Below are 72089 nucleotides of genomic sequence, written 5' to 3' on the forward strand. Positions count from 1 at the left end.
ATCATCTCTAGTGAATACATTTATATTACAATATCATGTAATGAAAAATATATTTTTTTAAAATTCTGACAACAATTAAATTGAAATAAATAGATATTAAATCAGATATAATTGAATCAAATATACATAACAATTTTTATGAGTCTTTGGTATGACTCGGCTGGCGTTCTAACTCGCGTCCTCCCGCATCCGAGGTGGACACTCTAAAAATCATTAGGCCACCAGCGCAGTCCGCCTTAGTCGTAATCATCATCATATCAAAGTGTGAAGTCTTGGCACCTCTGTTTGCTTTGTGAACTAAACTTTAATTATTTATGATGAAATATCCACTACTGATTTCAGGCATGATGTCACTGAGTTGCCAATGTTTTTAATTGTAAAGATAAAATGTTACCTTTTCATGCTTTTGCAGAACATTACGTTTAGATTAAAAACATGTTCTACGATCAAATTTGCTCGAATTGAATTTCCGAAATTCACCAGTAAGGTTGTTCAAACAATAAAGATCACATTACATCCCTTGACTTAGGCTCGGATTACTGCTATATGGACTCGGATCAGATTTACTACTTCCGGTTTAGTCCCCACATTTTTGTTGTCCCAGCATATTTTAGAGCAATTATTCCTCTCTCATCTTGGTGGTGATACAAGAGTTATTTTTATGCATTCTTGTGTTGATATAAAAATAATTGTTTATTGTTTAGAATATAAGCATTATTGTGTGATTGTCTTTGTGTATTTTGGCGACAGTGTACAGTGAGTAACGGGTCAATTATACTGAACCGGATGTAACATCTGTCATCCATTGCATGGTGTTTTGTTTACTGTCTAACCTCTCAAAAGAAAATGCCGCCTAACCTTTGAAAATAATTTTACCAAGAGTTCCTTTTTGAGGGTATTTTAAATTAAGATATGATTTGTTTGGATTTAAAGACAGTGAAAAGTTCAGTTCTAAGAAACAAATATAAAGACCATATAGGAAAGATACTTGTGATTTTATTCCTTTATGTGCCATATCCACAGAATTTTTAAATTGCATTGAAAAATTATTATTAAAGAGAGACACAAGAAATGTTTATATGTGGTGTATATGGACTTTAAAAACAGAACCATTTAATTAAAAATTAAAATTGTTTGTTTGTTTTTTTTAAATCAAAATTGACATTACGGCATGAGTTACGAATTGTTTATATAGTAAATGATGAAAGCGATATAAAACGTCGTAATGTTGTCTGATACACAATTGCTGTTGAATCAATTCACGCGTGAACTTATTATCATACAGTCCTATACAATCGTTCTTAACGTAGGGCAGTTGAAAGAAGTGAACAATGTCTTTATGTCCTGATTCCTACAAGGCGTTGATCATGATAATTGTTGTTGCTACAATTTCTTCAGTTAATAATATTTAATTGAAAGCTCATGTGAGTTTTGGTTAATATGAAATGTATTGTTTTCGAAACTCACATTCGTATAGACAGTATAACTAAAGTAAGAGTCTCCAACGCGCCCACACTCAAACATTTTGCAGCAAATGACGTGACAGAAAGAAGAGACATGAATGATTAAACCTTTATCGAGACGGCCGAAACAATAGCTGATTTAAGCATGATGAGTTTAATGACACAGAAACAAAACGAAGTAAGGAAACGTAATGAAAGACTTAATTGTATTCGATATTTCCTGGAAGTTAAAAAGATAAAGAGCTGGTGATAAAATCAGAATAAGATTCTGTGAGACACGGTGGACAGCCTTGACTGAAATTGTGGATCAGATGGAAATTTAATTCCAGGAGATACCTGGCAAAGGCAGGGGAGTATATGCCTGGCGAAGGCGTTTAAGTGGATATTAGGTGAAGGGAAGGGAGTAGATACCTGACAAGGGCAGGGTAGTCTACGCTTAGTAAAAGCAAAGGGAGTAGATGCTTGCCAAAGGCAGGAGAGTATATGACTGGCGAAGGAAAGGTAGTGGATTTCTGGTGAAGGCAAGGTAGTAGATTCCTGGCAAAGGCAGGGGAGTATCTGCTTGGTAAAGGCAAAAGAGTACATGCCTGGCAAAGCAGGGGAGTACGTCTGGTGAAGGCAAGTGAGTAGCTTGTTGGCAAATGCAGGGGAGTATATGATTGGCCTTTGGTGCAGACAAGGGAGTAGATACCTGGTAAGGTACGGGAGTATGTGCTCTACTAAAGGCAAGAGAGTAGATACGTGGCAAAGGAAGGGGAATATACGCCTGGCGAAAGCAAGAGACTTGATGTCTGGTAAAGGCAAGAGAGTTAATACCTTGCAAAGGCAGGGGAGTATATGCCTGGTAAAGGCAAGGGAGTAGATGCCTGGCAAAGGCAGGTGAGTGACTGCCTGGTAAGGGCAGGTTGAGTAGATGCCCTATTTCTGAACCGTCTGAAAGATTTCTTAGCAGATGGACACATATGAGTTTCCATTGAAACGTTATAATTACTTTTACTGATGTGTGCAGACAATTTAATTATTTTCTATGGCAATAGAGTTTATCTCATACGTTTTGGAAAGTGGCATTAGCATCTACAGACGTAAAATTTAAATCATATAAGAATTTAGTGCGCATATTTGACTGTAAAAGGAAAATAATTTTAAATAAAATAAAAAAAGTAAATAACAAAACAAACAAATCTTATGATACATGCGTCAAAAACCTTTTCTCTGGAAGCATTGAAGTCTATGCATATTTCAAAATTTGGTGAAATACCTGTAACCGAACTACATCTATTTGTTTGATTCGACGATAGCTCCAATTCTCAACCATGGGTCAGAGAACTAGAGATTTTGTGATGCCAACGATATAAAAATAGTTCGTTTGTCATTTTGGTAATATATTTTTGGCATAACTAAGTTTGCTACAAATACATTTATATATAATTCTTATGTTACGTGTTTAGGCTCGAATAAACAAAAACACAAGAAAGAGTGAAAACAACAAGCTTTGAAAAATTTAACAAACGCTGTAAAAATGAAAAAATAAGAACTTACGGTTTTAAGAATCAGGTCCAAAAAGAAGCCAAGGATAATCCACGAATTTAATTTTTGAAGTTCTAATAATGAAATGATCTAATGAATTCAAATTCGAGTCCCGACGAAGAATCCAAGATTTTAAGGCGATGACGTATGATGTAACCTGTACAGTGTTGTTATCTACAGTTAGTTGTAGAAACACAAGAAATAACACTCAGGTGTTAGAAATCCGAATGAAATGTTTAAGAAATGTCTTTGTTCAATAATTCTGTATGAGCACACACATATTTCCAGAGAAACGAATTAATCTTAGAATCCCAAAAATTTGAAGAAAAATTAACATATAACTCGAAAACTGCTACAACAGAAGGAAACGACTTAACATCAAGTGTTTTAAGCCCATACTGAGATTATTTCTCTAAAGCAATGGTTGTACAGTAATTTTGAGACGCAGAATGGGTAACCATATGAGTGTCACGTGATCATGTTTACATAACATACTATCAACATTGCCCTGACAAAAACCAATCATTTTACTTGAAGAATAAAATAATAAAAAAGTTGTTTACTTCACAAAAATCTATTTACAAGTCCAGGGTCACGTATCTAATACAGCCTCGATCTCACCCTTATTATTCCAACAATAAAAATAAATTTACAAAAAGAACTACACGTGGCTGTTACTAATTTTGAATTACAGTATGAAATTAGGTCAGCTTTAAGTGTTTACAAATGAACAGTCAAGGTCCTACTTTTTGTTCTGGAAAAAATAATTCCAAATCACGTAAACAAGATTATATTATTATATCATATAACTATCATATAACAGAGTAAAAAATTAAAGCTGACAAAAAAATAACAACAAAATTAAAATAAATATAAATTAAATCAGATACACGTAACAATAATAGATTAGGAAGAATTGGTAAGCAGAATAAAAGGTATAAACTAGTGTTTAAAATTTGTCTTATTCTTAAGCAATGTTACGAACTACAATTATGAGCGGAAAAAAATTGTGATTGCTGGGTTAGCAGTGTTAGAAAGCACGTATTTACGTATGGATTTGGCACTGTTTAGTTTAGACATGGGGTGACAGATGAGTTCTTAAATTGTCGATCAGTGATGCGAAGATATTTTTAGGCAAAAACGTTATCAAGAGATTAAATTAATGGAAAGACCGTGTTTCTCTAGGTCGTTGAGAATTTACGTCACTTGTCAGAAATATCTTGAATAATTAATGGTAAAATGTTTTTATCACATAATTACCAATATATGAGCGATTAACTAGGAGGTAATACAGGAAGATATGAAAATATTTGTTATCAACATCGTATTCATTTTGTAGTGATATAATTAAAAATTAATTCACTTTATAACGGGATCAAATAACTAGTTAATTTCCCATAGAAGTTAATATCAATCTATCAAAAGCTGTCATTATACCAAAAAATAAAATTAAAATAGCATACAAGCCAAATATGCTTCAATTCATTATAATTAGAATATTTTTTCAGCTTTGTACAACTGGTTTCTGTATAATGTGGAAAATAAACACATTTACAAAACAATTGGTGCATCTCAAAATATTTAGTTCTCTATTTTTATTCCACTAACAGCAGACTGATTCTAAAACTAATACTAATTAATGTTCCGATACCTTCAAAGAACATCAGCTTTGTACATTTCTTCTGTAAATTGAGAACATTACACACCAAGTATGCACTATTATAATTTGGACATACAATGGAAATAATCGACACCTATGTAATGCCGATAAGAGTGTATGTTGCATTGCAAGAAATGTTTACATGTTTATACATTTTCAGATTTAGATAACTTAATAAATGCAATGATTGTAATTGTTGGTCTCGTGATTTTCCTAATTCCCATTGTGTCTGCCATAATTGTGTGCATGCATGAAATATGCAGCAATGTGCATTATGTAACAAGAGATATCCAATTACACAACATCACTATCATCCATTTATGATGCAAAATGTTATTTTGGATGACTAGAATGTTTGTCTATTTTAGTTTTTGCTTCCTGAATCAGATATTAAGAATTATTTATGGCGGCTACGCGTTCTTGTTTGCTTTGCGCCACACGAGACATTTACGAATGGAGCGGTCTGCTACCAAAAGCCAAAATTAGATGAGACCAAACTATTTGCTGATATTACCACAAATTGATGAAAAGAAATAGTATAAAGAGAGCATATAATTCTAACAGTACAAAACAGATACTGAAATCGCACTTTGAAACTCAAAAAATAAACTACAGTCTTATCAAAGTTTCAAACATTACAAATATATACTGGAAAACCAAAGGCTATTTTAAATAAACAAGGATAACTAGTGTGTAATAAGCAAGAAAAAAGTTAAGAAGGGTATCACAACAACAAAATCTGAAAGACTTTTGGAGGGAACGTAAATCTTATTTACAAAACCAATAGGTTCAGACCTTGCTACTCACAAACGCTGACTAGGAACAAAGATTTATAAGTTGATGTGCATGCCAGAGACACCGACCAAAGGATGTAAATGGAAATTCATCATTATTCATTCTTACAATAAACACTAGCGTTCAATTTGCATGTATTGATTCAGGAAGAAAAGCAATAGTAATATAAGCAACATTGTAACAACAACAACAACCAAGCAAATAATGAATAATCAGAAAAAATAATCATCCAAAATACAGCTGACAATATTTTGTAAAAAAGGTCATTTATCTCGAGAGATAGGGCTATTTATATAGTTTTTAATTTAAAAATTGCAAATACTTTTACCTCAGAAGATGGTCAAGGGGAGGTAACATACAGACTCCAACATACCATGACAGGGAGGATTGTACATTAGATTAGAAATTAAACCATTTAAACAGCACTGTGCAGCATAACATATGATAAATGTCCGATTCTATATGACACACAGAGTTGAGAACCATGAACAATTCTGTACCACTGCATACCGCGATACGTACCACTGTATACCGCGATAATATTAGGGATAAGCAACTTAATATTCTGGATGAAGGGCCAAACACGTGGGTATTTTTTTTTTTTTGGTTCTTGTTGTTTATTTCTTTCTGTCAATAGCTGAAAAATATCTTGCTCTGGTTTATAGCAAAACAGCGCCATATATCTATTTTATTGCCTGAAGAAAAGAAAAAAATTATCTTGAGACAGAAGAAAATGATATCTCAGCCCAAATAAAATCGCACATCCGCCGAAAATGAAATATTCAGCACGTTATACTAGATGAACTTGCTATGCTAATGTTAATTGTTGTGTGAGTTTTAATCTAAAACTGTAACGAAATGAGATTATTAGGCTTACAATATAGTTGACACCCTGTGAGTGCCAATATGCTGACATTAGAGAGTTTGTTGATAAAAACGGAAGTGTTAACACTGAAGACTACAATTCACTAGCTACACTGTTACAAACGGGAAGTGTTAACACTGAAGCCTACTATTCACTAGCCACACTATTGATATAATTTGCATGGAAAATGTTATGAGTGGGATGCCAACAATCGGGCAAGATATTTAATAGAGTGGGCCAGTAAAAATCTACCGCAATTACTTAACAAACGAAAAAATAATTAGTGGACCTGAGAAATTATGTAAATTTCAACAGAAAATAACCGCTTTTCTCAACAGCTTGGGAAGATTCTCAGTCTTTCTATGGAATAGATGTATGTGACACTAGACATATGCTGGTAAACAACTAAAAAAATAACATTTTTAAAAATCCGACATTTTTCTAAAAGTCGGATTGCCCCGAATATCTTATACAACATCCCATTTGGCCACCACTCTGGCATACGAGACATGTGTCCAACATGTGATTAAAAGGTCATAAACCTAATTATATTTGTAATATTCAAAATTAATTTGTCACGATAAATGAAAACATGCTGTTAATATAATTAATTTGTAACAAGATTGCTCGGTAATTTCCGTGCATTCTATGCGACCGAAAACTACCTAAATACCGTTACAGTGAAAAAGTACCATTCTATGTAGTACCAAGGAAAAAAAGCGGTAAACCAGTAATGCCGAGCACCTCCAGTGACACAAAAAGGAATATTTTCATAAATTTCACGTCAGGTCCAGTGATAAGAGCACATGTAGGCAAGATGTCCAAAGATCTGTGATCAAATTAAAAAAGTGAATTTGTCGTGATAGGAAACATAAAATATTCCTGGCAGTTTTATGCAATATGTGCAACAACGCATGGAACATACAAGTTGGGGAAACACCATTTCTGCCCTGTACCGCAGTCTTGTTGCATCCAGGTAGAAAATGTACACTAAAAATAACAAGATGATTAATGTGGTTAATTTCATACGTGTCAGGAAGTTATTAGTTGTGCCTGCCTTGCATATATAACTGTTGAAAGGGATATTAGTGATGCAACATTATGGTCAACAGAGAGTATATTAGATCTTAAACTTCTTTCTCGGATGTAACAAATATAACAATTGATCCCGATAGTAATTGCTACTGGGCAGTTGTAAAGCTTCGTGAGGCTTATTTTATGTAATTATTTTCATTTTTACTTTTCCATGCTCTAAATGTCTCTACAAATGATTCATTGTATTGTAATTTCTTATAAATCAACTAATGACAGTGAAAGAAATGCACCGTGTTGTGTATATTTAATTTAATTGTTTGTCTGTTAGTTTAAATTTTCTATTTCATTACATGTTATTGTAATGTAACATTGTTGCTGGACTTGAACTTGTCCAAAACTGAGTTCATTTATGCTTGACCTAATTGCATTTTTTATTTTTTTAAAAATTTATTTCATTTACGTGAACAACTAATAATAGCTTCATTATTCTTTATATGTATGAGGATTATTATTCATGTAAACAAGAAGTGGTCAATATGTTGATCAGGGTTTTGGAGATTCCTAAGTGAATTTTGTAGGTTGATGTGTTCTAAATAAACAAGGCTCATCAGATCATTCTAGCAGGGTTTTTTTTCCATTAGGTAACGGTTGTTTTTAGAAAATGCAAATTGTGACCTGAGGTCAAGCAGAGAACTATATTATCTTGTGACTGTGAGGATTTTACCAGTTGTTCTTTAACATCTAGCACTTTAAGTTGTATTATGTTGTGACCAGTTTAGCTGAATACTATTTTCTTCAAATTACCGAATTCAAGTGACTATTTTCTCTGGAAATACAACGTGCTCTGGCAAAATTCTTTGACACATCAGCTCTTCGCAGGCATAACAGACACGTCATTGCCTTCAATTTTAAATCTCTTTGGGACTTGAACTGAGTTTTATTCAGGACTTGTTATTACTCGGACTTGTGTCTTTAAATCTTTGATTATTTTTTGGATTTAATTCGCAATACCATAAATACCGTAAGTATTTTTTAAAATCATTTTTCATTTTGTATTCTAGAGATATAAATTATTTGTTAAATTTTTGAAAGCTTGCTGTTTTCACTCTTTTCTGTTACTTAATTTAAGAGCAGTGACTCGTATCAATCGATACACATAGTTGTCACGGATACACACACTAATATGGACCACTAAGTAACTTCCCATAGAACATTATATTAATATACAAAAAATTACATAATTTCTTATTAGATTAACATGCAAACCACACATGCTTTCATTCATTAGAATTGGAAAGTTTTTCAGCTTTGAAAAACCAATTTTTTCGCATTTTTTTTTATTCTTGCAGCTACACTTAATAAATTAGCCTTGCACCAAGAGTCCATATGTTAATTCATCAGCACAAAATTAAATACAGGATATCAAAATGAAAGTAAATATTTTGTTGTCAACTAAGTACATATATTGAAGCTTATGAAATGTATAATGGGGAAAATATAAATCCATTTACAAACCAATGGGTGCATCTCTAAAGTATTATAAATTGTATTCAACCAACAGTAGACTGGTTCTGTGACTCTAAAATGATTTGTGGTCTAATAGCTATTAACTCGTCCATTATTTGAAGAATTAAGAAGGAAGTATTTACCTTCTGTTTTATAAATAAAAAAATTTACTTGATACAAACAGATAACAGAAAATTTCTGATGATAAATTTAGCATAATTTTTCTGAAAATCGTTAAATATTAGAGAAATCGTTTTATCATTAGCTACTGTTACCTTAATTCTATGAATCTTGTTATCACACCACTTCTATTCTACAGCTTGTAGGTTGTAGGGTTTGCAGTTTCATACTGTTTGATCATTGTGTCACATATTTTGATGTTTCAGCTAATTATAAAAGATATAATAATCATTAATTGCACTATATTGTTTTAATGGATACACGATACTCTCCCCTAACACTCTATCACACCCTTTGTACCGCGTGATGGATTTGTATATTCTAGGCCAGTGGAATAAACGCATAATGTTTCTAATTAAAATATCAACATACAATTTCTGCAATTTAGTTTTTATTGTATTATATTAAATATAGGCAAAACTTACACAGTATATTATTTTTTTGTACGGTATATTATACCAAAATAATATACAAGAGAGCATCAATACGAGTTATAAATGACCTTCGGACATTAAAAATGCAGGTATAAATTTGCTATGAACTGCTATTGCATTGTCAAGTGAATAATAATCTTATGCTTTGTTTTATTATAGCTATCCAAAAATATTAACCTTTCTGACTTCACATATGTATTTTATTTTTCTGACATTTTTATATTAGGCAGGTAAATGTGGCATTACATATGTGTATTAAAAAGGTGTTTTCCCTAAGACACTGATTTTGGCACTGATTCCATGTGTGCCTGACCGACAATACTTAATCAAAAAGGAGACTTGAAATACTTTCATATTCCGTTAATTATGTGAATCAAATCTATTCTGCAACAATCTTCAACTCTTTACTCTCTAGCACGTGTGTAAAAATTACATCAGAACATACAAATCCAACAAAAAACAACAAAAAGATTAAATAAAATAATACACTTGAGTTCGGACAATTATGCCATAAAAATCAATGTCCATGTTATTTAAAAATCATCGTATATGACAATTAGCAAGACCATTAATTTAAAGAAGCGACAAAATAACTGACAAAATAACTTTTAAGTCTGGGATATTATCTTTTAAGGAAGAAAAGTAAAAGGTGGAATGTATACACAAGGAATCATTCCAACCGCTCGAACCCATCCTACTTTACCCCCCCCCCAGCCCCCCCAAAAATCCCACAAATAGCTCTGGGCATTGTGATTACTTTCCTACTTTTTTACAGCTAAAAAGATGTACTTATTGGAACTACAATAGATATTTTTTTAAATATTGGCTTAGTTTTACTAGTTGGTCATAACAAATAGTTTTAGAGCTTTTAACGTAACACGATCCGTATGATTACTAATTCATTACATGAATTCGAAATGAGTTATTGATAGGAGTGTATAGGTCGTTAAGGTCACAAATATTTTACTCATATGCAGTTCTTTTTCCCTGCTTTTAACTTCTGTGCAATAATGGAATAAATATCGGCCTTAGTAGCAAACAATAATGATAATTATATCGACAATATCGCAACAAACTGAAATTTAGCCATGGTGAAAGTGAGTATTCTTTTATTTATATTTTCCTTTATAGAGGAGCAAATCTTGACATATAGTAGAGATATTGTCAATAAACTGACAGTCTGGTATCAAAATAATTTAAAGCCTTTCATCTTCAGTATACTTAAACATTTCACATTTATATTTGTACTGGCTGGAATTTTACTTTCTTGCTCCACTATTATTGTAATTATTTTTACAATCATTATTTGTTTTATTAATTATTATGTTATATCTACTTAAGTGATATTTTTACAAACCCTTGTAAAAATAAGTGAACGTATTAGCATTAAGATCTGTTCTAATTGGCTTGGTTATAAATGAAACACAAAATTATTTTGTTGGGAACTTGATATAATTTGGAATTATGATGTAACTAACTGAGATAAATTAAAATGAACACATAATTAACTCTTTCGTGATTAAACAATGTACTAATAACAATAAGTTAGACGCGAAAGCTCATCAATTATAACCACAATGAAGCGGTAGGGTGCAGATTAAAGCTCTTGTTTCATAGTAATGCAATGTTAACTTTAATCATTGAGCAATTAAATGTCATTTTCAGCTGATGTGTACGATTATAGATTTCATAGTATCACGCTCTGGGCGATATAACACATACATACATACATACATACATGCATATATAAAACTTATACCGTTCGTGTTACTGTTCCGGAAAATCTGCTTCCCATTTGTATTAGCCAGAGAATGGTACGATAGTCAAATGATCTCGTGTCCCTAAATTGCATGTGAATAATCTTTTATTTACTTTTTGAATGACTACTCCAAACATAATGACTGGAATGTGAACGGCATTATGACAGGAACGTCCTATCTTTGTTCTTTACTTCATAAGGTAGATATTGTGTGCATACAAGAGCATTGACTTCATCCAGAGCAATTGCGATTTTTTCAAAGCATTGACAGGGCATTTACTGCTTTTTCGAGACCGTATAACGTAATTGACATATGTCCATGGGAAAGAATACGTCCCTCCGGATTTGGAGGAATTGCAGTTTTCTATCGGAAATTACTACCGGTTCGTCCTATGAATAACATCGGAAACGACAGATTTATTACAGTTGAAATTAGCCTGCGCGCTATCAAATTGGTTTTGTTTTGTGTGTGGGTTCCTTGCCAACAAATGCCTCATTAGTTGATTATAAAGAAATAATGGAAACTGTGGGATACCTTCATGATGAGTATAGTCAAAAAGGTTTTATGATTATCTGTGATGACTTTAATGCGGAGCTACCAACAAAGTGATTCCAAAACGTACAAATGGTAAAGGTTACGTACTACATTCCTTTATTAAACATATGCATCTGATGTCAACATGTCATATTTTCCCTTCTGGATTACCAGGATTTACATATTGCTCATCTGATGGCAAACACTCGTCCTTGATTGACTACATTTTGATGCTCTCCTCCAAACTATATTTAGTCCGTATTGCCAATATTGAAGATGATCATCATCTCAATCTATCTGATCATTTACCTGAAAGAGCAGAGCTGTCAGTTCCAGACCAACTCCTGGAATCAAGATTTTCCAGATATCCAGTTACATTCAACTGGCGAAAATCTTCTTCAGAACAGCAGGAGCAGTACAGAAGTACAACCAACGAGCACTTAAGATCAATGAAGCTAATTTTACACAACATTTCAGATGTACAAAACGCTCTTGTGACTGTTGCGACTGTTTTAAGCAATACAGCTGACAAAATTCTTCCAAAGAAAACCTTCCTGGCTCACCTAAAACCTTAGTGGAAATTTACTAATGTGACTGAACTACATAAAGAGATGAGAAGGAAACGAGGGATTTCGAAGCGAATGCAGTGGCATCACTGGTGCCTTTATTATAAAAGAGGGAATAGCCCATTTTTTAGAAGGTCGCCCAAAAGTGTATGCTGCCTTCCTGGACAATGCAAAGGCCTTTAATACGGTATGGCATAATGGCCTCTTTTATAAGCTATTCTATCTCGGAGTTAACGGAAAACTGTGTAGATTGATTAGAAATTCTTTTTCGAGAAGCTAGGTCCCTTGTCCATCTCAACGGTCACGTTTCGAAACCATACTCTGTCAATCAAGGGGTAGGACAAGGAAGAACGCTATCAGCATGGCTATTCTTAATCATGATAAATGACATAATATCCTTGCTGGAGTCAACAAAATCTAGAATACAAGTTGGTACCTTAAGTAGCGGATGACACGACTTTGCTATCTTCATCATTTAATGCTATGCGTGTTTTACTTCGCAACCTCCATGACTATGCATCGAAATGGAGACTCTTGTACAATGCTGATAAAAGCAATATCGTCATAATTTCGAAAAACAAAATCATAGATAAATCTATGTTCATGCTCGGAGATAAAAGGATTCCTATAGTTTATTCTAGAATCTATGCTGGGGTTACTCTCTCCACAGCTCTTTCTAATAGTGCTGCAGTGAAAACTGCTTGTGATAAAGGAAGATCAGTATCATATTCCTTTGTTGGAACTGGCATTGGAAAGGATGGAATGAATCAAAATTATAGTGCTAAAATATGGTCAAAAATAGTACTACCTGCTATGACATATGGATGCGAATTATCGTCTTACTTGAGCCAGTCACAGGTATATGATCTAGAAGTATGTCAAAGAAAAGCTGCAAGAAGAATTATAGGTCTTGATTAGCGCTCTTCTACAGAGACAACAATTAGTAGTCTTGGACTGTGGTAAGTTGAGGGATATATAGATAAAATCAAATTAGGTGTCTTCAATACAATCTGCAGAGCTAATGGTTCACTAGCATGGACAATTATATTCAACAGAAGAATTCTTGACTTCCTGATACACGAGAGCGAGAGCGTTTGTTATGTTAAAGATATATTTCGTGCTCTTTTGAAATAACAGTTTCTTCCAACTATACGTGAACACCCTATATTCTTTCCCGAAACCAGTCTAGAGGAGAAATATTGAAACGGCAGTTCACTGCTGCGAAGAATCATTGTGGAGATCTAAACTTGAAATGAGACCTGAACTTTTACATTATGCAAAGTGTCCATGCTAATCTTAAACCACTTGCTGTCTGGGAGCCTGGTAAATGTTTTCCTAATAAAACTTGGACTTTCGCTAACATTGCCTACTTAACTATGTGTTCAATTTCAACAGAGAATGAAAATAACTGTAAACTCTGCAACAGATTGACTACAGACAGAGCCAAGCATATGTTACTATACTGCCAAGCCCTAAACGATGAACGTAATACTTTGTTTGGAAAAATAATCGATGCAATAGACCTTCTAGACTCGCAATGACTTTTATGTCAGGACAATGATTCATTACTTCATATCCTTTTGGGCAAGAGAGTGGACATCTTTGATTCTATGGATGATCAATCATGGCAGGCATTCATCTGTGTGGTGGCTTAAGGAATAGACACAAGATACACACATAACATCATACATACATGCAAGGGAAAGGATTCATACATACAGATGTACGTATGTACGAACATGTACGAACATGCATATATACGAATGCTTATTGACTAATTATCCTCATCCGTGCTGAACAAACTACACCTATTTGGAGATGTATACTAACCTGTGACAAACGATTCTTAGAGTTTATATCCACAGGACAACGATCTATTAATATGTCTATCCAGTTCTACCTTATAGCAATTAATAATACCTTCCATTAATATGTATGTAATTGTTATTTATATTGGTCTTTGTATTGCAATTCAGTTATTGAGGGCTTATTCTCCGTATATTCTCTAAAGTACTACACAGCAAACAAAGAAATAAAAAGTAGAAAACAAACTCACAAACACACACAATATTTTTTTCCTCAAGGGTTGGCTTTAATCTCAAGACTGCTGTCATATACTTTGAATTCTTGACTTATAACTATTTGCGGAAATATACTTAGGTGTTGTTGCACGCTAACCTGAAAAAGGTTACTGTGTACGGCTCTAGAAAACGAGAGGTGCATTCATAAACATTGACCCTTTATAATTAGGCTGCATTCATTAATATAATTAATTAAGACAAGACAGCGGTCGCTCAGTTAGTATAATTACTTTCACATAATATTTACAATAAAAAAAAACTCAGCCAGGTTTCGCTTGACATAAACCTAATTGAATTGATTTCAAAGGTACGATCTCTTGCTGTCAGTTCTGATGAATCAATATAGTTGACAATTAAAGCCGCATATTTGATTTTTGCAATGATTGGAATGGAAACCCTTGACGATAGATGTTAAGTGATGTCTTACATTATTTGCACTAATGGAATTCGAAACCAAATTATAGAAAGAAGACAAAAAGTGTCGATGTAACGATTTCTTAGAGTGAATTAATTTACCTCGCGAATGTGCTTTGAGATAGTATAGATAAGTGTGGGTGGTGGGTGGAGGTAACGATTTTTTAAAACCTTTTCAGCGTAAAGTATACCTACAAAATTTATATTTTAAAAGTGAGATAAATCAAAAATGTAGCAAATGGGATATATAAACAATAAGACAAAGACGAGGCAGAGGAGTGACATCCCTCCCAGAAAATTTCATGCAGATGAAAGTTAAAAGAAATTCATCCCACGTCTTGCTTGATACTAATAATCTAAAAGTTAACCATATATTTGATGGCCTTAGATTCTGATCAGTCATTGGATAGATTACGTCACAGCTGATGCAATATATTACGTCACAGCTGATGCAAATCTTATATTTCCATCTCCCCATCCTTTTTCCTAACACCATCCGTGTGCAGTTAGCGATAACAAATTTCTCATTATTTTTCTCATTATTTTATACTTTTGTATGACAATCGAATCAAGTGCTAAAGGTTGACATAGATGAAGTCAGAGTTGGATCCTGAATATTTATGTGGCTAACTCCTACATGTCGAGATGGTATTTGTTCTCTATTCTTTGTAGTCAGGTAGTAATGTCCCATGTAGAATCATATTAATTAAATTATGTACTCAGTCTAATGGCAATATAATAGTATATACACATTTTGTTAGATCACACACACATATGTATGTATGTATGTATGTATGTATGTATGTATGTATGTATGTATAGAAGTGAGCTGAGCTCAGCTCACTTCTCTACAGCAGCGAAACATGGACCACCTATGCAAGACATGAGAGGAAACTCAACAGCTTCCACCTGAGATGTCTGCGGCGCATTCTGCACATCCAGTGGCAGGACAAAGTACCCAACACAGAGGTTCTATAACGCGCCAACATGAACAGCATGTTCTCCATACTCAGCGAGAGGCGCCTTCGCTGGCTCGGCCATGTCAAGAGAATGGACCCAGGTCGCATTCCCAAGGACCTGTTATATGGGGAGTTAGCAGAAGGTGCACGACCAACTGGACGACCACATCTGCGCTACAAAGATGTTTGCAAGAAGGATATGAAGACAGCAAACATCAATGTCAACGACTGGGAGAGCTGTGCAAACAACCGTTCCAGCTGGCGTCTAGCTGTCAGGCAGGGAGTTCAAAACGCAGAGGAAAAGAGAAGAATAAAGCAAGCTGAAAAGAGAGCTAAAAAGAAGGATAAGCAAAAGCGTACTTTGGAGCTATGCCATCGTCTCCCGTAGACGGACGGATGCCAAGAGGATGTATGTATGTATGTATGTATGTGTGTCTGTCTGTCTGTCCGTCTGTCTGTCTGTATGTATGTATCCATTCCCTTGCATGCTCATATGTATGTATGATATATATATATATATATATATATATATATATATATATATATATATATATATATATATATATATATATATATATATATATATATACATACATACATACATACATATATATATATACATATATATATATATATATATATATATATATATATATATATATATATATATATATATATATATATATATATATATATATATATGTGTGTGTGTATGTATATCTATCAATCGATCCATATATATATATATATATATATATATATATATATATATATATATATAACCATGCAATTTTCTTTACAAGTTGTGATGATTCCTCCTGATAAATATAATTGTGGATATTTAGATGATGATATCATATTTACGACGATCACAAAGATGATAATAATGGCAATCGTTGTAAATGATAATTATGGTAATTATTGTAAATGATAATGATGGCAATTATTGTAAATACTTCTGCAAAGGCAACCCACTTTTGTGTGGCTTTTTTCACAGTATGGTAAATACAGTGAACCGTTTTCAACAATCCATGATTTTGTTTCAATCAACATTATTTTACGTGCATCACAGAAACGTCTATATTTTTCCAGATTTAAAAATCATGTTGGCAAAACATTTTGTAGATTTGCAGCATAAATTAAATTTTTTTGGTCGGATTTGCACGGACTGCTGGCGTAATATATATATATATATATATATATATATATATATATATATATATATATATATATATATATATATATATATACGTATGTATGTATGTATGTATGTATGTTGAGAAATTACAATGACATAAAATGAAATCTGCGCTACTGGACACCTTTATACTCAGTACAACATTCATGGTCTCATTTTTCTTAAATCCTCTTACAATATTTCACCTCTGGATAAGGGTTACCTGTCCAGATTGATAAGTATTCGTTATTTAATTTTTTACCCGTATATTATGTTCTTTCATAGTAATTCGAGAGAAATATGTTCGTTGTGGGGGGGATGGTGATCGTGGGGTTCTTGCTGCAGACATTCATGTTTGATAAACTGTACAATATTCATATCTCAGAAATCTGTCTTACTCCTGGTGGAACAGCTGCTTTTATCCTTAAAGTTCAATTGAATTTGATCTCAATCACATCTTCGTGCTGAGTACTCCACCCCAACCCCCCAACCCCAACCCACCCCATAACAAACAAATAAGCACGATGGTCCGGTGTATCTACTTTGCACTGTCATTCATTAACTTACTTGAATTGATGTTACTAAGAAAGCCATTGCGCGACGTGTAAAGAAACCCTTTGATGGCCTTCATATTCTTCTTTCAGCGGTATAAAAATGGATTTGTACAACCGTTATATAGTTCGCTAGTTCATTGTAATTATTCCCAGGGTGAATGCAAGAAACATGTCGCTGTAGAGGGCTTGCAATATATGGCGGTAATTTGATATATCAACGACAACAGAAGAGCGTCTAACAGGGAGATTACATGTTGTGAAAAGTTGATTACGAAACGATAGCGATGAACATGGAGACGATATATTGTGAAAAGTTGATTACGAAACGATAGCGATGAACATGGAGACGATATATTGTGAAAAGTGGGTTAAGTAGACCATAAAAAAAACTCAAGGCACGTACCTACCATTGGTCGCAAAGGCAGAAATACATCAAGGGACAATCTAGAATTGCTTAAGCACAACGGATAATAGCTGGTAACTTTGCGGCCGACAGGTAGCCTCTCTCTCTCTCTCTAATATATTTATTAAAATCTTGACACCACCTTTATTATTCAGTGCGGTAGAGGATACACACGTTCGTGCGTTTACGCAAGCACAAACAAACAAACATACATACATACATACATACATACATACATACATGCATGCATGCATGCATGCATACATGCATACATACATACATATATGTGTATTTTGAATAGAGAATTCACTGTCTCAAAGAATATTCGTATGTAAATCAATACAAGTGAAAATTAGGTAGATATTACAAATCATAATAACTTGTTTTAATTCATAAGTCACTATGACGTTCTGGGATGTGTTTAATTTCCAGGTAATATAACGTGCATTTGCTTTGTAATCCCTTCGTTTAGTAGATGTTACTAAAGATTCAAGCTGTGTGAATCAGGGTTAATGAAAATGTTAATGAAGCACAAAAAAAATATTCTGCCTTGGAGTGTTTTAAGTTAAAAGTTTTTAAGGCAATACAAATATGTTGGACTCAACAGATGAAAATTATTCCTTTAAAAACTCTTCTGTCTTGTTCAGTAACAGATCTATTCATATTCCGCCCAGTATCAGGGCCCATTATTTTCACAAAGTCGAAAGTAGTTCTTGGAGTACGGGGACTAACACGTTTACATGTGGGTTCGTTATGGGTATGTACGGGAAATCCTATATTAAACTTAGTGTTCAGTACCGCGGAACCTTTTGTTGCGGTATTTTTGAACGTACGCGTTGCGTGCCCGGCATCAGATTATTGATTATTTAACAGCCCGAGAACCAGTCTGTTGGTGGTAGTATAAAATAGAATACTAAATCGTTTGATATGCGTCCATTGGCTTTTAAATGAGTTCAGTGTTTCCATTATTAATTTCACAAACTTCAGTCTATGTAAGGTAGTTGACAACAAAATATTAACTCTTTTTTAATCTATATTCTGTATTTAGTTTTCTACTGACATTTGAACTACTGGTGCAATGCTATTTATTAGGTACAGACGAGGGAACCCCCACCTCCAAGCAGAAAGGGGCTCAAAATTTACTCCGACACACCAGTTTTTCAGGGCTGAAGATATCTCGCTAAGCCTAATGAATGTTACCATATGTAGACTGTATGCCAATCAAATGAGGATCTTATTTTAATATTTAATATTTTAACATTAGGTTATATGGGAAAAGAATCAGTGGTTCAATCGCTATACCATGGTATACCGTCATTATATAAAAGACCATCAATTTAATGTTATGGCGCAGGACCTGACACTTAAAATAGCCAATAGCTGGAAAATATCTTGATGTGATTTATAGCAAAATAATATCACATTGTATCCAATATCTTTTTTTTATTTTTTTTTTCTTGAGATAAAAGAAAATAAAATCTCAGCTCAAATGAACATTGTAGCCGCCGTCCACCGTCCTCCCTCCCGAAAATTAAATGGTTTGTTCCTTATAGTATAAAAATTTGCTATGCTAATGTTGTTGTATATGTTGCAATATGAAAACTGTAACAAACGTGGGGTGATTAAGCTTGCATTTACTCATACACTTTGAAAGACAGTGTGCTGACATTCGAGAGCATGTTGATACAAAAATAGGTGTTAACACTGAAGCCTGTTAACACTGAAGCCTACGCTATAGCCAAGTAAACTTAGAGTGGGATGCCAACACCCGGGCAAGATATTTATAATGAGAGGGCGAGTAAACTAAAACACACTTATTCAAAACATTAGGAATTTTGCATTTTTATGGAATGACGTAAAATTCAAACAGATAGCAAGTGAAACATAGGGTCATTCACAGTCTTGCAGAGAAATACAAATACTTAGTACGCTAGTAAATACATTTATAAATAACTAAATATGGCATTTTTTAAGCCGATATTTTTGCAAAAATTTTGAGTTGACCCGAATATTTTTCAGATCATCCAATTTGGCCACGACACTGGCAAACGTGACACACATCAATCATTAGAGAATCAAAAATAAGATTATATTTGCAATATTCAAAATTAACTTGTGACAAAATAATAATAATAATAATAATAATAATATGAATTATTTTGTGAGGAAAAATGAAAATATGTTGTTAATATCATTAAATTCGTACAAGAATATCGGGAGTTTCTGTACCTTCCTTAATGATGGTAACTCCGAAGTACCTTGACGGTGGAAAAAAGTACCGTGATACATACAACTAGAAAGAGACCGGTATACCGATGATACCACGGATTTCTATAAAAAAATTGTCCATACGTTTAACATGTAAGGTACTTACGGGTACATACGGGAAATCCTATGTAAAATTGTCCATGGGTTTAACGTTGGGATGGTACTATGTGGTCACAGATGTATGGGTACGTACGGAAAATCTTATGTTAAAATTGTCCATTTCACATGTGGGGGTACATATAGGTACTACGGGAAATGCAAAGTTAAGGTGGGGATCTTATAGACCGTTTCCATCTTGAAAAGTTAATGGTTCATACCAGCAGCAGGGAAGTCGTACAGACCAGGTGGCTCAGATAAATTTAAGCCTCCCACACAAACTTTCTCCGTACAACCCTCAGATTGCAAAAATAAACCTTCCTTCGCAAATTAATCATTAAAAATTCGCCCGGGGATGCATTTTCAGGCATAAAAAAAACAACAAAATTTAGGGGGGGGGGGTATGGTAAAGTTTGTTTGTGATTGCAAGAAAAGGTTGCAGATACTAATTTTATTTCACAATAAAACAATATCATTGAAAATAAGATGAGTCGGAAAACTAGTACAGTTGGAGAACCTCAATCTGCCAGATTAGCGCGAGAGCAATTAGCGGCATTAAAGAAGTTCATTCCAACAAAACAATTATTTAAGAAAAATGTTCGTGGTTACGAAGATATGCAACATGGAATTTCAGAAACTTCGGCAAAATGGTTGAAGCCAGTGACCGGAACAATTGAGCAGGTTGTATATGGCGACGAAAAAGATCCAGATGCCAGAAAACGTGGAATCTTTCCTATGTTGAAAGGTATTGAGGATCAATCACGAACATTACCCGAGCGATTAGCAATAGCAGCAGCGGCGCAACAACTTGCAATTGATGATGGAGGACAACCTGGAGGAAAAAAACCTGGAGGAGGAAAACCTTTAATGATAAAAGGAAAGTTTAATATTGAGAATTTAAGAGAAAATTTTACCGAGGAGGGATGGGATATGATATCGCGGCCTCTCTCGGCGTTGTATACTATAGAACAAATTGGTGATTTTGCGGAAAATTATTTTAGCGATCGAAATGAATATTTGACTCCAATAGGAAAAAAAAGATATGGAACTCGTGATAATTGGTACAGCATGGTATATAAAGTTTATACGGGAAAAACACATGTGAGTGTAGTAACGGATCCACGTTACAGAAGATTTTTAGAAGCGGCAAGAGATACACAAAGATTTAATAAGCAAATGGCGGAAGAAAGAAAACAACAGGAGAAAGAAATAAAACAACTGGAGAAGAAGGAAAAAACTAAAAAACGAGGGAGAAAAGAAACACCACAGGAAGATATTCAACCACAGGAGTCAATATTTCAACCAGAGGAATTAGAAGTTAGACCAACACCTAAAAAACGAGGAAAAAAAGCAGCAACACAGGAAGATATTCAACCACAGGAGTCAATATTTCAACCAGAGGAATTAGAAGTTAGACCAGCACCTAAAAAACGAGGAAGAAAAGCAGCAACACAGGAAGATATTCAACCACAGGAGTCAATATTTCAACCAGAGGAATTAGGAGCTAGACCAAAGGAAGATATTCCACCACAGAAAAAAGAAAGAAAATCGAAAAAGAAAAAAGATCAGAGTGATGAGATAGTTGTTCCCGAATTTGTACCATCACCGGCTAGTAGTTCGTTTATTATTAGTCCTAGAATATCTGCTGGAAAATATTTGGATGAAAACATGTTGCATTTAACTCGCAACTATGATTCAACAGTTCAGATGGCTGCGGATAATTCTCCGGAAAATAAAAGATTACTTTTGCGAAAAGATATTGATGCTGATAAAATTGAGGAAATTGATTGGCTAGCAATGATGTATTTTGGTAGTATAGGAAAACCAATAATATACAGCGATGAAAATTTTAGAAAATTTTCATCAGATGTTATTAAATATAGAACTGCGATGTCGAGAAAGACAATTTCGCCACCCAGAAGTAAAAGTTCGTCACCCAAAGATAAAGGTTCACCGCCTAAAAGTGATAGTCCTGAATTCCTTTTTGAACCTCAACATCCTCTTCTCTCTCCTACATTATATCCAAGAGAACTTACTACAGAGGACACCTCTTGGCGACCCAGACCTCCGGAACCAACAGCTTCAAACTACAGGGGTCCCACTGAAAAACCATTAAGATGGGGAATTCACCCCGGGGAGGGTTCAGCGCTTACTGGCGGTACCCCCCCACCCTCACCAGTAATATATTCACCACTGACGTCGTCGTCTAGTTCGTCAGGAGAAGTATTTGAGGATCCAGAAAAAAAAACAGGAAGTGGATATTCAGTTTGCCCTAATAGTGTTGTCAACGATGTATCTCGCCTTGAAGTATTAATCGGAGGAAAACGAGCCGGAAATAACTCCCGTGAGATAGTCAACGAAGCATCAGATATTTGTCAGCGATTATTCCGTGGTGGTATCATCGATTCTCACATTTATAAAGAGTTTGTCGATGAACTCATCGATTAAATCAACACAATTGAAATAATATGATTATTCATAAACATCAGCGCAGACCTAATCAGGTCCGCATAGTAAACTCTAGATTACCAGTATACAAATATATTCACGGTAATGGATTCGGCGATATCATTGGAAGTCTCGTTACTCGAGTAATACCTAAAATTGGACCAATGGTAAAACAACTAGGATTGAAAGCGATAGGAAAGATAGGTGAGACTGCTGTTTCTGGTATCGGTAATTTGGCCAGCAAAGGCTTCAACGCTATCAAAAATAAAATATTAAGTTTAGTACGTAAAAAGCAACCCGTTAAATTACCCATTACCAGAGAAATGCCACCTGAAGTTAGTAAGGTCATAAATGATGCGGCAAATAAAAAAATAAATGATCTAGCACAGGAAGCTGCTATAACAAATCTAGTGCAGGAAGTTGCTAATACAAATCTAGCGCAGAATGTTGCTAATACAAATCCGGCAAATACAAGTTTTGTTTCAGGTAGTGGTCTTCGTTTTAGACGATATTATTAGTAATAAATGTTCGCACAAGTGTCAAATGAAGTATTTGATATGGACGAGCCAGTAGGTAGGGACACATCAGTGCGAGATTTTCAGTATTTCTCGTACGATGTAGTTGAGCCAGATTCAAGAAATCGGAAGGAAATTCAAGTCCACGATACAACAAGATATTTTCTTCCATCTGAGGCGTATATCGAATTTGTTGGAAAAATTGTAAAGGCAGCTGATGGTACCAACTACGATGCGGATTTTGGTGTTGGGTTTGTCAATAATGGTATCATGGCATTATTCAAGAATGCCACTTACATGATTGATGGAAGAGAGATTGAATCAATTACGAACAACGTTGATATAGCAACGACTATCATAGGTCTAGCGAGATACTCGGATGATTTTACCAGATCAGCCGGTCCTAGTATGATGTTTGCCAAGGATAATTCCAACTACCCTGAACATTTACCATTTGATATCGGTAGACCGGTAGACCCCGCTGGCCAACCCGCTGATGTTCGTTCAGCGATGATTGCCCCCAATGGCAATTACAATCTTGGATTTGCCATAAGAAAAAATATGTTGAAGGGAGCTGAACGAAAATTCTCCTGTGCAATTCCATTATCTCATATTTTTGGATTTTGCAGACATTTCAGAAAAGTTATTTACGGAGCGAAGCATACGATATCTTTCGTTCGAGATGCCAATGATGACAGAGCCATTTGGCGAGATCCTGGTGATGCTGGTAAAGTTGTCCTTGAAAAAATTACCTTGTGGATGCCAGCAATAGTTCCATCAATGATCATAGAAGAAAAATTATTATCATTTATGAATCAAGGAGGAAAATCCATCATGTCTTGGTTGACAACAATGACTGACTCTAACGAAAATGTTAATTTGGACGGAATATTTACTTGGCGAATTGCGTCACAGCAGGGCTCTTCCGCACCTAGACATATCTTTGTTGCTCTGCAAAGCATGATTAGAGATGATCAATTACATAGTAACATGATATTCGATCGATTAGAGGCGACAAACGTATCGTTGAGAATAAATGGCCAACAGGAGCCATCCGAGGAAATAGCCATCGATTTTGAGAACAATTCGACGGCACGCGCGTATCATCGATTACTAAGTTTCATGGGACGTGATCAAAATATTGATACGGGATTGCAAATATCACAGCTGGATTTTAATACTCTCTATCCCATCTATTACTTTTCCCTGGAACATCTCGATTTGGTAAAGCAGTCGGTTGTCGATATTCATTTCAAAGCCAGAATTAACACAGGAGGACCAGCAAGAGCAATCGCAGTTATTCTCAGCGATAGAACAATGTATCTAGAAGGTATTAGTGGTAGAATGAGAGTTATTGACGCACCCGTAGAGAACATGTAACAAAATTCTAAATTTAGATTAAGTGATTATTAATATGCCATACGATCACGTTAGCGTAACTCTGACTCCCGGTCAGGTGAAAAAACTTCATGCAGCAACAACAGCGCGACGAGGTTTAAGTTTAACCTTAAAAAGTAATCAACTTCACGGTGGACCTAACAAACTATCGTTAACTAAAAATCAACATGGACATTTCACCAGAGCCAGATCAGCAAATATTGGTATTCGTCTGAATCTCTCGATAGGCGCAATCAGAGATATGATCAAAGTGGGTGGTATTTTCCCGCTATTCGCCGCTATTCCAGGATTAATAGCTGCAGCGGCCCCCATGATTGCAAAGGCAGTAGGATTAGGTGCACTTGGTGGGATGGGTACCGTATTAGGAAAAAAGATCGTCGGAGGAAGATATCGCAAAAAAAAGGGAGGGATATTCCCTCTTCTCCCTCTTCTCACAAAATTGATGCAGCCGCAACAAGGATCCGGTCTTTACCTAAGACGTCCCCCGTACGGATCCGGTCTAAGTCGAGCCTACCAGCCTCAAATTTAGATTTAATCAGTGAAGCAAAAAAAAAGAAAATAAAATTTTTCAGAGGTGTATTTATGCGAGATCAACTACCAGACAAACCAAATCGTACCGAGACAGGAATAATAAATCTTGATGAAAATTCCGGTCCTGGCACTCACTGGGTTGCGTATGCGATTAATCCTCGCGAAATCATTTACTTCGACTCATACGGATTAGCACCACCAAATGAATTTATCAAATACGTATCAAAACTAAAACTTCCGATTTGGTATTCAACACTTCCAACACAAACATTAACGGATCCACCAATATGCGGTCCAGAGACAATTAACGTCCTTGATGCAATTTCAAAATCATCCAATCCCTATCGCAAAATTTTATTTGAATATACCTTAGATAAATATCATGGTTGACATTTACGGTAGATCCCTTTTCAGAAAAGAAAAAAAGGAAGTAGTAGGCGACATCGATACATCAAAGTTTGCAACCAAGAGCGATATTAACAATCTTCTATCACTATCAGAAGTTGATCCTGATGAAGTTGCTGTTTTTCAAAATACCGAAGGGCGATTACAAACTAGCAACATCAAAATAACTGATATAATTAAGCGAGAGGAATATACTCGTCAATCAGATACGGTATTAAAATCTATTGCTGATATTACCGATATCATTGCAAAGTTTCCACCAAAGGACGATCTCGTGAATATAAAACAAAAAAATAATGAATTATCAGCGGCGTTAGCATCACACGATGACGCGCAAGACAAAATAAATAAGCGACTCAACAAATTATTTAGCGATATTAGAAAATTCGACGATGCATCAAGTAAACTTGGAAAAAAACTCGACGAGGATATAAAAAAATTCATCGATACCTCCTCAAATACACACAGCGATCTCATCGATAGAGTAAAATCCATCAACGAGGAAATTACCAAGATAAATATCTCGATGGGTGAGAAACCATCAATCGACGATCTCAGCAAAAAAATCAACGAGGAAATTATTAAACTCGGCGATGTTGTTGTTCCTGAATTTACCAAGGGGATTAACGTGATGCAAGGACAAATAGATGAGAAAATAAAATCCATCAACGATAAAATTAACACGGTACATGAATTGACGCGTCAAAAGTTAGATATATCAACGTACGACGGAGAAATTCGAGATTTAAACACGAAACTTCTTGCTGCAACAGTAAAGATTGACCAATCCGTCGATAAAACTGGTCACGCCACTGACGTAAAGCAATTAGGTAGGGAAATTATCGAAACAACCACAAAAATTAACAATATCAACACAAAAATATCGTCAATGAACCTTGGAAGATTATCGCGAATTTCGATACCAACGGAGGTAGAAACAAAAAATATTGTCTGCAATGTGCCATTTGTGTTTAAGACATACAATTATGATTGGGACCCTGAAAACGGTAGTATCGGATTTTATTTCACCGTGCCAATTACCGGCATATATCGAGTATATGTTATTTCCAAGATAAAATTCAGCGTGATAATGGAACGTGGCAGTAGAATTCATGAATTCCATCCTGGATTTTTTATTATTTCGCTAGAAAAAGATGTCGGTACATCATGCCATCTAGAACCGCCAGATAGAACCACCACAGGACCGGTGGATTATTTTGTAATTTTCGAATATTTATCGGGATTGGGAACAGTTGGTATTCCAGGATAAACATGGTAATCCCGTAATTGTTATCGTAGATTAATAAATGACCGCATCGGATTACCGATATAATCAAGCGCGATCATGGCAGGATTCACTAAAAAAACTTCTCGATGATTATCAGACAAAAATAAAGAAATATCAGCGTAGATTAGTTACTATTGATGTTGCTGTGTACGCTGTATCAGCCGTAGTCGCCGGTGCAGGAATAATTCTATCCGCGGTAACAATGATAGCGCCAATCGTAGCAACGATAATAATATCGTCAACAACGACAATTGCCGGTGTTTTAAATATCATCGCGAAAAAGATATCCTCGTGCACAAGTGAGAAATTATCTTCGTACAAAAGTAAACTTACTAAGATCAATGACGCATACTCGAAGTTATCATCGCTACTTTCTGAGAGTCTCAACGACGGTATTATATCCGATCTAGAATTTTCTTCGATTATCAGTATCTACTCGGAGATTGAACAAATGAATATTAATAATGTCCGAGCTAGCCCAGATCGTGACAAACACGACACCGCCGACAACAACGTTAATATCGTTAAGTTCAACGAAACCAGAGTTTAGCATTAATTTCTCAACACCAATTAACGTTAGCGAAATTGCATTAACACAGTTGCGTGTCTACAATAGCTGGCCTAATGTTAGATCAAAATCATTCGGTAATTTGATGCCAAATAATTCACTTGTTTTTGCAAATAAGAATAAACCCGATGGAACACCCGATTGGATCGTTGTTGGTATACCAACGGGCAGTTATGAAATTGATCAGCTGAATAATGAGTTTACTACCAGAATATCAAATTTAACCGGCGATGCTACTCCGGGAATAAAAATATCTGCGCATGAACCGACGTTGTCATCGATGATAGAAGTGAAATCACCGTATATTGTTGATATTTACCAATCATCGATTAGAAATATATTAGGTTGGCCCGAGGTTGCACCTCTAGCAGAACCAAAGAAATCGGATGTTATTATTCCAGGTTGGTATGAGGAGGCAATTCCAGAAATACCGGAACCAAAGAAATCGGATTTTACAACCGACGAAGGATGGTATGGAGATATCAAACACAAACCCTTGATCCACAGCGCCATCAATCTCATGAATAACCACAAAATTAACCTAGTAATGTTCGCTTTCACTTTTATTAACGAAAGAATTCTCTCATGGCTGCCTCTTCCTAAAATCCCCCCAGATGTGAAAATCTTCGACGCTACCAACATTAACAGGATAATAGCCCCCATAGACGGTATCTTGGTAAGAAGAACACTAGACGAGTTTATTCAAGAACACGAATTACAATTAAATTTATTGCGAGGATCATTTCATGAATGCATCCTAAATAAATCTGGTTCATGTAGCGAAATTATAAAGCACGTGAAAATTTTAAATCAACTTGCGAATGATATTGAATATTATCATGATATGTTTATTCAGGCGATAGTCGATGATATATCAATTGCCGACTATGTTCTCCCTATTAGCAAATTCGAGTTGATCAAGAACTCGGGTGAGAAACAAAAATTCATGAGAGTATTTGAATTAACCGAGGAAACACTGCCAAATTTCAAATTTCCCAATTCTGATTTTGATGCGATGAGAAAATCCGTCACTGATACCATTGATGATTTATTTCCGAAATTACATGCCGCATGGACCAAAAAAATACATTCAGAATTGATTCTTAAACACAATAACGATCCTGACAAAGGTGGACGGCACATATCGCCGGGTATCGTTAATATAACGGAAGTTATCGCGATTTATCTTCACGCGGATGTTGTCGAGGGTAGCTATAATGTTGATTCGTCAGTGTCGAATCAAGCGAATCAGGGATTTGTATTGTATTCATTTTCACCTAGCGCATCTCCTGGTTACTTGATAATCAAGGAACCAATGAATCCGTTTTACCTGCGATGTCATAATCGGTTATTGACAAGAATAAATTTCAAATTAACGGATCAAAAAGGAAATTTACTTGATATACGAGGAGAAACTGTAAGTATCAATCTTTTGGTGAAATCGTGAGCGAGATTTTCCAAATCTGTCTCCGTGGGAAAAATGGGCGAAAAAAATAAATAAAAACCAGGGGAAATTTTCAAAATTAATCTTTTTTTTTGTTTTGTGGAGATATTCAATTATTCTTCATCATTTTCCGAATCAAATATTATTGGTACATAGGAGAATTTAATCCACGAATCAGCATCATAAGAAAACGTTGCGTTGTATTTTCCTTCTGCTACTCGTTTTACTGAATGCGAGTCAATAACGAAATATTTTGCAGCTGCGGACATCGATGTAAACGCGATTTCCTCACCTGTTGTTTGATTCACTGATTTAACAGTCCTCGAATAATTAGGAAATCCACGGTTATTACCAACCCTACAATTTTCACTCTGGGTTACCGCGCGCAGATTGGAAAGTTTATTGTTAAGTTTATTACCGTCAATGTGGTCAATAACAAGTCCGATATCTATTGGTCCGTAATAACACTCGAATATAAATCTATGATTCGAATAACATTCTGTTCTTTCATTTCTTTTATGGACTGTAAATTTGAGATATCCCGAATTACAAATACTACCAACACGTTTCTTTGTTTTGATGTTTCTGACATTACCATCCTCAGATGCTTCGTAACCTTCGATGGTTGGATGCAATCTATACTTGTGTGAGATTTTCATTGTGGGAATCGCTGATTTCATTTCCATATATGATATTCTCTTTGTTTAAATCGAAATTTGCTTTGAAACGATTAATATAATCTTCTTCGCATTTTATTACCGAGGAGGATCTTTTCTCATAATATCTCCGTAACTCACGATATTTTTTCCCTCCACAGGAGAAACACAATCGAGTCCTTCCTCGAATGCCAACTTGACAAATTAAACATCGCTGTGGTCCTTTGTTACCTCGTCGAATTTCGTATATGTGAGCGCCACAATATTCACCTCTACAGGATTTATCACATGATTTTGTTGATCCGACTGTTATCCATTTGCATTGCATATTATAATTTAGATATTTGTCTAAAATATAATAATGGATTTATTTGATCTCGATGAGGCAGAATATATCATTCCTGAAGTTGATAGTGCGAAGAAGGAATTTTTTGATGATGGAGCGATTCATGTTTGGTCGACATGGAAAACTAACTTTGTTGATGCTACGATGAATTTGGAGCGAGCGAAAAAGATAATCGAACATATAAAAAACTCACACAAAAAAGAGAGATTTATTTTCGGAATAAAATTTATTGCACAAATACCCGATGACATTTGGATTATTCGTGATAAACGAGATCCGGTACGCGGCGGTAAGAAAAATGTTGTTCTTGATAAAAATTCGAAACCAGGATTGTTATTAGGGATTGATGGTCCTTATTATGCTAGGGCGTATCCTTCTAGTGCTGTTGTCTATGGAATTTATCGGCTGAATAATAATCCTGATGTGAAAAATCTACCTACGATGAGGGAATCGCCGATAATAAACTGCGTGGCTGAGCGAGTTATCGAGCATATGAAAAACGCTCGTCGTGGATCTGGTCTGACTCAATTGAGATTGAATAAAATTAATTCATGGGCAAAGACAGTTGCTGATGGCGCATCAATCGATGATGTTGCTGCGTTAAGTAAGAAACTTAAATTTCCTATTACGGTTAAAACACTATCGGGAGAAATATTATATTCATCGCCGTATAATTCTCGAGGAACACCAATCGAAATTGTTGATCATAATTCACATGCGTGGAGTCAGTCGGTAATGATATTTCCGCGAGATCGTGTTGTTAAGTTTTATCCCGTGGAATCTGGGAAAGACAATTCCGATGCAATGTTTAGATATATCAAACTATTAGCCAAGTCCGATCCAATATCGATTTGGTTATTTTCTAGCGAAGAAAGATACGATCAATTTATCTTACCACGCGGAGATATTTACCGAGATGAAATATTACATGAATCGATGAAAAATATCGCGGAGAAGTATTCGTCAAATCCAGATCGATTACTGACAAATTGCTTTACTGTTCCGTCTGTTGCTGCTCACGCTGCTAGAGAAAGAAATTCGTGGAAACCTACAAGAAATGAATTTCTCAATGATATTCAACTTAGTTGTATCGAATACGGCCATGGAGGATTATGGAATACCAAATATTATTTCGAGGATATGATTTCCGTTGATATGAGCGCATGCTATCCTGGAAGTTTTCTCGGATATGGTGATTGTGCAAATTACTTTGCTAAATTTGGCCATCCTACCAACGAGATGACGAGAGTTGCAATTAACGGACCGTTACCTGATTTTGTAATGACAGGATTCGCTCATGTTACTTCATTCGAACTTGCTGAAAATTTGCATAAAATTTGTTATATTTGGTTTGGTCGGCATTTATCTCAACGCAGATGGGTCCCTACGGTATTGTTGAGATTTATGTTGGATTCGTCGATGTTAATATCATTGACGGTAAGTGAAGCAATTATATCGTATAGAAAGCAGACCGAGGTGTGGTTGCCGACAGATTGTGAAAACGCGAAAGATATTGGAAGAAAAATAATTGGTAAATTTACTCAAGGAGGATCAGTTGATCATAAACATCGCCACGCTAGGTTATTTATCAATGATGCTGAGATGGATTTTATTATTGCCGATACAGTGTCTCGTGGAATATTTTGCAGTAGAGAAAATATTATTATTGATGGAGAAAAATTGGGTACCGTGATCACTTATCTCGATGGAGAATCCGCGCAGTATACTCATTTAAGATCATCGATGCTTGCTTATGTGAGTATCAATTTGCTGTCGATGATAAATAAATTTTCTGATATCGCGGTAAGGGTTGCAACGGATTCATTTTATATCAATAAGAAATTTCAATGTAGATTGGAAAATTTAATCACCGATGGTTCCTGGGGAACTTGGAGAATAAAAAACGAGGATATTCTAGATTATTGTGAGGACGCGGATGTGGAAGATTGCGATAAATTTCATAAAGATAAATGCGATGAAGTATCAACGGCCGCATCCGCGTTCGATCCAATTTCACGAAATAAATTTGTTTACCTAAATGGTCCTGGTGGTAGTGGTAAAACAACACGAGCGATAAATTTATTTTCAAAATCTGATATGATCGTGTTGACTCCAACTCACAGATTAGCGCGAGAAATAAAACAGCGTGGCGTTAATTCTTGTACTTATCATAGTTATTTCAAGTACAGCGGTGGATTGTGGGATTCAGCTCGAATGGGAAATAAATATATCAACAAGATTATAATATTTGATGAAATTTGCACGGTAAATTTAGTTGTGTTAAAATTATTCCTGGGTTGGCTAGAAGAAAAAAATACCGCTGTAATAATGTGCGGAGATCACGGCCAACCTGATCCTATTGATGGTGAATCTCCTCACAGGTGGCTTAGAAACTTTGTAGATTATTATGAAGAGATTGACGCTGATTATAGATCTAATGATATTTTACTGACCGAGTTTAAAAAAATGATTCGATTGCAACCTAATAAATTTCAATGTGATGTGATGAGAAAAATAATCGACGAAACTTCGATGGATAATTTTCTAACTTTGTGGCGTCCTGATCATTTGATCGTTGCTAGCAGAAAAATTATTCGCGATGCTATTCAGGAAATGCTATTCAAACTTCATTGTGATAAATTTCCAACATTGCAGGTGCCGTTGTGTTATAGACCCGCTGATACCAGGAAACAAAATATCAATGTTATTTTACCATGTGGAGAAGAAAAAATATTAGTTTTGAATGATATTATTTTCGTTGATATTAATCTTGTCAATGATGCAATAAACGCAGAAAGATCGCCATGGAAACTCGGATACGCAGCAACGATACATTCATCACAGGGATTAACAGTAGATGGCCAGGTCTGGATCGTCGATGATAGAATTTCCTGGTCAAATTTAGTTTATCTAGCAGTTTCTCGAGTAAGAAAATTATCTCAGTTAGGTAGAATTAAATTTCACATAAGTGACGACGGCGGTAATTGAGTATCTCTCGGTATTATTTGTAATTCTTCTTTGGTAAATCCGCGTTGTGGTGCTAGTGAATCTAGAAAATAAATTGCTGGCCTTCCTGATGATCTTGTTACGGCTGATATTTTATGTGTCGTAACGCTCCAAGTTGGATCGGTTGCTCTTTTTCTGCCACCCTCCGCTTCTCCTTCCTTGTATAAATATCTTACAATAACACTACCTAGCACAGGCGGAATTGTGGAACTTCGCTTTAGTGGTATATTTGGTTTTGTAATTGCAGTTGCGGGCTTCATTGATATTGTTCGTGTTACTCCGTTATTTAGTGCGTTAATCACGTGAGGTAATCTTGTTACCCAATCGTGAGATCGTTTATCTTGGATAAATTCTCTCGCGTATTGATATCCGAATAATCGTTCTGCAAGAGTTTTATTGAATCTCTCAACGATAGCTTGATTGTGATGAACACCTACAATACCGCGACGGATTTTAACATTATTCTTTTTCATCAGTGAAGTAACCGCGCCAAGAAATTCTCGACCTGGATCAACCTGGAGAAGCTTCGGCCATGTTAATGGAGATCGTGAATAAATTTCGCTAAACGCCTTAGCAATCTCTGTTGCTGTTTTATTCGATAACGGTTCCGCTTCCTTGTATCTGCTAGCGATATCAACAACCGTCAACACGTATTTATATGTGACTCCGTCGACGGTATCGTAAGGAAGAAACATAAGATCAGCCTGATGGACTTCATTAGGGACGCTGACAGAGAAACTTGCATATGGTATTTTCTTAGGCGGAGGAAGATAAATTTGCCAGACTGCTTGTCTCGATAGCCACGATTCAGCGACAGATTGCTTTACTTTTGCTGCCTTGGCAAGTTTGGCAATTGCTGATTTTCCTCGCCAAAATCCTCGCGGAGAATAATATATTTGCTCCATTATAAATTACCAGCACCTAGTACTAATTTACCTTTCATCGCGCCTTTTATTAACCAAGTTGCCAATTTCTCTTTGAAATTTTTATCAGGAATAGCATCTATTGCGTGAATTAATTTAATATCAGCGAGATGTCTTTGTTGTAAATCTCCGCTGCGATATGCAAGATCGTGATAGTAGCATGCGTTATCGATGGCGTTTACTGGATCCTCGCCAGAATTTGGTTGATTATTATCGTTAAGTCTTATATCTAGCCTTGTACCAGGTCCGCAGTAATTATATCCTGGTAAATGTTTCTCTCCGGGATATTTCGCCCAAGGAGCTCCAGGCAGATTTGTTAAGGAGGTTGCGATGTCTCCTCCGGTTCTACTTTTTTTTTTACAAATCTAAACTTAATTGTCTTGCAAACTTCACATTCTCCCTTGATTGCATTTCTGTTGTTGCGTGTAACGACTTCGATTGGATTTATCGTAGCAGTTCGAGTGCGACACTTAACACAATATGAATCCATGTTATTCTAATAACATGAATGTAATTGATTTTTCAGCCACAAAAAAACGCGAGCAAGTAAAACATATCGAGGCATTACCAAATTCGATTAGAATGATAATCATTGGACCATCTGGTTCTGGAAAAACGCAATTGTTGCTAAATTTGATTATGAGATGGTTAAAATGGGACAAATTGTATTTGGTTGCGCCGTCTGTTGATGATCAGCGATGTTATCAAGTACTTAAGGAATTTAGCGATAATACTGAGGATGGCACAATAGAATTTATCACGGACATTAATGAAGCTCCATCAGTGGAGAATTTAGATGGCGATGTTAATAATCTTGTCGTATTCGATGATGTAATGCTGGATAAACAAACTAACCCAGCTAGGATATTCTCGCGTGGCCGACATAGGAACACCGATGTGATTTACGTGACACAGCGATATACGCAAATTCCAAAGGTGATTAGAGATAATTGTAATATTTTATCGGTATTTAATGGCGTTGATACTCACACGCTAAGGAATATCCATCAGACTTGGTGCAACGGCGATATGGATATAAATAAATTCAAAAATTTCTTCAGTCACGCTCAGGCAACACCACACGGTTTTGTCACGATTAATCTTCATGATCCACGTAGTAGGTATCGAGTTGGTCTTGATCAGATTTATTCATAAAATTGCAGCCCAATCTTGCAATCACAAACAAACTTTACCATACCCCCCCCCCTAAATTTTGTTGTTTTTTTTTATGCCTGAAAATGCATCCCCGGGCGAATTTTTAATGATTAATTTGCGAAGGAAGGTTTATTTTTGCAATCTGAGGGTTGTACGGAGAAAGTTTGTGTGGGAGGCTTAAATTTATCTGAGCCACCTGGTCTGTACGACTTCCCTGCTGCTTAACTAAATATGGCATTTTTTAAGCCGATATTTTTGCAAAAATTTTGAGTTGACCCGAATATTTTTCAGATCATCCAATTTGGCCACGACACTGGCAAACGTGACACACATCAATCATTAGAGAATCAAAAATAAGATTATATTTGCAATATTCAAAATTAACTTGTGACAAAATAATAATAATAATAATAATAATAATAATAATAATATGAATTATTTTGTGAGGAAAAATGAAAATATGTTGTTAATATCATTAAATTCGTACAAGAATATCGGGAGTTTCTGTACCTTCCTTAATGATGGTAACTCCGAAGTACCTTGACGGTGGAAAAAAGTACCGTGATACATACAACTAGAAAGAGACCGGTATACCGATGATACCACGGATTTCTATAAAAAAATTGTCCATACGTTTAACATGTAAGGTACTTACGGGTACATACGGGAAATCCTATGTAAAATTGTCCATGGGTTTAACGTTGGGATGGTACTATGTGGTCACAGATGTATGGGTACGTACGGAAAATCTTATGTTAAAATTGTCCATTTCACATGTGGGGGTACATATAGGTACTACGGGAAATGCAAAGTTAAGGTGGGGATCTTATAGACCGTTTCCATCTTGAAAAGTTAATGGTTCATACCAGAAATGTAAATTGTTTAATTATAAGACACACTCCTAATGTCCAGTACCCACTTTTTGATCACAATCCAACACACACCAACTATAAAACACCAGTTCCTTTTGTTTCTATCCATCACACTTCTCACTATCTAACGAAAAGGGAAAGAATGTTGATATAAAAAAAAGAACATACTATACTATCACACACAATTATACACACAAGCTGGCATATGTAGGAGTGTTTATATACACACTATATCCAAACGCAAACATAAAAGACGGTTTCGGGGTTTAAGTTTTAGTTCCAAATATAAACATAGGCAAAAATCAGTAGTTTTAGTACCACGTATCTTTTCTAAAGATCTAGGTGGTCCTGAAAAGTGTCATTTGGTTTTCTGAAAACTCCTCTCCCTTAGTGGCTGCACCTTTCGAATTTGGAAAGAAACTAAAATTCTTATTTTCTGCACATAGGTTTTACATTGAACAAAAGATAGGGAGTGTATATACATACACGCTATGCTCAAACAAATACAACATTGTATGATTACAGTAGAGTAGAAGGGACACCCGGACAACAACCCTACTTTGCGTGCAAACGAATAATTATATAATCTAAAGATTCCGCTTCCACCAGGTTTTTAAAAAAGTTTTAATTTTTGATTTGAGTATATGACAGAAAGAGACGATGTGAATAATGTTCATAACGTTTTTAGAGAGATACAAACGAAGAGTTAGACGACTGACACTCTTTATTACACCTCACGACACGTTGTGATGGACTATCGAAAACATGTGATTTGTGCTCCATGAAGCTTTGCACAATTTGCTTTTGCCTTAACCAATTGGTCCAGCAAATCAATTATCAAAAACGTAAAAATAATGTCTACGTAGTTTGGCGATTAAAGTTTTTGTCAATCACTTTAAAAACATAGGATACAGCCAAAACAATGGTGTTTATAATTCTGAGATTCTATATAATTCTGAGATTCTATATAGTTCTGAGATTCTATTAACTATTTAAGACATGGTAGAGTAGGAATAACTAATACAAATACTTACATTTCAACGTCAGTGTAAACAAATTACAACACGATAACACACAAGGCATAAATGAGACCCTACACAAATAACGCACAAATTAAAATCACTAAAGCTGTATATAAACAGGAACGTATGTAACATTATTGAACTACATGTGTCACATAGAGTCTATGTCAACGCTCTGGCGTCTAGTCTTTGCATAGTTCATTGACCGTAACCTCTTTGGGAATGTTATCTCCACATTACTATTAATATTACTAATACTACTATTACTACTACTACTGCTACTACTATTACTACTACTACTACTACTATTACTACTACTACTACTATTATTACTACCACTACTACTGGGGCCCCGAGTGGCCGAGTGGTCTAAAGCGCTCTCCGTTACGGATCACTTCCATCTCACCTCTGTCTGCGGGGGTTCGAGTCTCGGATTCGGCCAATGTGGGTATGTGAGAAAGCTTGCCAGTAGCTTCTCGTGGGTCGGTGGTTCTTTCCGGGGTTTTCCCGGGTTCTTCCTCCACAATTAATACTGGCCGCCTATCGTGTGCTGAAAGATGGCGTTAAACCCCACAACAACAACAACTACTACTTCGTGTGGTCGTCGTAATTCTTTCTTTGTTTTAAGTTCTTCGTCGGCCAATTTTTTAAAATTGTCCACGATTCCACTTTGCCTTCTTGCTTTTCTCTCTCTTGTTCTAAGTTCAATTCGTTAATTTGATCAATCTGATACAATGTGTGCGGCAAAATTAACAATATGTTGTAACCAATCATCGAATTCATGACTTTTCGGATCACGTTAATTTTTCTAGTCGTAAATCTATTGGTGTAACCATCTGGCTGTGCATACTTATTGGCAAGTTTTGATACATAGATAAAATACTGCAGATGTCTTGTGCACGCGGAAGTACACAGCATGTCTTCATCTCTTTTCTTAATATTTTTAAAACCATTGATCTTTCGTGCACAGGTAAAGAGTTGGTGATCGTGTCCTTTCTGCATGCAACTCGTCCTCAAAATCCAAGGCGCACACCACGGGCCGTCCAATGTTCAACGGAATTTTATTTGGAATCGGGTCTGTTAACAGTACATGGTTAACTTACTAATTCTTGAACAAAATCACTGACTGCCCTCCACAGACTTGGTCGCAACACGATGACAAAGGTAAGAATTTTATGTTAGTCATTCACAGGAGTGTCCTTCTTTTTGAGAAAATAGTCACACTTTTCACAAATGGTATCTACTGGTAAAGACTGGGAAAGAAATTTTTCAGCCACTAAGACGCACGCTAAAATTATTGAAGAAGTCTCCTTTGGAGGCCGTACCTCGGCTTATGCTTTTTTTTGTAATACATTAAGTTTTCATCTTTTTCAGTATTCCAGCTCCTCTACTTGCACTCTTGAAATGCGGTCTTGCGGCGAAGAAGGCATACTATAGTTTATCTCTTCTAAAGTATCCAGGTTGATTATAAATATGCAACCACCAAAGGAAAGAAAATGGCAGTACGGAGAACACAGAGCATGCTCCAGGAAAGCTTAACGTTTATGCTCCCAGTCTTGGATACACTTCAACCGGGACATTGTACTGTGACTAGTCCCAATTAGACTAATCGGGTTCTGGGGCCCCGAGTGGCCGAGTGGTCTAAAGCGCTATCCGTTACGGATCACTGCCATCTCACCTCTGTCTGCGGGGGTTCGAGTCTCGGATTCGGCTAATGTGGGTATGTGAGGAAGCTTGCCAGTAGCTTCTCGTGGGTCGGTGTTTTTTTCAGGGGTTTTCGCGGGTTCTTCACCCACTATTAATACTGGCCGCCATGTATAGCCTATCGTGTGCTGAAAAATGGCGTTAAACCCTACAACAACAACAACTAATCGGGTTCTAGCTAAAGTTTTGGTTGTGGTTAATCCATCCGAATCTTTAGGTCAACATTGAACGTGTTCAATCGACTTTGAAAGTCGCGATAGCTTGGCAAAACCCCCATATAAAGCACATTATTTTTTTTATTTGTAAATCTCGGTGAAACAGTGGCATCCGGAGTGATTTGCGAGTGCGTGGACTGACATCCATAGATAGACACGCGCATAAAATCACTTCTGCCAATAAAGCAGTGAGGTCGTTTTGCATCGCTGTCGATAGTAGTAGAGAAGTGGCATGGTCGCTCTGCATCGTTGATGTCGCCGTGTACGGCATTACTCTGGTCGCAATGCACAGCATTGTGCTCGAGTTCAGTGAACTTAGAGTCCCTAATGGGTCTTTCATCCTCTTTCTGTGCTGAATTACTCGTTTATCTAAGTCGGCGTTTGTGTAAACGAATATTGGTATCCTTATCTTTCTAAGCTCAGGCATGACCGGAATATATCCTTGTACAACTCTCCCACGGTGAACTCTGAGAAAGGACGTTTTAGTTCTCGATAAAGACGTCAGGTATACGTAAAATAAATATCCCCGAAATTTGGAGACAATCTTTGAGTTTTCTTAATCCCATGCATCTACAGAAAGACCTCCAGTTTTTATCTAGCATGTTGTATCTATTTTCTTTCCCTTTCACCAAAATAATGGAGTCAGTGCAAGCAATTGCGGAATATGGACGCCTAAAAAAAAGATAAGACTTTGGTTGTATGGTAGCCAATTTGTTGTCGGGGATTAACTTTTTCTTTAGACTAATAAACACTATCTAGCGCTGGTTTAACTTTTCTTCAAGGAATTGATATCTCTGTGATTCAAAAATAATTGTTGAAATTTTCAACAACATCGTCGTAAAAGTTCCACATCGGGTCAGCAATATTTCAACATTTCTTCTTGACAGCAAAAAGTATCTGCCGTGTAGAATGTCCTCGTTGTTCTGTGTGCATGCCATCTGAGTAGTAATAACAAAGTTCAAGGGAATGGGGGTGGTGGCAGAAAGTGTTTTTTTTGCTTCAGTTTTCAAAAGTGTGGTATTTAGGTTTTACCAAATTCTGTCATTCGAAATGTTTTGAGCATTCTATTGACATTAATAGACAAAAACCTCTTGGAATTTTAATAATGTCCGTTTCCCACTTTCATGTAAATGAGTTTAGTTCTATCGATGGTGACTGTTGGACATTAAGTTCATTCGTTTGAATAATATTACGAAAGAGATTGTCTTCCATTTTCTTCGTAATTTTGAGCCAATTGTGGCATATTGATGACAGTTCCATAACCCTGGATGTTCTTATCGTTGATAGGATCTAAAATCAATTTGACCAAATCATCAAGATTACAAGAATCTCGAAAGCACTTTCTCGTCCTCGTGCAATCTTGCGACAATTTGGACAGTGACAAGCATGGGTTATTGTATATACTTGTCACAAGCACAATGAGCTACGCATTATTAGGAAATGAGTTCCAGTATTTGGCGGATATTCACAGTAAAAGATAAATTCAAATCCTCTTTTCTTTTCCTTTTTGTCCTTGTTCTGATGGTCCCTTTATTCTTCCTCGAGTTCATTATCATACTTCTTAAATCACTCTCCAACAAATACTGATTGTCGTGGGATGCCGGGCTTAAAATCAGCAAAATCACGCTGGAGTTACTGACTGACGTCTACATGTTTAATTTTATTGAAAAGTATATCCGCAGTTGTATCACAAAGATACACATAAGCGTTCACGCGGCAACAATACATGTTTTACCTTATTATAATCCCATCGAGGAGTCAAAATATATCATTTATCTGGATAAAATTAATCTATATGAGTGGGCGATGTCGCAGAAAATGCCGGAATGGGAATTGTGTGGACAAATCCGGATAGTTTTTATCAACGGCAGCTGGATTCCGATTATGATACCGTTTATATTCTTGAGATCGATTTGGAATACCCGACACAACTTCACGCGGAACATAACGATTAACATGCTTAATGACAATGACAAAATTGCTACGCTAGCATATGGACACGTGAATGCTATTGGAGAGAAAGTAACAGATGTCAATTTACTATTTGATTATACTAACGATGACGCTACCAAAATGCTATCAACGTTATTGTAATAATTGTTTACAATCCTTGGCCATTCTAAAGTTTAGGTGGAATACATAAACGTCCAGCCAGTATTTAACTCGATCTGTCTTGCATCGCATATTGTGATGATTTTCTTATTTTCAGGCACACCACACTTTTGACTCGCTAATATTATCGAGCTAAATTGTTCTCGGTAGTTGGTCAGGAGGTAATGCGCCATGGCAGAACGATATGACCTCACGTAATCCGTATTAATATAATTTATATTTAAAAAAAAATAACCCCTCCCCTGAAACAAACGTTTTCATTGACAATTATACCGATATAAGTGGTCTAATTAGCAAGTCATTATGTTTTATGTAATGCAAGCATAGTCAAGCAGTATAGGTGCTTGCGGATAATGTCCACACAAAGTGATCTCCCCCTGGTCTTTACCTAACGGGACTGCATTGAACACAATCTGATATGGTCACCAGGGAGATCACGAAAGTGTGGACACGTTCTCCAAATACACATATTACTTTTCTTGTGTATATCCATGTCTATGTCCATCTTTCCAACTAAAACTAAAAATTCCTTAACCCTTTATCTCATACTTGAATGTGGTATAGTTTGTTTCTAAACACTTTCGCTTTTGACCGCTTGTGAGTGATCGTATATGATGTTTGCATGATGCTTCTGTGTGTATATAAATAATGCTACCCTTATTTGATAGTATATTTGTGTACATGTAAGTGTAGGGTGTATCTGTAAATACTACTATCGTATTCGATAGATAGTGGGGCTAACAATAAAAAAAATCGGTGCAGGATAATAGGAATGTGAGTTCGATTGTAATGAAAACATTTGAGCATTACATTTCCCGTAAGATCCTTTTACGTTTTCGACATGGAAACAATCTATAACAATCTGCAAATTAACGTAACATTTCCCTTACCTACTTATAACGACCCCGCATATTGCAATTTTAGCATACGATTTCTCATAAGGACCCAAACACTTTTTACACCAGGGGATCATCCTGATGTTAAACACATGGAAAATTTTAACATATGATTTCCTGTAAGTTTCCACAACGGCCCCACGGGGAAACCTACGGCGTGATGTTAGTTCTCGTAAGTACACATAGTCACCCACATAACTACTGTAGCGATTTGTTCATACAATGAGAAAGGTGACTCGAAGTTAACAACATAGATCGAAATCGACCTAGATAAATTAAATATAACAAGCACTTGAAGACGTAAGGTTGCTTTTATTTATATCTGAAACCTATTTTCAAATTTTAAGAAACTTCTTTTCGATATATAAATCATCTTTTAATTACATTTTTTGTTAATTTGCTTTAAGTCGATACATTTATCCCAATGTGAACTTGTTTCGCTGAATTTATATTCCAAACGCTTTTGAAAGGAATGCTACATTCTTTTTGTATCTTTTCTAGATAAAAATTGTTTATTTGCTTGTATTTGCCATTTAAATTTGCTTAACTTTTATCGTATCTTTATATATAAATTTATTTAGTTCTAGCTCAGAAGAAGCACGACAATCGCAATGGAAAAAGGAAAAGAGATCTCGGAAAAGTGTCGCTTGTGTCGCTTATGTGGTGAGATGTTCCTCCAATCACCATTATCATCGTCGCATTCTTTCTCATCGTCGTCGTCATTATCATCATCATCATCATCATCATCATTGTCATCGTTAAAGTGTGAAGACTTGGTGCTTCCTTTCATTGTGAAGTAAACTTCAGATATTTATGATAAAATGTGCACAGGTGGTTTTAGTCACATTGTTTCGGAAAGGTGAGCACCGCGGTGCCATCGTATTTTATGCGTAAGGTTAATTGTGAGGAAAATATTTAACTTTTTAATGCATTTTGCAGAACATCATGTAAAGATTACAAATCCGTTTCTCTTATAAAATGTGCTCAAGCCGATTTCCCGAAATTCAACGTTAAAATTAATGAAACGGTAGATTGTTAACAATTACAGATTGCATTACCTCCCTTGACTAAGATTCGCTTTAAAGTTATGTGAGAAGGTGAGAAGCAATTTTAAGCCGACCAGGCACTAACGTAAAAGTGTCCTGATTGCTAGATCATTTCAAGTAAAACTTATAGATTTTGTGCCGTATACAGTGACGAATTGTGATGTAAGGAAAAAGGGATATTCTCACAAAAAGGGATAGCAGATAGTGACCTGCCAATTTTACAATATCAAACTTCGAAATATGGAAAGCTCCCCGTGTTCTGAACATAAACTGAGACCAGTGATCATCTAATTTTTCAGAGAGAGAGAGAGAGAGAGAGAGAGAGAGGGAGAGAGAGAGAGGGAGAGAGAGAGAGAGAGAGAGAGAGAGAGAGGGAGAGAGAGAGAGAGAGAGAGAGAGAGGGAGAGAGAGAGAGAGAGAGAGAACCTTGGATCCTACTGCAAGTTACAGTCCGGCTGGTAGATGATTTCCACTGAGAGTCAGAAAGTCTCTGAATAACTTTTATCTGATTTTGGAAAACAAAGTTATCGGACAACATAGTTGTCGGACAAAGAAGGAGAGCCTTCTACAAACCTGACAAGTTAAAATAGATGTTTAGGCCCATGTCTTGGATGGGGATAGCAGTTATATTTGTCTCATATCCCAAAGCTAGAATTCCTGCATAGGCTTTCACAGTGCGGTTAAGAACTGTTTGTATTCTTTATTAAGCTGTTTAGAATGGAATATGGAGAGATTAAGTGGAAAACTCTTCATAGAAGATACGTCCGATTTTATTATCTATATTATGACATGTGATATACTAAGTTTTGTTGAAACGTTCGTGGAAACTACAGATATGTTTCATAGAAACGGTTATAAAATATTTTGATATGGTATGAACAAACATCTACAGTATCTAAAAATAAACTGATGTGATAGATGGTATTTCACTTGTAAGTTCCTTTTCAAGAATTATAATATATTCAGCGAAACATATATTTAAAAAATATTGTATGTTTAGTTATATTCTGAGGTGAAAAGGTGTTGAAGAGGAACTTAAATTATGTTTTTTTTATCTCTCTCTTTTTCACCTTTAGGAAAATGTATATACTGTTGTATCAACTAGACACGCTTACTTGAAGAGAAGTATGCTGACTGTAAATTAATAATTGCGAGTAGTTTTAATTTTTATAAGGGTTCTGAACCAGATGTTAACAAATGTTATATACCATCCTCAAAACATATGATTATATGCAACATGTAGACATGCATGGTCCGATTCATCAAGGAGTAAGGGAGATAAATCATTGTGGAGAACCTTTTTTTGCATCTATGTCACTTGATTCGGTTAAGGATTGCCAATGGCATTTGTTGATCATACAGAAGTCAGTATAAATGTACAATAATGGAAACATCAATTGTATAGCTGCTTAAAGCAAACCAGTTCAGAATGCAGTGTACAATGGGATCACTTGAAAAGTATATATTTTATTGAAATATGAATAAATATGTAAAAAAAATATCTTACGCAATGGTGAGGAGGTAGGGTAGATGTTACATCCAATGATTTGTTTGGGGTTTCTTAAGCATCCTGGCAATTTAAATGTCACATTGTGTATTAGCCTGAATCTTCCAGTTCCTGAAAATGCCAGAAAACACCTTTTTAGCAATGTTACACTATACAATTATGATGAGGAGAAAATTTGTAATTGATGAACTGGTCAGTGTTAGAAAGCTTTTTAATGTAAGAATTTGACTATATTTAGTGTAGCAAAGGCGTGAACGATGAAAATGTAATTCTTACAATCTTTGATCAGAGGTGTGAAGATAGGTTTATACAAAACTGTATCAAGAGAGTGAATTATTGGAAAGATTGAATTTCTATTGTTCACAGAGAATATATTTCACTTGTCAAAATTATCTTGAAATTATAGTGGGCAGATTTATTTGTCACATAATACCCAGGCTTATAACTGGTAATTTGTTACTGTTAGGTAATACATGAAGATTTGAAATTATTTATTATGAAGAAATATTGTATCATATCTGTAATGGTAGTGTTGAAAATGAATTATATTTCATAACATCTTTTTCGCTGTATGAAGATTTACGAAGAAAGTATTTACTTTCTTTCTTATGCAAAAGACCCTACAATAAAAAAAATTACGATTTATATGCAAAATTATAATAGAAATATTCTGATGAGTTGTCGTTGCTTATAACACTAATTTTAAGATTAGGGAAAATATTGTATCATCAACGTCTGGTACATATATTCTCCATATTGTTAATATCACAAAACTTGCTTCATAGCTTAGAGATTTTGGGGTTTTCTTTAGTTTATATTGTTTGATCACTGCGCAACATATTTGTGTGTTTTACTTAATAACAAATCAATAACGATTAGGTGTCCATATGATGTTCTCAGCAGACACACTAAGTTATCAAGTTAAAACTATAATATATTTATACCGCATGACGTATGGATTTGTATCATGGATCAATGACCTGCAGTACAAATAAACATTATTATTATTATTATTATTATTATTATAGGCATCTTTTGCTGCATCGTCTTCCTCGTGTTGGCAATGATGGCCATGACGATTACAAAACTGATACTGGGTAAGTATCAGCATTTAGTATTGTGGGAATGGTCACTTATATTGGCGTTTTATTTGTTTGTAGTTGTGCTTTTTGAATAAAGTAGATCTTCCGGTCTGTCTAATAATACTAACACGAATAAAATATATATTTCTGTGTTGTTGCTGAAACTAAACTCTACAAAATACGCACATTTTTCTTGACGATGACTGTTTATATTTGCAGTCCCAGTGACCTCGTTTTATCAGGACGCATAAAACTAACTATAGAAAAGGTATCACAATAGAAAGTTATTTTATGTTGCTGAACAGTTGATTATATTGTACATTTTTATACTTTTGCAGACAAACAATGTCCGTAAGCCAAGCCTAACACATACGTGATAACGTTATCGTAGCAATGAAAGCAGGAGGCCAGGTATATCACGTGATATTATGCACACCTCCCCGCTGCTCTGTACCCTACACTGGCTATCCATTCGACCCAGAATCAAACACAACATTTGTTCTCTGTACTACGTTTCACTGACGGACTCCAGTCCAACATACCTATCCGACCTTACCCATGTGTACACACCAGCAAGATACTTATGCTCCTCTTCTGACAATTATACACTCATTATTCCCACTACGAAAACGAAAACATATGGATAACGTTCTTTTCCTACCAGGGCCCAGCAACGTGGAATGAATTGCACACTGAACTTAGACACAAAGACACAGTAATCCCATTCAAGAGTGCTCTTAAAACACTTATTTCGACTGCAAGAACAAACTTAAAGACCGAATAATGTTCCATGCCTTAAATATTTGCAGTATGTTTTTATGTTTTCTAATTTCATGGTGTTTGTTTTCTGTAACAATATCTTTATATGTGTTTTTTATGATGTAGGTGTTGTCTAATGTTGTAAAGCGCTTAGAGCTTCTAAAGATTAGGCGCTATACAAAGTTCTCATTATTATTATTATTATGTGTTATTTCGCACACTAGAACGACTTTTATTCTGAAATAAAATTCATTCAAAAATTAATTTAATATCGTAGATAGTGGATCAATAGTTAGCTAAAAATATACCCTTGTGAACGGCAGTGAAAGCAAATTACTGGTAATAAGTATTCATTTGTTCTAAAGTACGTAAGTATTGACCGCGGTTACGGACTACGAAATCACACAACATTGTTGATAGACCAGCGACCAAATAACCAAAATATTAGAACGTTATTCGCTCGAAATAGGAAGACCTTAAATAAGATAAAGCTTTTATTTGGCTGATACTAGCACTTATTTCAAGATCGGGGGGTGGACGGTTTTGAAGATATCGTTTGCGAAGATTTACGAAGGGGGATGTCCACGTCTATTGCACGCGCGCTGGTGGCTGAAGAACCCAATACATGACAGGCACGTTCGTCCACAGAGGCTGCAGGGAAATGTCCGGCTTGAAGTGGGTGATCTCGACCTTTCCCGGATTTTTCTTTGCTATCATTTTTCCTCCAAGCTTGTCCATCTGTTGTTTTTTTTTCTTCAAAAGTGGCAGTGGCCTGGCAAACTGTACGTCTCCAGCTTTCACGGTCAGCAGCTTGTGATGCCCATTGGTGGTGATCGGTGCCACAGGTGGTGAGGGTCTTTTTCAAGGAGTCGTTATATCTCTTTCGAGGTGCCCCTCTATCACGGTGGCCAGCGGACAGCTCACCATACAGTGCAGTCCTTGGCAGGTGATGATCCTCCATCCTGGAGACGTGCCCTGTCCAGCGTAGCTGTATCTTCATGAGCGTGGCCTCAACGCTGGTGATCCCTGCTTGCTTGAGGACTTCGGTGCTGGTGATGAAGTCACTCCAGTTGATGTTGAGGATGGTGCGGAGGCATCGCTAATGGAAGCGTTCAAGGAGGCAGAGGTGGTGGCTGTAGGTGACCCAGGATTCGGCGCCATATAGGAGGGTAATCAGTACGACAGCTCTGTAGACGCTGATCTTTGTATCTCTCTTGAGACAGGCATTGTACCACACTCGTTTACAGAGTCTGTCAAATGCGCTGTTTGCATTGGCCAGCCTGTTGTCTATTTCTTTGTCGATCTTGGTATCAGAGGATATCACACAGCCCAGGTAGGTGAACTGGTGAACTACATTCAGCTCTGTCTGGTAAATGAAGATGCTTGGTGGCCGGTACTCTTCCTTGGGAGCTGGTGAAGTACCTCCGTTTTCTTTAGACTAACACTAAGTCCAAAGAGCTGGCAAGCTTCTGAAAAGCAGGATGTTACGCGCTGTAAGGTGGCGGCTGTGTGGGCAACAAGGGCGGCATCATTTGCAAAGAGAAGTTCTCTAATCTGTTTTTCCAAGGTCTTGGTGTGAGCCTGAAGTCACCTTAAGTTGAAGAGGTTGCCATCAGTGCGAAATCTGATATATATTTGCCATCTTCGTCATCAAGGTCTTCTGATGCTTTTTTGGAGCATCATGCTGAAGAAGATTAAGAACAGTGTGGGGGCTAAAACGCAGCCCTGTTTCACACTATTTACATTGGGGAAGGTCTGTGACAGGTCGTTATTGTTTCTCACCTGACCAAGCTAATCTTCATGTAGTTGGATGGCCATGGTAAGGAACTTTGGAGGACAGCCGAGCCTTTCGAGGATTTTTCACTTCCACAGTCCAGTTCTGCTCACCGTGTCAAATGCTTTCGTCAGGTCCACAAATGTGATGTACAGTCCTTTGTTTCGTTCTCGAAATTTCTCCTGGATCTGTCTCAGGACGAACACATGTCAGTTGTGCCCCTATAGGCTATGAAGCCACATTGACTCTCTGGAGTATGTTCTTCTGCAATAGTGGGCACAAGTCTGTTCAGCAACAATCTAGCAAGGATTTTGCCTGCAATGGAGAGCAGATATAAATATATCTATTTATGAAAATAAAAACTTTGTTTTTAGTATTCTTTCCATTACAGGTAATGTATTCTTTCAAAACTGCCACAAGACAGAGTGCTTCATTATTGTTGAATGTTTTCTACAGTAGAGTTAAGTTCTCTTCCATTTGAGTATCCAACTCAACAAATACCTGTCCGCTTAAAAGCTCAGTTCTACCTGTGTCTTGTATGTTTCATACTTTGTTTTGATTAATCAGTCTTACCTTTGATTAGGCTTTGGCAAGTTTCGTAAAATGTCCCTTAAAAACACAAAAATCATTCGAATACTTGTTGAAATGTTTCGGACTTTAAGATTTTCATAAATATGCAATTGTTACTCTCTGAATCTATTGTTGAGTAATTGTCACTTTCTGCAAAACATCTTGCATTCTTTTCTCTTCAATATGTAATTCCTTCTTTTTACACGTGATTTTGAAAGAAGTAGAAAATAATCAACGCTGTTTAATATAGTTTCTCCTTTGTCTACACTAAACCATAAACAAGGAGCAATATCTTCAATAAAAATGTTAAATTTCTCATCCTAAAATGCAACGTAATTTTAAAATATCGATTTGTCTTTTGTTTGCAATAAAGGACATCAGTGCTCCAGCTTCTTGATCGATTATGCTTTTGTCTGTGAGTACAGGAGTACCAAAATATTCAAAGTGTTCTTCGGATTCCTCAGTGTCTCGTTGTATATCAATAAGAAACGCAGTTTTAAAATCAGATTGCATTATTGTTTTGGGGTTTTGATAATATTCATCTGATTTTCCAGATTTATTGTGGATAAGCGCAGTGAACTATGTTTCTGAAATTCTGTAAATCTGTGTACTCTGAAAGTTTGAATGAAGAAGAAACTGTTCTCAATAGTCAAGGAATCATTGCTTGTATTTTTTTGGTGTGACTCCAGACAGATCATTGACATTCTACAACCACCTGAAGAAACCTGTAGCGCAAATGAAAGGTGTGAATATATCCTTATCGGCATCGTCACCTATTCTTCCATTTACAATGGATCGCTCCGGTGGTCTAGTGGTTAGAGCGTCCGCCTCGGATGCGGGAGATCGTGAGTTCGATCCCCGGTCGAGTAATACCAATAAAAATGGTCCTAACAGCTGCCTCGCTTAGCGTTCAGCATTAAGAGGCTAGTGTTAGGACTGGTCGGCCTGGTTTCAGGATAACGTGACTGAGTGGGACATCATACTACATGTCTGCGGCATGATGCCCCATTGCTAGACATCACTATAAACTGCTACACTGCAGACATGCTAGCGATATGGCTGCAATATTTTTAAAGCTACTTTAAAAATCCAAATCACCCATCCATTCACTCACTCCATTTACGATGTGTATAACAGCACTGGTGCATTAGTTGCGCAGGTGATTTTCAAAACAATTACTCCTTATGGTTATAATTAGTATTTGTAACTGAAAGGATATCAGTATTTACCTTGTCATGCGTGATGATGGATGAGTAATTTTCTCTATAAGTACCCCTTCTCTCTCTTGGATTGTCAGCCAGCATGTCTGTTTTACCCTATTATGGCAAAATTGGCAGACAAACAGAGAGAGAGAGAGAGAGAGAGAGAGAGAGAGAGGAATACCGAGATGATAAAAACAATATTAAGGTCAGTAGCAATGGTAAGTAAAGCATAACAATGCATTAGATCATGCTGATAACTCTAAATAACTTCAAAATATTGAATTGCCTCTTGTTGATTCGTCATTTCGCTTAGACTAGTCTCCTGCTCGTTTCGACGTACTCGTTAGTGATGTAATGGCCGCACGTTCTCTGCTCGAATACTTATTTTCTGGGTTAAACCAACAGTGCTAATAGTCTCTATTTATCTAATTTAAATAGATGAAAACAGAAGTTAAAAAAGTAATAATTTCAAAAAGGACTGTGAATAGCTACAATCCCTTTAGATCTATATTTTATAACGTGTACCTCGGAAAGGATGTGAATTATGAAGAGTTAACTCCATTCGTATGCATTCCTGGCATTTTGCACAATAATTTTAATGCAAAATCCATACAAACCGTTCTTTATATAGGTACAACGCGCGCTCATGCACAAACACACATATATACACATGAAATTTTACATGTAAAGCATATGTTGTCAAATCTACTTTTCATATGCAAATCCAAAACATACCATGAGATATATCAATTGCAACTTTGCAAGTCTAGATTAATCTACAGTGTCTTTATATAGGATTCTAGCAGAAATGAATATATCAAGTCTTAAACGTATTCTGTTTGTACTTGTTATACTCACCTCTCACATTTCTTTATTTCTCTGATATGTATACTTGTAATTTGGTCGATAGTCTTAATCAGTGAAATCTAACTAAAATCTTACCATAAAGTTTAATGCAACATATATATATATATATATATATATATATATATATATATATATATATATATATATATATATATATATATATATATATATATATAGTTTGCAACATTTCACATTGGTATTATGGTTTTACAACGATATATAATTTTATTTCCATATTCATTATTTGTCCCCCCCCCGACACTTATCAAATATGTTTATGTTCTTGTCCATTACAACGACGTTGGATATACATGTAGTATGCAATCTATACTGGTATGATAACTCTCAGAACTAACGTAATGGTAATAAAGTTTTCAAACAACAGCAGGCTTTCTTGCATCTACACCTTGACTAAGCCCGTGACTCGAATCCAAGCAGACTAGGTGAGATGGCAGTGATCCGTAACGGTGAGAGCCTTACACCACTGGGCCACTGGGGGCCCCTACACCTTTGTTATTTAAACGACCACCATTGTTCTTCTGGTTTTAGCGTCCGGTAATAAAACCATCATAATTAAGCTGCTTTTTCTTAGACAGTCAACACAAATCTAACGTTACAACCAAGTAAATGTTGTAACAAATGATCTTCAGAGCCTAGACTTTCGAATACACATTAATCAGGAATCTTGTTGGGGAACTTTAAGTCAAAAGTTTGATATTCTTGTAATAAATCACCGACCCCCTTTTTTACAGAGAAATTTTGTGCACAACCTTTAACATTGTCTATTTTATTCATCGTCACTTTGTCTTTCTCAATAGGCGTCATCTATATCAACGACTGCTCTCTACAGCCGCTACTGCCAATCTGGCTAATCGTGAGTGCATGTGTATCCATTTTATTGGCCAGTCTGGTTTCTAGATTGACGAAGCTACCAAAGCATGATGTTCACGACGAAAATCATGAGTCCGTAGAGGAAGTTATTACTTGTTCAAAATGTGTTTATTGCATTGTTGGAATAGGAATGCTGTTCAACCTTGCCTGGCTCATTGCAGGTGAGAAAATCCATTTCACCAGTCGTAAAGGAGATAAATACTGTCACACAGATATATCTCCTTTATTCATCATTGTTCATTTTGCATGCTGCTGTTTACAATATATACAGATGTAGACGACTTCTATATTTAATTTTTCAGAATAGTTTCCTAATGTATATCAATCTTTTAACATCGAACTTATGAAGTCATAAGTTGGGATAATTAATTGGCAAAAGTTAAAGAATATTCTATATTGGACAATCATAATCTAATTTATGCACATGCTTCTTTCTAAAAAAAATACGACAAAATAACTGGTCATAGTTGACGATCGAAACCAGAAAAAAAACATAGCTTTCCTTATTACGTTAGGATAAGAATTTCCTAAAATTTGGGAATGTTATTTCATTGGATGATGAGACACTGGCAGTTTATTAACTTAGACACGTATCATGTGTCGGCGTGTGTTTAACGAATAGTGTTAATAATGTACTTTAAGATTGCAAGAGAACTTTGGTTTGAATGATTGCAAACTACAGGTTTTGATACGTTTCATAGCAATGAGCTGTGTAATTGTAACTTTGCACGTACAAACTTTGACCAAGGGGCTTTATATCAGGTAAAATATATCAACGAAGAATTTTACCAGACCATGTTATCGTAGAGATCTCACGAAACCATGTGAAAATCTGGTGGTAAAGGGTACAATTCATCCCGGAAATATTTCAATGGAGTGATACAGAGTAAACGTGAGAGGAGGGTGTAACCGGAAAATGGCAGGATACTTAGCAAAATACTGAAATCCACAAGGTGAAATAGTATTGTACTAAAGCATCTGATTTATTTAAGGCAAGTATTTACACCATAGAAACAGAAGAAAGTTTTTTTTTCATAAGCCCATACACGAGAAGAGACATTGATGTCTTTGCCTCTCAAGACAAAATCATCCCAGACGAGCAGTGATGAACGCTTCGATGATGCATAGCGTCATAATATTCCTCTGTATGCATTGGCAGCCGCTAATATTTCATAAGTGCTTTTACTGTTGAAAAGGCTAGAAAGTACTTCTATTAACACGGCGGACTACATATAGTACGGAGATAATTATATAAATTACTCAAGTCTACCCATGCATCCTGACCGATACCTTTTTAATACAAGTTCAACATTACTATCATCTGGATCCTATCCATCATGAATGTTGATTCTTTCAGTGACAAAATAGTTCATGCTTACATACAAATATGATAATAATAATGATGGCAATAATTAATCAAAATGTATGGTGGAAGAGGTTTTCCTGTTCTAATTCATCTTTTTCCACCATATTTGGGTATCGCTGATTGTAAGAAAACAGACCCTGTGTTCAAATCTGGTTAAAAAGAACTCTTTTACTAGCTATGTTGAATTAGGTTAAGTAATAATGACGGCTATAGCATAATTAGGTAGCAATTAAAGGATGCTGTAATCATATTTGATTTCATAAAATTAACGTGAAGCAATTCCTTTTTGAAAGTTTCTGTTTCCATTCAAAGTCAAGACAGAGACACAGAAATCTCACCTGAATAATATAATACCACCTGTCTTTAGTTTAATTTTCTGAAGCGAGTTGTGTGTTCCATTATTTTTCAAGTTTATATAGTACACTAGTTTGCTCCAGACGCACATATATATATATATATATATATATATATATATATATATATATATATATATATATATATATATATATATATATATATATATATATATATATATATATATATATAACCAGACAAGTATTTGCGATTACTGTTCATCTTCTCGGTCTATTTGAAGGTACGTACTGGCTGAGCACAGTGTGGGCTACTGTAAAGTACAACGCTTGCGGCACGGGTAACTGCTGCAATATTATTCTAACTGATTTCTCGATGGCCGTGGCCATTCTAGACTGGATCTTGATTGGAATCTCTATTAACCAAGTTATCTGCAGCAAGAATTATGATGATAACGATAGTGAAAGTTCCAAGGATAATCAATCGACAATAACAACATAGACTATTATATTGCACAACAGACTGACAAGATAATAGAATGTTGTAATTTAATGCTATGTTCTAGTTTGTAGTTTGTATAAATCTTCTAAGATATATATATATATATATATATATATATATATATATATATATATATATATATATATATATATATATATATGCAATTCACCTTTCAGCAAATCCTTTATTTAATGCAAATGCTAGCTACAAAGCTTTTAGCGAAGGTTTTTCTTTTGTGTGTTGACATGTTTATATTTTAGGACAATCACTTTCCTCCGTATTAGTTTTGTAGCAATTGCAGTTAAAGTATTCACGTTCACTTTCCATTTGTTTAAAGTTCCGTGCAGGATTTGTTGTTTTTTATGTTCACCTGAAATTACTGTATAGCTTTGATTTTGTCTCTTTCCCTTTAGTAAATACTGAACGTGTATGTAGCATTCTCATCGTTATTGTTTAAAACATTAACACTGTTGCTTTCCTGCAGATGTTTGGGTAAGGCCAACCACTTGATTGACTTCCATTCTAATCTTTAAGTTGTTATATCCCACTATGTGCATGAACAAACAAATAAAATTTATGTGTATAGATGGCTATTTAATGATGACTTTATAAACTACTATCATATTATTTATTTGGCCAAAAGTATGTTGCTCGTGTTTATTTTAATCTTAATGTAAAGGTTATAACTATGCATGTTTATATACAATATTGATATAACGTACTGTTTTTGCCAAGTTATAAATATGCATGTTTATATACAATATTGATATAATGTACTGTTTTGACAAGTTATAAATATGCATGTTTATATACAATATTGATATAATGTACTGTTTTGACAAGTTATAAATATGCATGTTTATATACAATATTGATATAATGTACTGTTTTGACAAGTTATAAATATGCATGTTTATATACAATATTGATATAATGTACTGTTTTGCCAAGTTATAAATATGCATGTTTATATACAATATTGATATAATGTACTGTTTTGCCAAGTTATAAATATGCATGTTTATATACAATATTGATATAATGTACTGTTTTGCCAAGTTATAAATATGCATGTTTATATACAATATTGATATAATGTACAGTTTTGCCAAGTTATTATTATATGCTTATGCAGTTAACACTGACTAAAAAGTCATAATTAGGTTATGTCATCAATATGAGAGTTTGTTACTAATCGTGTCCAGCAAATATGGCTGAAAGGTTTAGAAGATGCTTTCGTACTTGAGCGCGAGATATAATCATTTGATGCTTCTTTTGTTCTCCTTCCTTTTCTTTTTCCTGTTACTTATTTCATTCTACTTAAATGATTAAGTTCAGTTCAAGATAAATTTTGATTTTGAACTTTTTTGACTGAGATTAGCGCCCAAATACATTTTTTCTTCTAATAATAATAAACAAGTTGATAACAGTTAAAAGCCTAACTTAGGAGATAAAGCTCAGATTAAAAGATTATTCTACTTTGACACAAGAAATTGTTGTTGTTGAAGGGTTTAACGCCATTTTTCAGCACACGATAGGGTATACATGGCGGCCAGTATTAATGGTGGAGGAAGAACCCGGAAAACCCTGGAAAGAACCACCGACCCACGAGAAGCTACTGGCAAGCTTCCTCACATACCCACATTGGCTGAATCCGAGATTCGAACCCACGCAGACATAGGTGAGATAGCAGTGATCCGTAACACAAGAAATAAAAAAATTGCTAGAAATGTGTTACCAATAACTGCAAAGTTACCTAATAATTGTTAGTTTGATAGGTTGAGCACGATGAGGAAATGCCAGAATATTCACTTTATTAATTAGAAAACATGAATATTTGACGCAAATATACAAGAACGTTATCGAAAAGTTAAACACTATCCCTAAAGGACAAAAACACTGTCTTGTAGGGAAAACTAAAATCATGTAATGAAAGTGCATGTCTTTAGAAATGTAGAAAATGCTTCTCTTGTACCAACTCTTTGCAAGAATTCCATGCATGCACAAGAAATATCTTATATTCTTTGATTGCTCCTTCTTAAATTCCATACTTCGTGTGACCGTTTACATTTCTTATCCTTGGTAATTTTGTTTTCTTGCTCCGTATACATTTAATTCAACTGTCCGCCGGAACCTTTCGATTGAAGCCTCCAGTAGGATCTCAATAGATATGCCCGGATATGTGTATCTCATCCAATTTCTCCGTCATTTTCCTTGGTATTGGTGGAGGCTCCACTGTATGTACTTCGTTTCTACTGACGTTTATAGGGCCATATCCCCTTAGAGTTTAGAAATGTACAGTCCAGTTATGGCACTATTACTCAGGGCTTGTATCTTGTCAATAATTCATATGTACAGTAAGTTGTCAAAATCGCTGCTATTGTAAGCCATTCTAAGGGTGATGTAATATTAAGATCCTGCATCCGTGCCTGACGCTGGACCACCAGTGCATTCCCCGTTATTTTGTCGGTTTTTTCCATTACTGTGGTGAAATAAGTCTCCAAAACTGGCATTGTCTATGGTTCTCTTGCTATGTTAAGATACAATTCTTAATTTAGTCTTTCCCTATACTTCTAGTACATATAAAAAGTCGGTGCAGTTTGCACTCACCCTGAGCTGTGCTCTCCGTTTTGTTCATTTTGTAGAAAGGTAATATTCAGTCCTGTATGCTTATGCTTGTCGGCAATATTCAATCTACAAGCTGCAAAACTTTGCAATATTCCATATTGCGTTGGCGATATTTGATTCGCCACCGCCGCTTGCTTTGACGGTCATGAAGGTTATTGACGTATCTCCTTTTAAACACACAATCAATACCTGGTTTGGTTGGGCAGAGCCTGGTATAAGTGGTTTACAACATATGTTGAAGACAACACATCACTCCATATAGCTCTTATCCTCCGGCAACGGACCTAGCCATATCGGTTGTCTAGAAGCCAAGCGGACTGCTGTCCATGTACAGCGGATGTTTCTCACTGGCATAAACCGTAGCCAGAAGTTTTGTGGTTGCTTCCTCGCGATGGAGATGTAGAGGAGGAATGTTGTTGAGTACAGGCAGCCTTGATAAAGGAGCAGAACGTTGTGTTCCAGGGATTATACGTATTGTTGTGTTGTAATCGGCGTCAATTAGCTCATACAGGAGCGCAGTACTCTGCTGTGGAATAGCAGAGGGCCAGTGCCGATGTTTTGAGTGTCTGAGCACTAGCGTCCCAGGTTGAGCCAGCTAGTTAGCTGAGTAGGTTGTTTCAAATGCTCATTTGCGCTGCAGGATTCTTCAGGTGGTTGTAGAATGTCAATGATCTGTCCAGAGTCACACCAATGTATGTTGGTGTCGTGTCGTGTTTTATGTGTTACCCATTGAAGAGGATGCAAAGTTTACGGTTCGCATTTGCATTGTTAAGTTGGATATGAAAATAAAGTAACTCCCAGTTAGAATTGGCAGATCAAATAACGTTAGTTTTGATGAAATTTAAACTGAATTTTATATACAAGGACCTGAGTCGAAGATTTGGTTTCTAAAAATTTTAATTCTTTGATTACAGTAATGGCAGATAAATTGAAGTGTTTGCTTGGTTGCCTGCCGAGTGAAATAATACGCGCAGAGAAAATTAAAGGTTCATGAATGTTTTGAATGCTTTGGCATCAGATAGTCCTGTTCTAGTTCATCAACTAATCGTGACATCATCTTCTTGTAATAAATTCACGAAGGTGCAATATTTGATTTAGCACAAAGTGATCGTCATATTGAGAATCTACAAACTTGTGGTCATCTTCATTATGCCAGATAAAAAGTTTACACTTTCTCAACCCTGTGAAAAACATGGTTAATTGAACTTATGAATAAAATCCTCTAATTCCTTTCACTTTTAATACAACTTTTCCATTTTTACTCTTTACATCATATTTGCCACTAGCAAAGAATTGCTCTAACACTGTAAATTTAGAATTAGGAAATTAACTTCAATTTCTAGTAAAGTATCTCCATTTGAAAACCCATCAAGACTTACACATAACCATTTCTCCTCCACTGACACATACAATCCACTGTCACTTACAGTATATCCATTTAAATTAAAAAATTGTTTTGCTTTAATTTCCCTGTCCTGCCCATGTTTTGTAAATTTCTTGCCAATAAATTTTGAATGTTAATGATCCCTTATGAAATTGATGCAATCCATTGTCTCTAATGGGAACTTTGTGCACACTGTTAGATGTTAATCTCAGTTTTCGAATATCTCTCCCCATACGACATTTATACAGACTGACAGTTTCATTCTGCAGTTTATTGTTATGATCTCCATCCAGGCGTACATATTTATGAGAGAAAAAAAGTTGAACCTTCCCCACAAGAAGATAAGTTTTCATCACTGCTATGATCATGAAGTGATGTATCGTGTACAGTTTGAAGGTTCACTTGTGAAAATATTGTTCATTGCTGTTCCTTAAACTTGAAATAAAGCTGCAAGTGGTGAATTGTCAACTGAGGTTAAACTCTGCCTTTGTCAAATAAAATGGTGTATCTCGGACAACAGGAACTACCTTTCTGCTATTTTTAATGGGGCTGTCATTAATTTTTTTAAATTTAATAATTACAAGGGGTTTCGGTTCAACATTTCTCTTCGTACCTCTGTTCCACTTAGCTGTCTTGTCAGTACAACTGACACCATTAAGATTATTTCTCACAGCATGTTCAATTTTCTACAACAAGGGACCGACATGACTGGAGGAGTGCCGTTTCCCTGCTTACACCACCCATTCTCAACGACCCCCCTTCATGGTACAAATAACGTAAGCTTCGTTTATTTTATTTACTGTCTGTGATGAGCGTATTTCTACTTTCATTTTAATTTTATTCTCCAAGTTCGATGTTTTGTGCAAAACTGTATCCACTTTTTCCACTCTGGAAGTAAGTGTGTAAGCTTTTAAAGTTCTTTATTTCTTTTCAATATACAGCTCTCGATGAGATCAAATAGTTGTAAATGTCGCTGTACATGACAATTGGCGACTCTCTTATGTCGTCAGTCCATTCAGTTATATTGCAAAATACACCAGACATTAAACATCATGCTTCAGACATTTCTCTTTTCAGTGTAAGTTTCATTTTGTTTACGGTGCTTTGCTGTAATATAATGGCAGATTCAGCAGTGGTGCTCCACGCGGACTTAGTCGATTCACAGTGTGATAATTGAAAAAAAACTGTTTATACACAAACATAAAAATGCAATTTAGAAGCAATATATCACAAGCTTGCCAATCTAGGTGTGCAACCAACATTTTAGAAAATAAATTGAAAAAGATATTTTTTATATGAAGGGAAGCTGACGTAGTCAACTGTACAAGCAATACAATCCTGAAATATGACCTAATTTCCATCCTGCTTATATGGATGTGATATAATGCATTACGAATGGCCTTCTTAGACTTATGTTGTATGTTTCCTTTGTCTCAAATAGTTTTAGCGCGTTTATGGGTCACATAAATCTTACAGGTGTTAAAACTATGTAACCGAAACAAGCAAATCCAACAAGTTTACTAAAGTTCAACAAATAATTTATTTTCCTCGAATACGAAGTGAACATCTTAAAGGAACTTATAGCATTGTGAATGAAATCGCAAATAATCCTAAAGGTTATATCACAAGTTCAAAAATATGGAATATTCCGCATAAATTTTAATAGTCTTGAATGTGCTGATATACCAATAGTCTTGAATGAATTGATGTCTTTGAGTGAGTCCTCGATCATCATAAAGCAGCGCTTAGTCCAAAAGTCAATGAGCACTTTGTAATTCCAATGAACAATTTAAATACATGATTCCTCTCAAGTTATATCTGAACACAACAAAATGCAATTCCACAGACTGATATTAACATATGAATGAATAATTTTGTTTATCCATCCTTATATACAACTTTAGACGCAATAAAATGAACAGAATGTGGGTCACAAATTCGCTTGAAGAACATTCTAAGTTTGTAAGTAAGGATGAGCTTTGAACTCAAATATCAGTAAACATCTTATTTTTGATATACAAACATGATAACAATCAAGAAGACAGAAACTCTACCGTAAATCAGCGACAAAGGACAAGCACACTATATAAATTAAATATGCATAGGACACTAAGAATAGCGTATGAGGATCTTTTGTCAAGTAAACGGCTGTAATGTAAATATTGTATCGAGTATATTTGCTACCATTCATATTTATTTAAATCATTGGCCAATTTGTTAAACTTCATGTACGGAAAAAGAAGTCATGAAATATCGTGTCAAAATTATCACTGCACTGTCAATGAATTATATCTTATTTTGTTGAATTAGATATGATCACAAATGAAGTTTCGGTTAAATACGCCGAGTTAGGCTTACCGAAACAGTCTTCAGAAATGCTGGTAGTTTTCCTATACCCTACTTTACACCCGCAGGAATATATGCCGGATATGATTATAGATTCATTACCTTGATCATAGCAATTATTTCTACCACCTGCATATTGTATATGTGTCTCGCAACGAGAATATGTCCAGTTTGTCTGGCATTCACAGCCAACAATAAAATCACAACGCTCCAACATTGAAGTTCATTCACTGTTTTGCGCGATTCTCATCGTAATCATATAATAATAATAATAATAATAATAATATCATGGAGGGTCTTGATGCTGACAAGGAGGAATAGGATGCAAATGATGATGATCTCCTATCATGGTTCTCTATATCTGGGCAGTAAGGGATAAGGTAATCAGAACAGATTTGAAATTTATGACGTGAATTTTTCGGTTATTCGTTTTCTTTATTTCTGCATGATGTTATGCAAACTGTCAAATGTATAGGAGGTGACCCAGTTCTGATAATTATAAGTGTCATCGTAGACACAGATTCTCTTTAGAACAGTTTATATTTCACATTATATATCAGCTTCTTACATATATACCCACCATTTACTTTTGGATCTTTAAATACACAGCATAAAAATAATAATACAATGTCCTTTCTACCTACGTCTATCACCTAATTTCAATATAAAGTATATTTAGCCTTATGCACGTTCAAGTTCTGTCATCGATGTCCGATTTCTTTACGGGGTGGTGGGGCACTTATGTCTGTCTGCCCGACAAATTCAGACATTCATCAGTATCTGCAAAATAACACATTTTATCAAAGTATTTTGAAATATATTCCTGAAAAAGTCTAATTGTACACGTGCCATTGTGAAACATCATAGATCTGAAGAACAAACTCAATTTGTTATAAACCTCCACTCAATGGAAATTTTCTTCCCTAAGGTGACAAACTTTAATTCATACGCTTGTTCGCTTGGAATACAGAGTTTAATTTTCTGGTCTGCACCATGTTACATGTAGTCTTTAACTATACTGGTTCCTTGCTTCATTGCAAGGTTTAAAACGTTAATGAACTATCAATAATTAAAATTTAAATTTAAGGATAAATAAGCGGAATGTATTAATTAAATTCATGAATGCGTCTTTTTCGTTAACGTAACCTTTTTTTAATACATTACCTATGGTTGCAGGGATATGCATTCAATGGTCATACTCCATTTGTTTTGAAAACGATAACATACACACGTTAAATGAATTCCTTTTATGATTTTGATTTATATATAAAAGCAATCGGGTAATGCTGCATACAATATAAAATCTCGTGATAGAAGCATAATGACTTTGTTAGCTTCTTTAATAAGTGTAGCCATATTTATGTTAAAAAATGGATAAATCATGCACCTTTACCTGGTTGAAAACACGGCCACCATATTCACTTTTGTTAATAAATGTTACGAAGGCTTTCGGGAGTAATTTCACCCCAGATAATGAATAATATAGCATTCGTCGAGAAGAAGCCTTTCAGGAATAGCCCCAGTCTTTGAACACGATATATATTCAATGGAAAGACATCTTTAATTAGAAATGTGATCCCAGGTATTGAATAAGATATTTCTGACACTGATGTGTTCAGCTCCCTGTGTTATAATTGACTTATAACAGTAGTTAAATGCAGATGAAATTAAATCCGCAAAGGTCTCTTGAGCCAAACGATCTTAACTTCACGACTCTAACAATATTAACAAGAGTATAATGAAGGATGGTGTAGCTTAAAGGGTTGAGGAAAATTTTGACCATTATTTCTAAATTACAGATGTATCGACCCTTTTAAAGAAGTTTAACCATTGCTAAAGCGAGTGGTCTATCAAAAGTAATTAAGGTCTGAGAAAACAACTAGCTCGGTCAGCCACTGATTCTCAGCCATTCGCTCCATTACCTATGACAAAGGGAAAACAAATCGAATACCATGCTAGAGGAAAGGAAGTTGGAAATATTTATGTGGAAGGCGGGAATTTAGCCCCATGCGGGGTACGAATTCCAATGATCTTTATTTCATACATGTCACACATGTTTTGCTAACCGTGGCCCCAAACATTATGGATACCAATAGAGAGACAAAAATGAATAAATTCATACCAAATTCAAAATCAGACTGACACTCGATGGAGTCAATTAGTCAACTTTGATGTCTTCAGGAAAGCTTCACAGTCTGTGCAAGATCAAAACTTTCAAAGGAAATAGTGGATACTCATAAAACTGTATGTTTACAAAACAACAAAAGTGTCAGTCGTCCTTCAGAAAATGCCAGATGGTGCATTAAAAATGAGTGCGACTTCCGAATCAGAACACATCGAACTGAGCTCCATAATAAAAAACGGATATATTTCCAAGACAAATACTTCATTGTGATAAATCGTGGTTTTTTGGCCTATTATTACTGAACCTGTCATCTGTCCCAGAAAATGAGAAATAAGTAGCTTTCACTAATGTAGTTAGACCTATTTTAGATTAATCATACACAAATTGGACATCCATTCTTGAGTTTTACATGATGACATTTTTAAAAATCCTAAAGAGAGCAAGGATTGTTACACACAGTTATGACTATGCCTAATGAAATTTGACCTCGATATTGAATAAGACTTGTAAACCATTACACCAACGAATACTGGAGAATATATTAATGTTTTCTACCAGCATTAAACACTCGAAGTAAGCATATAGTGCTACAACCCAATCAAAAGAGAATCCGTAGAAATAGACGGGAGAATGCTTATCTAGTACCATGCACAAGGACTGATAAATATACTGGTCGACATTTATAGAATATGATATGCTGAAAAATTGCGTTAAGCCACACTAAACGTAAACAAAGTATCCTTCAATCTTATTGATCGATAACTTTGTCTATAGAAGGCCTAGGGGTCAGTTGTAAAGTTAACGATCGAGATGTCAAGTTCACGATGAATAGAAGGTATAGACGGTAGACTATTTCAGGACAACTTCCTCATTCATTCGACATATCAAAGATTATATTTATAAGATACGACTGAGCCCAGTAAAACACATATTTTCTTTTTTCAAAAATATTTACAGAAGTAAAATCGTGAGAACCGCACTAAGTAATACAAGGTATCAAGGTATGTATCATTTTAATTTTTTTCATTCATACGGCAGTTTAAAATATTGTCAGGTAATGCAGACATTTAGAAATGAAACTCAATAGGGTGGACACAGAATTTAAATTTAAATGGATCATCAGACTAAGGTAGAACATTTAATCAAACGATAGTGTTCACTTTATTTATTACAGCAATAAACGTTTAATACAGATGGGCCGCCAGTTCAGGATAAATCCTTAAATTTTACCAATTTTTTCGTTACACAATTTTTTATACTATATAGCCTGTACATTTGTTTCTCAGTACTGAAGTTTCCAATGTATCCAAAACCTAATAAATCATATGGTAATCTATGCAACTTCAAAGATGATCGCGCGGTGAAGTTAATTGACATAGTGTGTTCGGCATTTTTAGAGAGACTGAACTACAAAGAAAGCATAATGCAATGGGTCACAAATCAATGTCTCATTACTAACTATGCTGAATTGACAAAACACAGACAGACACACTAAAATGTTTATAATCTAAAGAATAAATAATTTCCTATCAATAAATACCAATACTCTGAAAACTGGTACAATATCTGCGAATTTTACGAGGTTCAATACGGTAAAGCAAACTTACAACAAACCTCTTGCAACCCTAGAATTATTTAATTGTATATGCTTATCATTACATCCATATAATGCTGTAGAAAGTATACTACATCGAGTCTGAGACTTCACTTCATGCTAACCATAAGATCTTTGCATACGTTTTCGTTCGAAGTGTGATTCTCACCATCTATCTTTCTCAGTATAATTGGGGCTCCGAGTGGCTATGGTCTAAAGCGTTGCCGATGCATAAAAGCAAATATCTTTTTGGTTTTAACGTTGCTACAGATCTTTGAAAGATTCAAGCAGATTGGTTGATTAATATTTTTCTTCTAAGCTGTGTAACTGGTTTGATGTTTCTCTCTCTACTTTAAAAAAGTTATCTAGTTAATTCCGAATGAATTTAGAATATACCAATACTATAGATAATTTGCCACCTTCCTTATTTCATCACCTGATCTAAAAAAAAAACCAGAGATAGTTTCCAATTATTGAAGTTTTACATAATTCCCCACAAACCTACCTGGCTGAGTTTAGGGGCAAAAATAAACTTAATTAAAAACACATAATCTCTTTATCAAAGTCTACTACTTTGAGGTCTTAATCAATGCCCAGAATATCCACAAATAATGTAACGGAGAGGACGATATATATCCATAAAATAAAGAACAGTAATCCTTACAAATTTAGAAACGAAGTACACGTGTTCATATGCCTCGTTAAAAATACCCTTACATTTCAGAAAGTATAAAAGAAGAGGCGAACAGCATCTTATCTTTGCAAACAAATAAATATAATATACATAAATCTAAATACCGTTAAAGAAAGAAACTTGAAAGCAGAGCAATATAATAAACCTATCCAAATATCTATACAAACTGATATATTTATAATTTCTCAGTTAAGTACAATACCAATTATTTCAGTATTACCAAAGTGATACAGGAAAAAATGGTAACGAGAGAGAGAGAGAGAGAGAGAGAGAGAAACAAACTACCTTCAGTTATATTTTTGTTTAAAAAAAGAAAAAAAAATCTGTATTATTCATTGAAAATAAAAAATAAAAATTCATTCCATGACAAGCCATAAAGCCACTTTTCGACTAGGTTTCATAAACAGGCTTCGCAACTTTGTAGAGTGAACACAACTGTCTCTTAAAGCTAAGCAATTCAAGCGCAGTTGCTCCTATGAATAAAATACCTTAGACATAATACTAATATGGTTTCCTCCCTCAGCCTATGGAAAGAACACCTTGTTTTGCCGTGAATCCATATTATACAACAAAAGGATTAAATTCTTAATATCTAGCAGTATATTATATTGAAAATCTTTCAAATTATTATTTACAATATAATTTGGATAATTAAGTTAACAATTTGGAAAGTCTAAATCAGCAGTGCAGACGATTCGTGATTGCGAACCGATTCAACATGTAGACTACCACATTCACCAATATAAGATGTCTCGATAGATTCCCAAGGATAAATCATAAATATATCAACATAGATATGTATAACCGGACTGAAGCTCGGAAAATTATGACCCCCATTTGCAACATTATTTAACTGATAAGTGACTACACCATGAAATGTTTCCATGTAAACAAAGACTTTGTTGATTTCGTAAATGAGATATCATCCTTAATGGTCTGTAGTTATTTTATTATTTTTTATATATTTATTTATTTACAAAATGTTTGTCTTTCATCATGTTTGAATCATAGTGAATGTTTACCCAGAATTATAATCACGCTTTTGCCTTAAAATAAAAAAGAAGTTCAATGTTTTGCTTCTTAAAGTCCCAATCTACATTTCTACTGTGGTTTCTTTATCTTTCAAACCAGAACAAATTTCGAATGTTGACACTTTACTCTTTTATCATATAATGAAATTGTGCTATCCATCGATGTTTTTAACAATTTTGTAACATGCAAGATTGTCCTTAAAACTAAGCAAAAACCTATGTGCAAATATATACTAAATATAAATCTCTACCGCTAACTGGCACTTATACAAGGTATTTCCTGTTTGCTTGCTTTCATGTGCTTATATTTACGTGTTTTTCCCTAGAGCGTATTTATGTATAAGAAATTAAAAAGACTGGAGCAGGTAAAGAGTGAGATTTGCATTTTCCTCCAATGACTTCAGGCTGCAACTGGTGATGATCATAGTAAGACCGGTGTGTGTGTGTGTGTGTGTGTGTTGGATTTTTAACGTAGCTTTAACAATTTTTCAGTCATATCGCTGCGATGTCTGCACTGTGCCAGTTTATAGTGATGTCTAGCACTGGGGCATCAGGCCGCAGACATGTAGCATGATATACCACAAAGTCACATTATTATCCTGACATCAGGCCGACCAGTCCTAACACTAACTCTTAATGCTGAGCGCCAAGCGAGGTAGCTGTTAGTATCATTTTTATGTCTTTCGTAAAGCTCGGTCATCGTTCTAATCAGCGACCTCCCCCATCCGAAGGAGTGGTGGCATAACCGATGCCGGTAAAGAAATATTCAAACAGAAAAAGCACGGCAAGATACAGTTACATGAAGGAAAAGAGTTGCACGATAATAGGAAATCTCATTCTTTACTGTTAAAGGGTAGCAACGAATACATTTCAACTGAAAATACAAAAATCATCTGTAGTAAAAATGTTTCACCAATTATTAAATAATAGAGTGTGGAAGTATTTCAACTAAAATAAATTCAGAAAATATGTTGACATTTCACGACGTCTAATTAAGAGATACGGCATTACTCATCACAGATCGATTTACATAATTACGACTGAAGCGAATAAGGAAGAAAGTAGGGTACAAGTGTGGATCGATTTTTTCTGTAAACTGACAATAGATACGCTTGGAATGCCTAAATGTGACATCGATAAGACATTTAGATATTTAAAATACAAAGCTACGACCTGCATTCCTTCCTGGCTTTTATTGGTAGATATTTTTAAATATCGGTATGGGCAATCATGGAAATATACAACTCCTTATCAAAAGATTCCAGAGATAATACTCGTTTCTTTCATTGTAAAAACAAGGATCGAACACAGATGGGAACAATTTGCACTGAAACTGATTTACAAAACTTATTGCCGATACTTTCAAACAAGATAAAAGACACGGTGTTTTAATAAGACTTAAATTTTCTTCATTACTATAAAATTATTACAGATTGAAACTCTTCAGCCTCTCTTCAATTTCATGGGATATTTATTTATCTCTGTTAGCATTTTGTATATATTTAACATGCTATTAGCCTTAAAGGGCAAGGTCTGATAAAGGCCGATTTTGCCTTCGCATTCGAAAACACGTTTGACCTTTTGAGAGAAGATACATTTTGTAACAATCTAGCAGATTTTCAAATTTCATACATGTTCTCGTTTGTACTCATCACTAACAAGCAGAAAAATGAAGACGAAATATGTAACTTTGACCATCTCGGTATCCGTTATTTCGGTCCCCATGCAATTAGGGTGTCATTTCGCAGTAAAACAAAATGCTCTTTTATGTTGTTGTTTTTTTCAAAGAAACTTAACGTTGAAATGTCGATTGCTTTTTGTATGGGCTACTGTATTTGTTTTTCTCTTGCTGTTTCTGGATGCATTTTGTGGCATTCTTCATTGCAAATCGTAATCGAAATATCTGGGCGAGAGCAGCTAAATAAATTTTGAAGAGGCGCAATGAAATGAGGAATGATGTGAATAGCAACAACAACAACAAAAAGAAGCAACTGATGATGCTCTTATTGGCTAAAACTTTCTGTTAAAATGGAATGATGGTAAAAGAAAATAAAACCTCATATTAAGTTGTATTTATTTTTTATATCCTACTCTTCTATGATTTCAAATAATACTGGCGATCAGGCAAGCAGGATCATAATATGAATATTATTAATGTGAATTACATCCAACAAATCAACACGACTTCCAACTACCTTCTCTCCAGTCGACCTTCCGGACATGTTTGCAGTTTTTTTTCCGTGGCAAAGTACAAACCATTAGAGATAAGCTTGACACCACAATTTCAATTGACTCGTCGTCACCATACAGTTGGGATACAGAATTTGAGCGGCAACCATTAGCAGCATTTGAACCTGTCTCTATGGATTTGGTACGTACAATCGTGATGAAGAGTGCACCAAAGTCATGTGAACTTGATCCAATTCCAACATCACTGCTGCTTGAATGCTTAGATCCAGTATTGCCTTCACTAACTGATGTTATTAATACCTCTCTCTCATCTGGGGAATTCCCATCATTTTTCAAAACTGCCATTGTAAAGTCTCTGCTGAAGAAACCAACACTAGACCATAACGATTTAAAGAACTACCGCCCAGTTTCTAATCTCCCATGCATTTCAAAAATCTTAGAAAAGGTTGTTCTATCCCAGCTTGTATCTCATCTAAATTCAAAAAGTCTTTTTAGCAATGTACAATCTGCATATCGCCCTTGCCACAGTACTGAAACTACTCTTCTAAAAGCAGTTAATGACATTCTCTCTGCATTGGATAGCGGAAAGATTACAGTCCTCACCCTCCTTGATTTGTCTGCAGCATTTGACACAATAGACCATGATATATTACTTCACCGTCTCCAGCATGTATTTGTCATTCATGATACAGCCTTACTATGGTTCAAGTCCTACTTGGTCAACAGGACACAAATTGTATCTGCAAATGGAATACACTCCAATCCAGTTGATCTATGTTGTGGTATTCCACAGGGGTCTGTTCTTGGACCTGTTCTCTTCATTCTGTACACTCAGTCGCTTTCAAGTGTCATAGATCATTATCCAGTGTCTAATCAATTGTACGCTGATGACACGCAAATATACAAATCTAGCCACCCAACTGAAGTTGATGCTACCATCCAAGGTGTAGAGAGGTGCATTTCTGATGTGAAATCATGGATGACTTGTAACAAGCTGCCGATGAATGATGATAAAACTGAGGCCATTCTGATCATAACACAAAGACTTTCTCATTCACATCCTTTACCTAAAACAATAAATATCAGCAACGACAACATTAAATTCACACAATCACTACGAAACTGAGGTGTTACTCTGGACAGTACTCTCGCATTGCACCAACATGTCATGAACACCTGCAAGGCTGCATATCTTGAGCTGAGACACATCAGCTCAGTTCGCAAATATCTTTCAGCTGATGCCACTAAAACACATGTGTGTTCATTAGTACTTTCAAGACTGGACTATTGTAACTCAATTCTATCTGGTTCATCTCAATATCTACTCCAGAAACTTCAAAAAGTTCAAAACACAGCTGCTCGGATCATGCTTAGAGTACCACGATCAGAGCACACCTCCCAGCTGCTCTGTACCCTACACTGGCTATCCATTCGATCCAGAATCAAACACAAAATTTGTTCTCTGTGCTACGTTTCACTGTCGGACTCTAGTCCAACATACCTATCTGACCTCACCCATGTGTACACACCTGCAAGATACTTACGCTCCTTTTCTGACAATCGTTTACTCATTATTCCAAGTATGAAAACAAAGTCATATGGACAGCATTCTTTTGCATACCAGAGCTCAGCAACGTGGAATGAATTGCCCACTGAACTTAGACACAAAGACACAGTGATCATATTCAAGAGGGCTCTCAAAACTCACTTATTTCGACAGCAAGAACAAACTTAAAGACCTAATAATGTTTCCTACATGAAATATTCTCAGCACTTTTTTTTATTTTATTTTATTTTATTTTTTATTTTTATTTTTTAACGTTTTTCTAATTTCATGTTGTTTGTTTTTGTAATAATATTATTATGTTTCTTATCTTATAGGTGTTGTCTAAAGTTGTAAAGCGCTTAGAGCTTCTAAAGATTAGGCGCTGTACAAAGTCCTCATTATTATTTATAATATTATGACTTTAGCATTAACTGCATCAATTATAGGTCATAGAGCTTTATCTGATGTAACCGTTACGAGGTGACTGTGTTGTCCTCTATGCCTCTCCATACAACATTGGTGAGCTATGGCTATATCATTCAGGAAGAGAGAGAGAGAGAGAGAGAGAGAGAGAGAGAGAGAGAGATGAGGTATGTCAATAACGCTAGCCAGAAAATTTGATAGTGATGGTCCATTTGGAGCATACTTTTAGTACTTTGTCAGTCGCTACATTTTGAATGTCTTATACATAGTTTTTTGTTTCATTTTCTCAGTTTGATGTGTGTTGCCTTTGATCACGTATGAGTGTGCACCAAAGCAAAAAAAAAAAAACAAAAAAAAAAACGTTTCAGTATCGGGAAACATTGTTAACTTTAGTTGCTGCATTATTTTAGATTAAACGATAAATATTAATAGTCTGAAAAATCGGGTATGTGTTATATTTATCCTCGAGTATGCTGCTCTTTTAAAAAATGATAAGATACTCAACAGCTCGATGTCATGTCTGAGGATATTTGCTCTTGCGTGTGTGAGTGTTCATAAATTCATCTGGATTCCCAATCAATGTACAAGAAAAATGCTTGTGACTTTCATCAGAAAGTGCTTATTCTTTGCTTCAGTATTACTTATTCAAAACATGGTTTGATGTTTACTTTGGGGTGTTAGGATTTTTCTTCGAGGCTGTATATGTTTGTTTCTTTTACTTTGGGAATTTTTTTTCAAACTGTAACAATGTCAGAGCATTTTTTAAGTCTTTGAATCAGATGTTTTTGATCAATTCTTACTGCTTAAGTGACAGTAATGACGTTAATGATATAATGGTGGGATAAGGGGTGGGTGGGTACATGCTGAAACTAGTACAGTTGTAAAAATCTGCTTTCAAGTTTAGATAATTCTAGCTATTCACATATAAAATGAAAAATTGGTATACACAAAAAGCTCTCTATTTTTTTATTTGCTCCAATTTATATTTCCATTTTCTATTTTAATTGTTGCTTATATTTTATATATTCTTCTCTGTATTGTCATTGTCTATAATTGTTTTTCTGTCGCTAGTATTCGACATGTTGTATCTCTCAATCATTTTTATTTTCAAAGAATCGTCTTCGGTTTGTTCTTCTGTATTTTGCTGATTTATGGGTACTATTTTTACTTCGGGCTCAGACAATGTCTGCAATAATTTTATTTTTATTAAATTCACGAAGTAAGTTTTCCAGATGACATCTGCTACATATTTCGCTTTCAGTTTATTGTGTTATTTTTATCTCCGTAAGGTGAGGTTAATATGACTTAGGTACACTTACACTTGTTGCAATGCATAGACAATTCTACTACTTTTCATACTGATGATTTCGATATCGTGATTATATGATGTAAAGTCATCTGTTGATACATTTAACTGAGACTGAAATTAGTGCATTTTGACTTAGCATGACATTATCTCTTTACAAACCTTTTTAGCATTTTTTTATCAGTCCTGAGTCAATAGAATGCACTGCACAGTAGCAACTGGATCAGTGTGTCAACGTATTTCAAATCTTACTGAAATAAATGCAACATTTGTGGTTTTGACCGCAACCAGCCTATTTGAATGTTGGTATACCCTTTAAATTGTTAAAATGCAATGCCTGTAGTATCCGCATATAAGATCAAGTTTCAGAATGAAACGGTACAGTCACAGATCGTTTGTATTTTGTACACATTGTGTAATATTTACAATTTAAGAACATCTGTAAAACCTTCAATCGAAATGAATTATTTAAAATTAAACAAAATCAATTGATATGGTAGAATTTCACCACATTTCACCACATGGATTAAACAAAATCAATACATTTTTATCGGTTGGTAGTTACCCCGATTTTGAGGATACAATTGTTTCTTAGAAATATGAAGGCTTGTGAAGCAAAACACTCTGCTTTGAGCACTGATGTTTTCAGAATTATTTTTTTTACATCTAGTATTATCTAATATTAAACCTATAAATAAATGGGACGAATCGAATATTGCATGCTGTGGGAAAAGCTTATTCACGCATAATGGATGTGTGGAAAGTACAATTGTGTCTCAAACAAACAGGACCGAGTTTCCTTCAAAGGATTCTATAAACCATTTTTCTGAACTCAGATAGTTAAACATAAATTGTACATGTATGAACCGTAAATATATCAAGGACTTTTAGTCTCAACTGAAGCTGGAAAATATAAGTATTTAGTGGTTGAAACGGCGACTTACGGACCATTAGTCACATTATTTAAAAAATAAAAGTCGCAGAAACAATTTGTTGGGGTGGGGGTGGGGGGTGATGAACCTCTTCGATATGAATGATGTACAGAATGTAAGAGTTAAATGAAAAGATAAATGAAGCATGACCTTGATCTTAACAAGGATACAATTCAAACATTGAAAGATCACATGGAGCAGGGGGACATGTAAGTTTCGGTTTGAATAAACG

The 72089-nt window shown here is 35.4% G+C and overlaps 1 protein-coding gene across 3 annotated transcripts; it reads left to right on the plus strand.

The window, feature by feature from the left end:
- Nucleotides 1-17571: 17571 nt before the first annotated feature.
- Nucleotides 17572-57521, plus strand: LOC149775334 (uncharacterized). 3 transcript variants are annotated; one of them, XM_089943755.1, is made up of 6 exons: nucleotides 17573-18006; nucleotides 37825-38018; nucleotides 42363-42444; nucleotides 45363-45431; nucleotides 51407-51640; nucleotides 53441-57521. In XM_089943755.1, exons 3-6 carry the CDS (start codon nucleotides 42393-42395, stop codon nucleotides 53656-53658), a joined length of 573 nt encoding a protein of 190 aa, XP_089799881.1. In that variant the 5' UTR covers nucleotides 17573-18006; nucleotides 37825-38018; nucleotides 42363-42392; the 3' UTR covers nucleotides 53659-57521. The 3 variants fall into 3 exon arrangements, with proteins under 3 accessions (XP_089799884.1, XP_089799881.1, XP_089799883.1); XM_089943757.1 differs by having other exon boundaries at nucleotides 17573-17987; XM_089943758.1 differs by lacking the exon at nucleotides 37825-38018 and having other exon boundaries at nucleotides 17572-18006.
- The last annotated feature ends 14568 nt before the right edge of the window (nucleotides 57522-72089 follow it).

The sequence above is a fragment of the Sinohyriopsis cumingii genome, chromosome 19, assembly GCF_028554795.1.
Source record: "Sinohyriopsis cumingii isolate HCF-2022 chromosome 19, ASM2855479v2, whole genome shotgun sequence".
Classification (NCBI taxonomy): domain Eukaryota; kingdom Metazoa; phylum Mollusca; class Bivalvia; order Unionida; family Unionidae; genus Sinohyriopsis; species Sinohyriopsis cumingii.

Coding starts and splice junctions, on each gene's coding strand:
- LOC149775334 (XM_089943758.1), top strand. CDS start 42,393: ATGGAAAAAGGAAAAGAGATCTCGGAAAAGTGTCGCTTGTGTCGCTTA. Junction 42,445..45,362: donor TCGCTTGTGTCGCTTATGTG/GTGAGATGTTCC, acceptor TTATTATTATAG/GCATCTTTTGCTGCATCGTC. Junction 45,432..51,406: donor GATTACAAAACTGATACTGG/GTAAGTATCAGC, acceptor CTTTCTCAATAG/GCGTCATCTATATCAACGAC.